Source organism: Hemicordylus capensis, chromosome 4, assembly GCF_027244095.1.
Source record: "Hemicordylus capensis ecotype Gifberg chromosome 4, rHemCap1.1.pri, whole genome shotgun sequence".
In the NCBI taxonomy this organism is placed as follows: Eukaryota; Metazoa; Chordata; class Lepidosauria; order Squamata; family Cordylidae; genus Hemicordylus; species Hemicordylus capensis.
Genome location: NC_069660.1, coordinates 245,464,326 through 245,536,414, shown reverse-complemented (window position 1 = coordinate 245,536,414; position 72,089 = coordinate 245,464,326). Strand labels below are relative to the sequence as shown.

The following is a 72,089-nucleotide window of genomic DNA, read 5'->3' as shown; positions in this document are numbered from 1 at the left end:
AAAGATTAAATATTGTGCTTGTCAGTTAAATGAAGTGGTAGTAGAAACAGCCAATACTGGTGGTTTACAGTAGTAATCATTTAGAAATATTCATTAACTCTGGTAGAATTCTGAGTGCAGGACTGCATGGGTTTTCACAAGCAAAGCTAAGAATACCTTCATGATGTCTGCATGATTGTTTTTCGCTTTTAAAAGTGTGATCATTATTATTCAGCGGCTGCAGAGAGTGAGATTTGAACCCAATGCATAGTTGTAGAGGATCCATATGATATTTTCAAGAAAGTATTTGTATTGTGTGGACATTGCATTTTTCTCAGCTCTCATGATAGGGATAGTATGTGCCATGTACTGTACACTGAGTTGTTTTCTGACATGTGCAAGCTGAAGGAAATTCATGTAAGGAGACTTCTCTATCCCCTCCTCCCCACAGCAACCCCCTACACTCCCTGAAAAGCCTCTCCTGTGGATTAAAAGAGCCTCAGGAAGAAGATGGCTTGTGACGGCTTGTGACACAAAGAGGCTACAGAGGGAGGAGGGAATTGGGGGCGGCCTGACCATGAAGCAAATTGAGGTGACAGCCTCAGGTGGCACCTGTTCTATGGGGCCACAACTACAGGTGTCCTGCCTGTGCCCCTCCCCCACCTGGATGTCACCTCACCTGCCTGCCATTCCTCCTGGCCTCCCTTCTAGTTTCCCCCACCTTCTGTCTTGGCTGACAGTAGTAGTGCCACCCCACCGCCTTGTTCATTCTGCCCTTCTCCATAATGCCACCAAGATGGAATTTAAGCTACAGGTCAACAGCAAGGGAGGCGAGCAAGCCAGTCTGCAGTTTAAAATCCCTCCTGGCAGTGGCAGTGAAGAAGAGTGGAATAAGCACGAGAGGAAAGCAGAGTTGGCTACACACCCCTGATGCTGCTGTCAGCGTCAGAGGGTATGGCCAACAAAAAGAAGCATGACCAGCGCTGAATGGGCCTAACCTTGGGCAGTGCCAGTGCCAGGGGAATTGCTGAACTCTGCTCAAGCAGCGGCCTCCATCACCTTCAGTTTTTCAGTTTTCCCATTTTCCGCAGCCTCACACACCACATGCCATTGGAACACCATTGCTCCCCTGACCCTCAGAAGAGGCTTTCAGAGGGTGCAAAGACTGCTGTGGAGAGAAAGGAGCAGGGAGAATCTCCTTGCACCAATTTCCTTCCGTTCACGTAAGTTGGAATATAATCTAGTACATAGACATTTGTATTATAGTTTTAGCCCACCATTCCTCCAAGGGGTCTAGTGTAGCATACATGGTTCTCCATCCCACCATTTTATTTTCACAACCACCCTGTGAGGTAGGTTATGATGAAAAATAGTGACTGGCCCAAATAATCACCCAGGGAACTATGACTGAGTGGAGCTTTGAATCTGGATCACCTCCCTGATAGCCACACAATCTAACTCTGTACTATGCTTATGGGGCTCAAGTGTTTGTGTGTGAGGGAGGATCAGCTTATGTGTAGATAGATAGATAGATAGATAGATAGATAGATAGATAGATAGATAGATAGATAGATAGATAGACAGTAGGGCTGCCTTATTCTGGCTTTCAAAATCTGGGTGCCTAATTTGCATACTATGTAAATTGGCTTGAAAATAATTTTTGAGCATTATAGTGACTGCACGTTTTGCTCCATAACTCTGCTTCTACAAGGGCTAGAGCTTAGGTTTTTTGTTTGTTTGTTTTTTAAAGAAAGCTGAAATCCGGACGAATCTGGGTGGGCTAAGCAATCTAGGTGAGATGTTTAAATTCCGGGGGGCATGGCAACTCCAACAGTAAGGCTTAAGGGGAGGACTAGGCCTCACTTAAAGCAACTGCTAGGAGGGTGGACCTTTCCTAATAAAATAAAAAACCCGGGAGATTCAAAGCAGAAGGATCAGTCCAGAGGTCTGGGTGGGGACTAGAGGTGCACCTAGGCAATTTCGGAGCCTGGACCTAAAGACATTTGGAGACCCCCACCCTGCTGGAGCCCCGCCACCCGCCAACAAGTTAAGCATCATCCCCCTACAAGCACATGGTGACACACACAGTACTTTTAACACATTGATTCTTGAGAGCACAAACAGCAATTGAACTCACAAGAATGTAAGAATATAAAATGACTATGTTTATGCAAATATGAATTAGCAGAAACATTTCCCAGTGTAGCGTGGACCAATGGCACAGCACAACCACACCACCCTGGACAGACTAAAGAGGATTTGGGTGTCCCCAGAGGGTGTGGAGGCCCTTGACCTCGGCCCAGAAGTCCAGGGGTAAGAGTGCCTCTGGTGGGGAACTATACACACAGCCACCTACTGGAGAAGAGAAAGCTTTGCTTGGCTGGTTCAGTCTGTCCCAGGAGGGCCCTGAGGAAGCAGCAGGCTGAGAGCTGCTGAGGATATGGGAAGGCTGCAGCCTGTAAGTAAAAAGTTAGAACCAAGTCAGCTATATGCGTTAGGGATGTTTATTTTTCTTTGCTGATTGCTTGAAATCTGTGTTGCCTTAAGTTAATGAAAAAACGCTCTTACCATTGTTCTTATTGCATACTTTTTCTTTAAATCTAATAATAAACCCTTGTTGTTGAAGTGTGCTATTCTTCATTTGGGTTTGCCTTAGTCACATGCCTCTGAAGGCCTAGGACTGCTAAGCCTACGAGGGTTTGCCACTTTATCTCCCCCACCTCTGGAACTTTATATGGAGAGTGGGTGCACATCAAAATAAAGTGAATGGTGACAGCCTACATGGAACCCCTTAAGTCAAGGATTCAACTCCAGTGATCTCCCCACTCCTCCTCTGATTCAGGTAGGAGTCATGACAATATATACTGTATATGGCATCCTTGAGGACGTTTGGGACAATAGAAGGGCCTACCAGGGGAGACCATGTTTCAGGTGTGAATACTGCAAAAGAAGAGAGAGATTTACATCCAATGGACATTCTAGGCAACATTGGTTGGTTTGTTTTTCAAATAAGGGTGAAAAAATATTTTGCTTTGTGCTTAGACATATGGCCTTGCACATGTTTTCAAATATTTCTTGAGAGCCAAATATTTTACTCATCAGCACAAAGAGTTGTGCTTCAATTATGCTGCTGCTAACCACTGATGCATATCAGGAACCCATTCAATCAATTCTGCGCTGGTGTCTTGTTAGCTTCAAGGTTCAATTCAAGGTGCTGGTCCTTTTCAATACCTCTGTAACCTGGGACCACACACCTCAGACTGCTTTCTATATGAGCTCCACCTGCTTATGTTCTCTAGTGGGATCCATTTCTGGGAGCTTTCACTTTACAAAGTGAGGAAATTGACAGGGCCTTTATTTTTCCTTGAGGCCATGGAATGATCTCCCCAATGAGACCTGGAGCTGTTCTCTGGTGGCCTTTGAGAGGGGTTATAAACCTTAGAAGCAACAGAAGAGCTCCAGCCTACAGGAAAATACTGTAACCAGATGTGTAGACCAAGCAAGCAAAAAGAAGTATCGTTCTTTCCAGGTGCTAGTCTCCGTTACTGAACTATTGCATTGTCTTAATCCAGTAAAAGCCTGAGAAAAATATGTAAGGCAGAAGATTACTCTGTTGAATAGGTGAGCATGCAGATGTGTTATATTCCATCTAGTATATTTTATGTTTTATTGTTTAGAAGTTTGCCCCAGTGGGGATCCTGTAGAGAGAGAGAGAGTCGGGGGATAGAGTCAGAAAGGAGAAGGGAAGGGAAGGAGAAGGAGAAAGAGGAAATGGAGTTGTTTCTGGATGAAACTCTTACTTAAATCTATATAAAAGTACTTGTGTTTTTGAGGAAAGCAACTACAGTATAAAGTATAAAGATTCAACTACCTCACAGGAACATAAGAAGCTGCCTTCTACCGAGCCAGACCATCTAGCACAGTACTGTCACAGACTGGCAGCGGCTTCTCCAAGGTTGCAGGCAGGAGTATCTCTCAGCCCTATTTTGGAGATGCCAGGGAGAGAACTTGGAACTTTCTGCTTGAAGCAGCCCCATCCCCTGAGGGAAATATCTTATAGTGCTCACACATGTTTCCCATTGAAATACAAACTAGGGCAGACCCTGCTTAGTAAAAGGAGCAACTCATGCTTGCTTCTACAAGACTCCCTCCCCCACTTACTTTTCCCTTGAGAAATACTGATGTTAGAAACACATTAGGAATTAAAGGCACCTTTTAATCTGCATGGTGAGTACAGCATTTTTGGGATGTAGAACTTGGTGGCTGACACCCTGACTAAATTACGTCAAGTTATTTGTGAGTTAATAAGTTAACTCCAGAATTAATTACTCCAGAAAGCTTTTGGTTGCTGAAATCAGGTTCCTGCTAACTTTATGATTTTTGCTTTTCCATTGGGAGTGGGGTTAGGGTATTTCTGTACTGCTGTTTTCATTGTTGTTGTTCCGTTGCCTTGATCCACAGAGAGGAGAGAAAGAAATGTTTAAAATGTTGTACCATGTTGTACCAACACCTCTCATTTTAAGCAACAATTCCACTCTGTGTTGCTCTGGAGCGAGAGTTTCATAGGCCACTTTTCAAGGCAGAGAGGAGAATCAGAAGATAGTCTGGCCTTCATTTCTAAGGATAGAATGCTACAATGGCGCAAAGTGCGGATTCCATTGCCGCAGCTGTCACAGCTGGACAATGGGATTGGGTTGCCAGTCCACAAGTGACTAAAACTAAACTGTTCATAATTAGAGTAAAATACTCAGTGCGAAAACCAGGCCTGTCCCCTTTTCTCTCCTGGAGACAGAAAAACTGGCCTTTACCAATCTGAAGTAAGGCTAGAGAAAGGTTGGGGCCTGGGGCCAACCTCTGTATTAGTAACTTCCTTCCTCTCACAGACGGTACTCACTACTGTAAATGGAGTCTGTTGAAAGAATCCATCAGGTGATCTCACAGTGGCGAAGGACACAGGAAGGAAAGGACCGCAAAGAGTCATTCTTTATACAGTCAGAGGAATAAAGGAAATGCTAATAGCTTTGAACTATTAACATACTTGATGAAGAACAGGGAGTGCCTAAACACGGGAACTCTGAAAGCTCCGGGAAGAGTTAGTTCCCTATGAGTTTTGGAGGGGCCACATTCACACTGCTAAATTGCTTTGTGCAACTGTGTATTCAGATACAGACTGGTAAAAAGAAAGATTCATGTGAATTGGGACATATCCTTAAAGCACAGTCCTATGCTGGTTTACATAGAATTCTAGCTGTGTCCTGTAGCATGTGTGTGTGGAGCATAATAGCTTCACCTTGGCACTCCTGGGTGCTTAGGGTTGGCTATACCTCCTGGGGGCCTGTTACATTAAAGCTAGATTCACTAGGCTATCCAGGAACAGTATAATCTTAGTAAAGTCTGAGAATGGATGGGTTAAACGATTGATCAGAAGATTTAATTGCAGGTATTTCATTTCATGAAGCCTGCAAGGAACAGACTATGAAATGTTGGCCATTTCTGATATAACTCTTTTTGCACTCATGAGACATGTATATGCAACTCCACACCTCCAGCCTCAGAGTCAGGATGCCTCTGAGTACCAGTTGCAGGGGAGTAACAGCCGGAGAAAGGGCATGCCCTCAGCAACTGCCTGTGGGCTTCCCAACAGCATCTGGTGGGTCACTGTGTGAAACAAGATGCTGGACTAGATGAGCCTTGGGCCTGATCCAGCAGGGCTATTCTTATGTTCATGAATTTGCAGCATATAACACATGGAAAAGAGACATCAGAATAACTTTTCCAAGGACAGTCTCATGAGCCCTGGAATTTTATCTTTCAAATCAAATTGGTGTGTTCTTTGTGCATGTGCTTGGGTAAGAACTTTCAAAAGTCAGCCCATCAGCACAAATGATTAAGACAGAACTGATCCTAGGACAATTGGGGGCTTCCAGATGTTTCTCCTAGCAGCAGTGGCAATGCCAAACTAGAAACAGGGCAATGCAAAACACAGGAAGGAAATATCTACTGCTGTTGTTTGAAATGATAGTTGCTGGGTCAGCTTACACTGGTCCTTCTAACTGATCTGGACTAATACCAATGAGCATGAGGACTGGCATAGACCCGATGTGAATTGTAGTTGTTCAGCATATTGGTCACTCACAAAATCATTCAGCAACCTCCATTAGAGCCCAACATACAGTGGATATATTTATATTTATTTATTACATTTATATCCCGCTCTTTCTCTGTTGAGCTCAGAGTGGTGTCCATGGTTATTTTTATCCTCACAACAACCCTGTGAGGTAGGTTAGGCTGAGACATACATGACTGGCCCAGGGTCACCCAGTGAGTTTCATGGTTGAAGGGGGATTTGAACTTGGGGCTTTCCGGTCCTAGTCCAGCATTCTAACCACTTCACTATGCTGGCATAGATGTTTCTCCAGATTATCACGGTGTGTTTCTATTAGAAGTTAAGCATACTATAAAAAGAATACTGAAGACGGAGTCCAACAACATGAGAATTTACATCTGATATAGTGTGAAAAGGCGGCTGCCTGAGTTCCTACCTTAATACAAGAAAACCTATGTGGACAATTGGATACAAAGAGAAAAAAGCCATTTGCAAGGCCAACTACAATTCGTAAGCCTATAAAAGGATAAAGATTTGAAACACAAATAAGGGAATAACAGCTTTAGGAAAGACTAAAAAGGGAGAAATAAAAACTTGGTTGGCATGATGTTTGGTTGGTATGGTGACGGAAGAAGGGTGGTGGGTTCACAGGGAGCCTTCAGGAACAGAGGGGGAATGGGGAGCGATTTTTACCTTCCAATATTCTTGCATCTGGGGACTCTATTCAGTCCACTTAGTAGCTTTCACTTATTTTTATGATATTCAAACTACTCAATATACTCTTTGTGACTACACCAATGCAACGTGCTTAAGAAGGAATCGTTGAATTATGAAATTGATTTGGAAACAGAATTCATTATGGAGCAGAACTGGCAGGTTCTGTGTATCCCTAGAGTAGATCTTCTGGAGGAGAGAGGGTTGTACCTTGCCATTTAAAAATATAGTCTGGAGCCCTTCCAAGCCGGAAGATATACTGCAGCACTTCGTCAGATCTACTCCAAAGAAAGTAGAAAACGTTAATCATAAAGTCTGTGTGGAATGTTGCAGGGAAATGAGCTTCTCTTTAAAGAGAGATTTATTTTATCACAGCTGTTTCCAGGAAAGAAACCTGGTGTGAACATGCACCAGGTGAATCCATTGAGATCTAAAATTGGCTTCATAGTTGGTAATTTCACAAGAGTCATGTATTTAATTGAATGACAGGTTTTGGAACAGAGTGGCTGGCATGATGCACATGGTGCATGATGCACAACTGTATGGTGACAGTAGAGTGGCTGTGGGTCTTCAGGATGCTTTCAGAATCCCAGAGCTGAAGGCTTGCTGTGCAGCAGACTGGGTGTGGAAGGGCAGGGAGAGCAATTTTAACATCTCTCCCCGCATTGCAAAAGTCCGTTCCACTTGCACAAATAGGTTCCTGAGAGTAGCACAGCCCTCAGATTTGTGGGTGGAAAAGGCTCACATGTAGTTACCATTAAAATTCAAACCAAGGAGGACCCTGCTTAGCAAAGGGGACAATTCATGCTCGCTACCACAAGAACAGCTCTCCTTACTGGGGTGGGGGGATGCAATGGCAATTGCCACTTCCACTCAGGAACGTCCTTACTAACTTCGGATTTTTCCCTGCTACCCTTGCCTGCATGAGCAGGAAACTAGGGATGTGCACTGGCAGACAACCAGTTTGGTGGCGGGGGTTCATGCGTATGAGCACGGGCCACTTACGGTCTGACGCTGACTGGGGCGGCAAGAGGGTACACTGCTGCCCTGCGCCAGTGATTTTGCACAGCACCGGCAGGGGAAAGATGGCGGTGGAGGGGGGAAGAGCACTCTACCTGCTTCTTAAAGGTAACCCCGCCTCCGCTGAACCACTGGACCGGTTCGGCAGTCCAGAAAAGGACCATTGAACTGGTTCGTGCACATCCCTACAGGAAACCGAACAATTCCTGTGGCTTAATTTCCTGACCCTTGCAAGCAGAGAGAGTGGAAAAATAGAAGATGGTGAGGGAGATGAGGGGGAGCCTAAGTGGTGGTAGTGACCACAGTGAGGCAGAAGCAGTGGTGTGGGAACCCCCTGGTGCCTGAGGTGACTGTTTCATCGGGACTCATCCATCTTTATGTTTATTTCTCTATGTAAATCGCTTTGGGAACTTTTGTTGAAAAGCAGCATATAAATATTTGACATCCGTTGCCTGAGTTGTAGGAGGGCTGGACCTGATCTTAAAATCGTATTACTATGCTTATGTGTGCATGAATGAATGTATAACAATCTTAAAGCTTCTCCTAAACTGAAGAGTTTTTGTTCCTAGAATATACGTATACCAATTCATTTCCCATTTTTAAGTTGCTGCAAGTCATTCCTATTTCATTTGATTTGTCTGAAATTTGGACAACTTGTACTCTTATTAGATGGTCTACTACGATATCATTTCTCTCCACAGAACAATAATAGAAAACATTATTTTATTATTTATTTATTTATTTATTTCTCAAATATGTACACCGCCCCAAACTTTCATCTCTGGGCAGTTTACAATAGCATAAAACCAGTTAAAAACATATACAAAAAACTTAAAACAATTTAACGATTTAAAAATAAACCAGAGATTAAAACTAGCACTTTGTATTTTGTCCAGAAATCTATTGGCAGCCAGTGTAGCTCCATCAGTAAAGGAGTAACATGGTCTCTCCGAGATGACCCAGAGACCAACCTGGCTGCCGCATTCTGAACCAGCTGAAGTTTTCGGACTACATACAAAGGCAGCCCCATGTAGAGTGCATTACAGAAGTCAAGTATGGAGGTTACCAACAGATGTACCACTGTTTTGAGGTCACTGATTTTGAGAAATGGGCGCAGCTGGCGTATCAGCCGGAGCTGATAAAAAGCACCCTCATTATAACATTAAAAGAACAAAAAAAAACCTCTTCTGCTTTCATTTTCAATCTGTTTTAGATCGGCCATCTGTCACCCAATTTATTTGAAACTTTGTACTGGAACATAACATAAGAACAGCCCTGGTGGATCAGGCCCAAGGCCTATCTAGTCCAGCTTTCTGTTACACACAGTGGCCCACCAGATAACTCTGAGAAGCCCACAGGCAAAAGGTGATGGTGTGCCCTCTCTACTGCTGTTGCAACTGTTTTAGAGGCATCTTGCCTCTGATGCTGGAGGTGTCCTATAGCCATCAGGCTAGTAGCCGTTGTTAGACCTGTCCTCCATGAGTTTGTCTAAGCCCTTTTTAAAGCCATCCAAGCTAGTGACATCCCGTGACAGAGAATTCCATATATTAATTATGCACTGTGTGAAAAAGTAGTTCCTTTTGTTGGTCCTAAATTTCGTGGCCTTCAGTTTCATGGGATGACCCCTGATTCTAATGTTGTGAGAGATGGAGAAAATTTTCACTTTCTCCTCTCTGTGCATAATTTTATTTAACTCTATCATGTCTCCCTGCAGTCGCCTCTTTTCCAAACTAAAAAGTCCCAGATGCTGTAGCCTTGCCTCATAAGGAAGGTGCTCCAGGCCCCTGCTCATCTTGGTTGCTCTCTTCTGCACCTTTTCCAGTTCTACAGTGTCCTTCTTAAGGTACAGTGACCAGAGCTGTATGCAGTATTCCAAATAAGGTCACACCATAGATTTGTATAAAGGTATTATAATATTAACATTTTTATTTTCAATCCCCTTCCTAATGATCCCTAGCATAGAAGTTGCCTTTTTCACAGCTGCCATGCACTGAGCTGACACTTTCAACGAGCTGTCCACTACGGCCCAAAGGTCCCTCTCCTGGTCAGTCACCAACAGCCCAGCTCTCATCAGTGCATATATGAAGTTGGGGATTTTTTGCCCCAATATGCATAACTTCGCACTTGCTTACATTTAACCGCATTTGCCGTTTTGTCACCCACTCGTCAAGTTTGGAGATATCCTTTGAGAGCTCCACGCAATCTGTTTGGATTTCAGTACCCTAAATAGTTTCATGTCATCTGCAAATTTGGCCACTTTGCTTCTTACCCCAACTTCTAGATCATTTATGAACAAATTAAAGAGTACTGGTCCCAGTACAGATCCCTGGGGGAGACCACTTCTTACTTCCCTCCATTGTGAAAACTGTCCATTTATTCCTACCCTCTGTTTCCTGTCCATCAGTTACTGATCCACACATTAACTTGTCCCCTTTTCCCATGACTGCTAAGGTTACTCAAGAGCCCTTGGTGGGGAATTTGTCAAAAGCTTTTTGGAAGTCCAGGTATACTATGTCAACTGGATCACCTTTATCCACATGCCTGTTTACATTCTCAAAGAAGTGTCACTACTCAACCCTGAGGGCCACCATACCTAATTTCATAGTGAAAGAGCAAATAATCTATAATTTATTTTTAAAAAAATAGAACAGAGAATGTGACATACCTTAGCTATAGACCCAGTCCTATGGCTCTATAACTGTGTGTTCCCCATTCTTTCCTGTTAGCATCCTAAGTTTCTGTGCTGTAGTACAGAGTCCCATCATAAATCCCAAACTCCATACCAAACTTGGACTATAAATCACTCATCCTAATAAAGGGAACTTCTTTAAGTGTAGCACGTGGGTTTTTCTTGTAGTTTGGTCGATCCTGGGCAAGGTACACTTTTATTGGGCCTACATTGTGCAATAAACACACTTTCAGAGACCTTTGCCCTACTGCTTCCTCACAGAATTTATGCTTTGTTTGCATTTAGGGGTGGAGGGCAAGTGGGGAAGGTAAGGATTGTTGTTTTAGAGTCCTTATATTACACCACTTATATTATGAAGCTAATCTTAGAGCAACATGAAAAAGGGGTGCTTCACATGATGCTCAGAAGAACTGATAAGAGAAAAACCAACTGAACACGATGAGAATTTGTTGAATTGAATAACATATTGGTTGCCTTCCTAACGGACAAATGGAACTACAGATGAACATGTCATCTTTTTATGATGTTATATTCCAGTTTCTGAGTCTAGGGCCTTTTTCAGACATCATCATGTAATTTTATTTTGCTTCTGGTTTCCTGGAGCTAAGCAGCAATTCCAGACTATAAATTGTCATCAAGGGCTTCCAGCTGGTGAACTGAAGCCAGGTTTGCCTTCAAGTGCATTACCTTGCACTTGATGCTTTTGAATCTCATTTTGTTTCTCTTAGATCGGAGATCATCCAGTTCACTTTCTTGTCCTTGTGTAGTAACAATGTCTCTTAACATGGTTACATCTACAAATGTTAACTCTGCGCTCCTACTTTCCTGCCCCATATCACTAATAAAAAATATTGAATAAAATAGGCCCTGATTGATCCCATGAAAGTGTCTATTGTTTTGTTCAAACCAGAATGTTTCTATTTTAGCAGAGCAATTTGGTCTGATTCATAATGTTTTAGAACCTCTACTACATTCTCTGAACACAATCGCCCTCACAACACCAAGAAAACAAGCGAGCATTTATGCACACGTCTATTCAGGATTGCAGCAATCTTTGTGGTCTTGACACTTTTTGAGCCATGAGGATTGGTAGATACACAAGTATGTACTCCTGGTTCTTACAGAACTATCTTCTTGCTGTTTGGGGCTACTGAGGCCATTGGCGGAAGGCGGCAGGAAGGCAAAGGGTCGGCCCGGGCCTGTCAGTGGCCTGAGGGGAACGGGCAGCAGTGGAGGCAGCAACGAAGAGACCGGTGTCAACCGCTGCTGCTGCTCCTGTGGGGAGGAGCAGGAGTGGGGCTCGTGTGAGGGTGGGGAGGGCTCTGGGGATAGGGGGCTGCAGCTTAGCCAATAGGCACCACAATGCTGCAGCCACAGCCAAGAGGGTTGAGTGTTACAGACCAGGCCTGATTGGTTTACCAAATATGCTCATTAGCTAGTATACAAAATCAGGTCTGGCTTCAAGTTTTTTATATGGTGACCCATGTTGGATCTGGGCGCAAGGAAGAAAGGAGATGCAAACCACTCAAACAGGATTCAATGGACTTTATTGAATATAAAAGGCTTAGCAACAATCTAGCAAAGCAGAAAGCAGAATACTCTATTAATATTAGCAACAGTATTTAAATGGAACATTCTAGCCATCACCAATATTCCACCCAGTGTTCCTAACTAAATATGTGTGTGCACTTAAATCTTCCTAGAGCCTAGTACAGTTTTAGATACAGGCAGAAAAGACGGGGAGGGAGAAGGAAGGCTGGGGGCTGACATGGTTTTGGGGTAATTAGTAGAGGAAATGGGGGAAAGAGAAGGGAGTGGGGGAAAAGATGAAGGGAATTCCCAAGATGAAGGGAATTCATATGACAGGTAATAGCATATTACCAGGATCCGAGGCTGGAGAGAGATGAATCACTTCAGCTGAAGCAGTGAGGCGCTGGCGGAGACAGGAGTTGTGCAGTTGCTTCAGGTCATAGCTGAGAGCTCCATGGCTGGGGAGCCTTGACTTCTCACTGCGCAATGAGAGTCATAGCCTCTGAGCATGGGCAGAGTTCCTGCTTAGGCCCACGGCTGGGCAGCAAACTCTGGGATCTTGTGAGCAGCTTTGCTGTAGGCCAAGATTGCTGAACTCTCTGTCTGAAAAAGCCCCATTCTTTATAGTGTATTTTCTCTTTGATCTATACAAATCTCATCTTTTCCTGGGTTCCCCAGAAGGGGTGACAAAGCTGTTACTTTCAGGACAATGTCTTTTAATCACTCAGGATATTGGCCAGTTCAGAGAATTCTGGATCTCATCTTCTGAAATCTGTGCACTCAGGAAGGGGGGGGGGGAGCAAGTGTTAGTGGAAAGACTAAATCTACAGGTGTTCTCCCAGGATGGAATTTCTATAGACAGCAACTGAGTAATCCCCCTTGGGGCATGGCAGAGCCAATCATTGATAATGATTAGCATAGATTTCTTCCACAGACATTATCTGATAGTGAGTTACATTTTAGCATATGAGGGGATGGAGTAAAAGGATGGAGGAGTGACTAAGAGGGGTAAGAGGGATGGAAGCAACTCGCTGGAGGAGGAAGAGGAGCTGGAGTGGCTCAGGTGAGGGTAGAGAGATCTCTGAGGTGAGGGGAGCTGTGGCGGGGGGGTGAGGAGAGCAATCAAGTACTAGCGCGCAGATGCTCTACGCAGGTTAAACTAGTTTATATTTCTATACCGCCTGACATGTGTATCCCTAAGCAGTGTACATAAGTTAAAATACAACAAATAGGGGAAAAGGATAAAATGATTAAAACAATTACGATCATATTAAACTAATTAAAATTAATTAAAAGCCTGAGAAAACAGGTGCATTTTAATAAGGGTCTTTTTAAAAACAGCCAGAGATGGAGAAAATTTCATGGAGAAATTTTTAACAAGGAGTGCATTCCAGATCCTGGGGCAGCCACAGAGAAGGCCCCATCCCAAGTAGCCACTAAACAAGCTAGTGGTAGCCATAATCAGACATCCTCAGATGCTCTTTATAGGTAGGAGGATTAATGACAAAGGAGGGACTAAATACCCTGGATGTAAGCCGTTAAGGGCTTTATAAGTAATAACCAGCATTTTGTAGTCTCTTGAAAACATATCGGCAGCCAGTGCAGTTCTTTTGAGACTGGTGTTATGTGGTCTCTTTGGGTTATCCCAGAAACCAGTCTTGCTTCCGCATTCTGCACCAACTATCATTTCTGGACTATGTACAAAGGCAGCTCCATGTAAAGTGCATTACACTAGTCATACCTGGCATATGTACCGCTGTTTTAAGGTCATTTTCCTCCAGGAATGGGCATAGCTGATGTATCAGTCAAAGCTGATAAAAAGTGCCCCTGGCCATTGCCTCAACCTGAGAGACCAGAGAGTGTTATGGATCCGAGTGTAACCGCATCCAGAACAGGCAGATCTAAACTATCTCTGAACCCTATTCAGAGATGAACCCCCACAGTCAGTACCTCTGTCTTCTTTGGATTCAATTTCAGTTTGTTTTCCCTCATCCAGCCCATTACTGCCTCTAGGCTGCATTTAGGGAAGTTATGCGATTACCTGATGATATGGATATGGAGAAATAGGTTTGGCTGTCATCAGCATTCTGGTGACACCATACACCAAATATCCTGATGATCTCTCCCAGAGGTTTCATGTAGATGTTAAAAAGCACTGGAGACAATATGAAGCCTTGTGGAACTCCGTACATTAACTCCTGCTTTGCAGAGCAACAGTCTCCAAGTGACACCATCTGGAATCTGCCAGAGAGGTAGGAACAGAACAACTGTAAAACAGTGCCACCCAATCCCACCTCCTTCAAGCCACCCAGCAGGATACCATGGTCCCAAATCCCTTGGGCGACCCAGAAGGATGCCAGGAGATCTAAAAGGATCAGCAGAATCCATCAGTATCCAATTGGAGATAATCCATCAGGCTTCCATAATCCCCAGCCACAGTGGCCAATAGCAGGGATTATGGCAGTTGTAGGCCAACATCTGCAGGTGGGCCAAAACTGAGCAGCCCTGGTCTAGATAATCTGTTTCCTCCAAAAGTGCCTGTAGCTAAGAAGCCATCACCCTCTTGATCATGTTGCCCAACCATGGAAGATTGAAGACAGGTCTATAATTGGCTGATAGGGATGTGCAAACCTGCCATTTGCATGGCTGGCCCATGTCCATGTGTGGTGGCCTCCAAAATGGCCACCATGAGCTCAGAGAGGGCCGAAACCGCCCATGAGAGACCAAGGGAGGCTGGCAGGGGGAGGGGGAACTTCTGGAGACCCCTGCAGCTACAGCAGCACACGCACACACACCCGAGGCCTCGGAGGTGGAAGGTCCACCTTTTTTTTTTTAAAACCACCCCTGGCACCCTCATACAGAGCCCAAACTGACTAAAATTCGAGCCGGGCCCCTCATTTGGGGTACAAAAACCTAACACTCCCGGTTAGGTTCGAGCCCAGTTTGGCCTTGAACTGAACCAGGCAAACTGGTTTTGTGCACATCCCTACTGACTAAGCCTCCTTAAGGCAAGGAGGCATCCTGCTCTCCATACATACAGTACATATATAATATGCAATATAATTATTTGTTAAGTTTATTTAACAAACAAACTTTGTATAACAAATTGTTCTCTGGGCATCTCACAATACAATAACAATATCCAATTAAAACATATAACACAATACAAATTACAATATAATTTACACTGTAATTGGTTTGCTTTGTGTTATGTGTTTTAATTGTATGTTTTTAATGTGGTGTTGTGAGCTGCCCAGAGAATTATTTGTTATGGGGCAGCTAACAAAATTTATTATTATTATTATTGTTATTATTATTATTATTATTATTATTGCTCTGTTGAAGGTGAGAGCTATGCCAGAGGTCCAACCATACTGGACAGGTCTCACCAGAGGAGCCAGACAAAGAGTGCCTCTCCCATCAACAATATGGTGAGACGTAACTTTAATAAATCTATACCGGATCGGTCATCGCCCGGGTCAACAAGGACCGCGCCAGGTGCTGTAGTCCCTGGACATCTGGTGGCAAGTGGGCTACAGGACTCAGGATCTTCAGTTGAGCAACCAGGGCTGGAGACAGCAAAGCTACTGGAAGAAACGTCGCTTAACCGAAAAATATATACGAAAAATGCCAACAAGGAAATAATGATCTGCTATTACAAGTCTAGTCCAACTAGAATAGGTTATTTAAAAAGAATGTACCAAATTTGGAAAGAGAAGCATCCAGATACAGAAATAACAGAACAAAGGCTAGCAGACCAGAGAAGATTCATAATAAGAAATAAAGTATTCACAGGAGTTGAGCTGGAAGAACTGCAAAGAGCAACACAGGCTCAAGATATGGAAGAAGAATTACCACCAACTGAAGCAGTTGCTCAGGCGCAGATGGAGGAGGTGTTGGAAATAGAGGATACCACCGTTGCTGAACTGTTTCAAAATCAAAACCAGGCAACCTCCCCTTTGCCTTCACCTCAAAGACCCAAATGCCGTTTAACAGAAAAGCAACAAGAACTAAAGCAAAAAATAACTGAGCACATGAACCAAACAACCACCAGGGTTCGACTTCCCGCTCTAAAAACAGTTGCCAAAAAACAACTTGCTCAGGCATTAAAAGATGTCAATGCTGCACTTGCAGAAATAACAACCAATAATTTGCAAGAAACAAACCAACTAATGTACAGTGCAGCAACAATAACAAAACAAGAGCTCGGATATAAGATCAGTGGACCTGTAAAAAAAGAAAGCAGTACATCACCTAAATGGAAGATTCGATTAGAAAATAAAATCTCCAGGCTTAGATCAGATGCTAGTAAATTGAAAGATATGAAAGACAAGAAGCTGAAGAATGAAAACACCAAACAGTATCTGATCCAAAAATACCACCTAGATTCAAGGAAAATTAGAGAAGTCCTGGAAATAATAAAGGAGCAAATAACAGCAGTGTCAAAGAAGATTAGCAGATATGTAACTAACAAATGCAAGATCTAATAATAACACCAGAATTAATAAGTGAAAGAGCAAAGAAAATTAAAAATTGGACTGCGCCAGGCGACGATGAACTGCATGGCTTCTGGCTTAAACACCTAACAAGCCTTCATAAACAACTATCAAAACAGTTCAATCACATTATGAAAGGTGGTGATATTGAACAATGGCTAGCAACTGGGAAAACTCATCTCATCGTGAAAGACCCAGCAAAAGGTGCAGTTCCAAGTAATTATAGACCGATCACCTGCCTGCCAACCATGTTCAAATTATTAACTGGAATAATAGCAGATGAAGTGATGCAGCACTTATTAACTAACAAACAGCTTCCAGTTGAACAGAAAGGAAATTGCCCGAACACCAAAGGCACAAAAGACCAGCTGCTGATTGACAAAATGATTTTAGAAAACTGCAAGAGAAGAAAAACAAATCTAAGTGTTGCATGGATTGACTACAGGAAAGCCTTCAATTCATTGCCTCACACATGGATACTAAAATGTTTAGAAACAACTGGTGTCAGCAAAAACATTCAGATATTTATTTTTTAAAAAGCAATGAGCATGTGGAGTACACAGTTAACAATCAATGGCGAGACACTTGGACAGGTTAGCATTAGAAGAAGCATTTTCCAAGGGGACTCAATATCCCCTCTATTGTTTGTAATCGCCATGACCCCACTTTCACAAATACTAAACAAAACAAGCCTCGGATACCAAACATCTAAAACATCCAGTAAAATCAACCATCTGTTGTACATGGACGATCTGAAGTTGTATGGAAAGTCCCAGTCAGAAATCGAATCACTGCTAAACACTGTCCGTATATTCAGTACCGATATAGCAATGGAGTTTGGACTAGACAAGTGTGCTTCATTAATAATGAACAGAGGGAAAATAACAAAAACAGAAGGAATAGAACTGCCCAATGGAAGCAAGATCAAGAACCTGGAAGAGAAAGAACCTTACAAATACTTGGGCATTCTCCAGGCTGATAACATCGCACACACTGAAGTTAAAAGAAAAATTGGAAGTGAATACATCAGGAGAGTCAGAAAAATCCTCAAGTCCAAACTCAATGGCGGGAACATCATACAAGCCATAAACACCTGGGCTATACCTGTTATTAGCTACACTGCAGGAATAATAGACTGGACCCAGGCAGAGCTAGAGACGCTAGATCGTAAGACCAGGAAAATCATGACCATCAATCATGCTCTGCACCCCCGCAGTGATGTAGATAGGCTCTACCTCCCTCGCAGCTCAGGTGGAAGAGGAATGCTGCAAGTCCATCAAACAGTAGAGGAGGAGAAAAGAGGCCTTGAAGAATATATCAAGGACAGTGAAGAAGATGCACTTCAAATGGTCAAGAACGCGAAACTATTCAACACCAATGAAACAAAACAGGCCTACAAGAAAGAACAAGTCAAGAACTGAGCAGAAAAATGGAAAAATAAGCCCCTGCATGGTCAATATTTGCACAATATAAGTGGAAAATCAGACATCACCAAGACCTGGCAATGGCTTAAGAATGGCAACTTGAAGAAAGAAACAGAGGGTTTAATACTGGCTGCGCAAGAACAGGCACTAAGAACAAATGCAATAAGAGCAAAAGTAGAAAAATCCACAACAAACAGCAAGTGCCGCCTTTGTAAAGAAGCAGATGAAACAGTGGACCACCTGATCAGCTGTTGTAAGAAGATCGCACAGACTGACTACAAACAAAGGCATGACAAGGTAGCAGGGATGATACACTGCAACATCTGCAAAAAATACAAGCTACCTGTAGCCAAAAATTGGTGGGACCATAAAAGTGAAAAAGTTGAAGAAAATGAAGATATAAAAATATTATGGGACTTCTGACTACAAACAGACAAACATCTGCCACACAATACACCAGATATCACTGTAGTTGAGAAGAAAGAAAAACAAGTCAAAATAATCGACATAGCAATACCAGGGGATAGCAGAATAGAAGAAAAAGAAATAGAAAAAAATCACCAAATACAAAGATCTACAAATTGAAATTGAAAGGCTGTGGCAGAAGAAGACCAAAATAATCCCAGTGGTAATTGGCGCCCTGGGTGCAGTTCCAAAAGACCTTGAAGAGCACCTCAACACCATAGGGGCCACAGAAATCACCATCAGCCAATTACAAAAAGCAGCTTTACTGGGAACAGCCTATATTCTGCAACAATATCTATAACCATTGACAATAAAATTCTGGCATCCCAGGTCCTTGGGAAGGACTCGATGTCTGGATAAAACAAACCAGTCAATAACACCTGTCTGACTGTGTAAACAAGAAATTAATTTATTATTATTATTATTATTATTATTATTATTATTATTATTGACAGAAAATTTTCACTTACCTTCTGTCCAGTGATGTTGGCTTTCTGGGGAATATGGCCACTGTGGAAAATGTGGGGGAAATGTTATATTCAAGTGAATCTAAAATTTAACTTAGAAATTGTTTTTGTTGGAATGCTTGTAAATATTTTCAGTTATTGCAGTTCCATAGTGTGAACTCCCTTCCATTATTTAAATTTAACCAAAACAAAAAAACAGGCACTGGAAACTGTTAACACACTAATTGTAGCACACTTCAAAGTTACACCTTAGATATATAGGTGCTTCCTACATCCTCCTCTTACATTCTTTCCACACATTCAATTGATGTGTGTAAGGAGAGGGGAAGTGGGGGACGGTCTGCTGCTGTGCCCCTAATCATTATGCACGCAGCAATAACAGCACAGGCTCTGTGTCTGTGTGTGTGTCTGTGTGTGTGTCTGTGTGTGTGTAGAGCCTGTTCTCGCCTTCCACTAAATGCATAGATGCCAAGGGCAAGTCCAACAGACACACACAATGTCAGAAAATGGGTCTAGTGGCCACACACCTGCGCCTCTTCCAGTGACTGAAGATGTGGATGGAATGTGAAAGGACAGCTATAGTTATCTGAGAAGAAATAATACTGCCCAATTTGACTAGTATTGTATCCATGTTACTAGTTAAATTTTATGAAACAATGCATTTTTAGAAACGGTTACAAAATTTCATGGAAAAGTGTAGTCATGCAAGATTCTCTCTTTTTGAAAATGTTCATAGAAAACCACTGTGTCTGTCAGAATGAATATGGAAGTGAAAGATTTGATCTCCCTGGACAGCCAGCCATGTCTCCCTTTTTCAGCAAGATTGTGGTCTGCGCAAAGAAGGTTTAATCTGTACTGTATTTGGATTCCCTTTACCCCATGCTCAAGAGACTACATTGGGGTGGGGAGGGAAATGAATATAGATGCAGCAGCTGCAGTTGCTTGCATGGCACTCCTTCCTTAGTCCTGCAAATCAACCCTTTGGAAGATGGAAGGGGAAAGGCTCCACAAGCACTTCTCCTTGGGAATCTTGGATTAGGTTGCCGCTGCCACACACACACACACTGCCCCCCCCCCCCCCCCGCCAGCCTTCTTTGCTTCTGATTTATTGTCATGTCCTATATATCATCTCTGCCTGAAATGATAGCATTCCCTGGAATCCCATAGAGGGAGGCTTCTCTTTCCTTGTACTGAAAATGTTGGCAGATGGAAGAAAGGAAGCATGCCAGGGCATTGTTTCCATCTATGTTTACTCTTGGTGGGTTCAGATGACCCATTGCAAGTAAATAGGAGTTGAGCAACAGTTTGTCGCAAGCGAGCACTCCCACTGTTCACTTGTACTTCCACCACTTTCCACATCAGCTGAACCCACCAAAGTTGGGGAGAGAATGTTGAGTTCCCTCTATCCCCCAATATTCTCCACCCAACTTCAAATGTTGGTTACAATGTGTTAATCCTGGCCAAAGAGGGCCCAACATTCTCCACCTGACATTGGTGGGTTTAGACATTATGGGAAGTAGCTGAAGTACCAGTGAGAGTATGAGCTTGCTGTGAACCACATTTTCCTCAGCAGATCTGAACCTATCATGCACACTGTCTTAGTGTGCATGAAATTGCCTGACCTTCTGACCCTCAAGATATTTTCTGGAAATAAAAGAAAAAATACCCTTCAACTTCTAAAGAGTAAAAAAGGCCTTTGGCCATTGTGACTGGGGATGATGGGAGTTGTAGTTCAACACAATCTGGGGACCCAAGGCTGCAGACCACTGGCTTGTATAAACAAACTTGCAATCAAACATAGCTGAGCATTCAAAATAACTTGGGGGGGAGGCCCATAGCTCAGTGGAAAAGTATATCTTTTATATGCTGAAGGTTCCAGATTGTCAGTCACCAGGCCATCAGGTTCCAGGACCTCAGGGCAACTCTGAGAGCAGCAAACAAGAATCTGAGAAGTCAAAGGCAGGAGTTTAATCAAAACCAAACAAAGGTCAAAAAGCCAAGACAGCAAGCAGGAAAAGTGATGAGGAGCTTAGGCAGTGTCCTCTCACAAGAGACTGAGGAGCACATTCTGAGGCTAGGATTTTTATTGAGGATGGAGTTTGGGTCTTGGGGGTTCAACTGACAATACCGATGGACTGGTAGGGCAGCCTAAATGGTGCTCTCAAACTGCAGAACTCAATTCTGCCAGAATTGCCATAGAACCAGAGTGTTTGTGGTACAGGAGGTGCCAGGGCTGGAAACCCCGAGATATACACAACCCAGTGCCTTACACATGTTCAGTCCCCGTTATCTCCCATTTAAAGGCAGCAGGCCTGGACAGACTTGCATAACATAAGAACAGCCCTGCTGGATCAGGCCCAAGGCCCATCTAAGTCCAGCATCCTGTTTCACACAGTGGCCCACCAGATGCCACTGGAAGCCACAGGCAGGTTGAGGGCATGCCCTCCCTCCTGCTGCTACTCCCTGCAACTGGGACTCGGAGGCAGCCTGCCTTTGAGGCTGGAGGTGAGCCACTTCAGAGAGTGGCTTCTATTTGGAACCGTCAGCACTAAGCTAGATGGACCAATGGTCTGACTCAGTATAAGGCATATTAATCATTTATTTTTCATATGACTGACATAAACTGCCAGACACAGGCATCTGAATGACAGTAAAACACAGTACTGAATTGAATGACAGCAAGTCACCAGAAATCTTAGCTAAATAATTGAACTGCTTCTGTTGAAAAGCATCATTTTTGAGGGGACAGGGAAATTCATGTTTGATTTAATTAATTAAATTTGCACACCACCACAAACTTCTGTCTCTGGGTGGTTTACCGCAACATAAAACAAATTCAAACAGGAATTTAAACCTTAAAACAATTTAAAATGACGTCTTGTTAAAAGCGTGGGTGAATAAGTGTGTCTTTAGAGACTTTAAAAGTCAGAGATGAGGAGGCTCTTATTTCAGCAGGGAGTGCATTCCAGAGTCTTGTGGCAGCAACAGAGAAGGTCCATTCTAACTGCAGACAAACCTCTCTGGATGATCGCAATGGGTATCTTAAATACCCTGGGCTTAAGCTATTTTCCATTATTCTGTTTTCCATACATCAGCAGAAAAGGATGACAAAGGGGGGAAAATTCCATGCTTTTAGCACATGTTCCTTCATTATTCCTTGTTAATATATATTAATAATAATCAATCAGCCATCCCACTGAAGATTCAAATTCAACTGTTTGGTCACCAAGCACAGCGATGCTGAAGGACACACAGAGGAAGACCCACATCCAGTGAGTAAGAGTAAGTACATAAGTAGGAACTCCCCAAAGATGTATCCCTTCCCCAACTTCTACTTAGGACTAACAAAAATTGCAGCCACCACATTAATAGGCTGAATATTATTTATCCAGCACATATCAAAGAGAGAAAATGGTGAAACAGATGAACAAGCAGGCCTGCATCCATTAGGAATTCTTGCTAACTCAGCTAACAAAACTAGAAATGTGGGAAGTTCCCAGAATTCTGAGGAAAAAAGTTAAGTTTGTCATGAAGCCTGCAGGACTGGTTGTTTTTAACACCACCAGACTGTGGTGTGGATGAATGTAGATAAATGAGAGACCAAAGCAATACATTGTTGGTATTTTATGGACTTCAGAAGCTTGAGGGTTTTTCTTGTTTACCTCTTTCCAAACTTGCATGTAGTTGCACCTTGAACATAATCTCTGTTTTGTAATATACGAAAGAGAAGCCACATTGTACAGAAAACACATCATTCTTTTATTTTTAAACTCTGATGAAATTCCACATGACACCCCATTTATTTCAATATAAAAAATGTAAACCAACCTAGCTATGGGTCAGCTACATTATACAGATTGCGTCTCTCTTTTTTTTTTTTTTTAAAGATGCTTAAGTATTTGATGGAGTATTTACATCTTTATCCATTAGGTAGTAAAGTTTCAATACAAATGATATTTTTCTAGCACATACTTTATTCAGTGGCAAGATAGTGGGGGTGAATGTGTAGTTTTATATAAAAAGCTTATGACCAGATAGACAGTTAGGGTCAATTTTTCCTGAGAAAACATTTGTTCTTTAAACTTTTTAATAATCAGAAACACAGAAGTAGAACATTTTTGTTGCAATAAAAAAAAACCTATAAAGATGCCTAACTTTTAACTTTTTTCTTTTAAATTATTTACGTACCATTAAGTTAAAATGTTTACATTCATTCCATTCATTCATATAAAAACTGTTGTTAAATCTTATGCTTATGATTTAACACTGATTGCTGCAACACAAATTGCACTTTTATATAAAAAATTATTGTATATATGGAAGGGGAAAAAATCTGAATGCTACCCTGTTTACAAATTCTGACTGACTGTATAAAGTTCAATCACAACATAGAAACTCCATCCCCCTCCTCCATCACAGTATTTCTTAAAAGACAATAATGCATCCTTGCAAATATTTTAAGCCAAGTTCTAATTAGCCAGTTCTAACTTGAGAAGGGTGTACCAAACGGGATATCCTTCATTGAGCGAGTTGGAAGTCTGTTTCAGAAAAGCTACTCAGAAATGTGGGCAAGTTGTGAGCAGGAGATGCTAGCTGGAGCACTGACCTGTGAGAGGTCACATCAAACTGTCAAGTTCAAGACACATGCATGGGAACAAGCCGCACACTCATTGAGCTCTTCTATGTCACACTATCCCTTAACATGAAAGCTTTGCCTTCTTAGTCTATAAAAGTGTCAACACCAATCAGATCCTGGATGTTGGTCAAATGGGAGTGAACACAAATCCACAATCCACAAATGCACAAGGTTGCACTGGTAGTTATGGCGAAGAAGATCTACTTCTGTGGTTTGTCAGTAGTGTAGTTGGGCACTCTTGTGGCTATTGAGTTAACAGAAGTGGTTCATGCTCCCTTGACTCTCTTGCATAGTTGAGGACCTGGACAATAAAACAGAGACCACCAGGAGGAAACAACTCTAAAATCAAGGCACAGATATGACTGGTAAGGAATATCCTGACCAGCATTGTTTCTTGGGTTGCTTGATACAAACAAACACAAAACAAAAACACACAACACAATGTAGGTGGTTGCAGCCCAGGGCAAGTATCTCGCTCCATCATCAGCAACTCATGCTAGAGCCAAGGCACACCAGGAGGAATCCTGTCTCACAGAGGCTGTAACTTCTGCGGTGGAGGTCAGGCTGACTCCTGGATACAGCCTTTCCTGACCTGAATACCTGAGTGTGCTAGTCTCAGGACTGGGGCTCTCTCCCTGGCCAGACATCACAGAAGAGACTGCCTGCAGCAAAGAAAAGAGAAAGAGATTAAGTAAGGTGTCTTGATCAACAACAAATTTGTCTCACCAGATCAGCGAGGCATGATGGACAGCTTGCTAACAACAACGGGAAATCTTTTAGTCTTTGTAAAATTGATTCCTTGGCCCACAGCATCTGTTGCCCCTCTTTCCTGGTCCATGACCCCCCCCCCATCTTTTGTTACTTTGTCCTTTTGCAAAATAGTCTGGCTTCTGTTAATATTGCAATACATTTGCAAAAATAAACTCTATAAAAACTGACAACTTAGAAGATGTATTCCAGCTGAAAATCTTAAGCTGCTTTCAGGCAGTATTTGAATATGATGGTAGGGAACAGAGAACACCCACCCTGAATTAGGACCAAATTAGGCTTGATTCAACAGCCAGGGAGTCACAGAATTTGAGAGTGTGAAGGGACCTGGAAGGTCTTCTAGCCCAGCCTCCTGCTTAGTGCTGAAAATTGTTATGGTGTTGTGCATATACCGGTCCCATTCCCATATAACGTTGTGGGGGTGCAGTCTATTTGCAACATAAGAAGTATGCGGGTGAAGGCAACAGAAGCTCTCATGAAGTAGTCTCTTGGGGTTTGTGCTGGCAGTTTTTACTTAACTGATTTTTTTAATGGTTGATGTTATTGTATTGTTTTTTTAATTGCAATCTACCTTGGGTAGGGGAGATAGAAATGGTTGAAACAAGCAAAACCTTCCCCCTCAGCCATCTTACCTCCCTGTGGCCCATCACCTGAACCCCTTGTTCCCCCAGCCCAACAACTCTAATACTGGAAGTGTTTGTTTATGTTTACCATATTGCAGAAAAGGTTGCTTTTAAAAGGCGCATAAACATATATTAAATAATACAGTGAGCTTGGCTGGGAGAAAAGCACCTAAGATTGTGGTGAAGGGAGAAAGGGTTCAGCTATTCTCATCTGGGTGCCTCTTGTGAGATCAAAATCAGACCTATCATGTTATATACACGTGAGTGACCAGCATAGCTCCCACAATCATGTCTAGTTTGGCCCTGAGCCTGGGTTCTCATGTTACACTGGCAGAAGTGCACTTAGGTAATTTTGGAGCCTGAACCTAAAGGCCTTTGGAGGGCCTCCCTCCCCTGCAAATTAAGCAGCATCATGCTCGGCTGGGTGACCACACCACCTAAAGAGGATTTGGGGGCTCCCAGGAGGCCCTGGACTTCGGCCCCAAAGTCCAAGAGTAAGAACGCCTCTGTACACTGGTAGCATGGGAACTGCTATAGCGCTGCTCCCTCCTGTCTTGCTAGGATAACATAGCAAGTCCCAAACTATAGTGGAAACACCTACATTGAGCGCCTAAGCGCAACAATTTTACCCCAGTTTCTAGAAGGGACACTGGCATGGGAAGAGATTGTAGCATGGGCACCTTCTGAATGGTGACTTTTCACATTATCCTGGCAATGGGAGGCAGAAGCACCTCCATGACTGTTGTAACATGAGAACTCAGTCTTAGAAGTCCAGTAGGAGCATTTCTGTGTGAACACCTAAATCATCCAAACCACCCATTTATTAGCTCTCATAATGTCTATTTTGAATGAAAAACTACAAAATGCACTAAAATGAAAAAAGGAAGCAGATTTTCCATCATTCCATTTTACCTTGAGTGTTTCGATAAACACACAGAGTAGATTTTGCAGTACATTTTACTACAGAAAGTTTAATAGTGAACATAATTGATTCCTAATTAAAAACACGCATTGAATGTGACAATTAGGATCCATTTGTGATCAGGGGTATGCCCTGAAGGTCCCTGCAGCTCCACCCTGCCTAATTTTTTCCCCATTATATCCCTCACTCTAATGGGCCAATGAGGAGATGGGTGAACATGGGGCCCCTCTCCCCTAGCTACGCCCCTGCTTGTGACCACTAAAAACCCCTCCATATTTTAGGTGGAAAATATTGCTTTTTGATTCATTTGTTTTACACAAAAGCAAAATGCTGACTATAAACTCTGAACCTGTGCCAAATAAGCAATTTTACAGAAAGCTGAAATATTCTTGAATTTATCTCTCAAAATTACCAAATGGGTTGGAACCATTTACGACAGCATGTGATAAACCTCCCATGGGGAAAGACTGTATGAGCAACACTGAAGAACAAGTTCACTTCAAATAGCATTTTACCATTCTTGAAGTGAGAAGCTAATTGTGCAATCACTCACTAAAATACCCATTATTGTGAATTATTTATTTTAAATAATTAGAATATAGTTCCTTATTATTAGCTGCCCTGGGAGGTTGAAAGATGGGATAGAAATCTCTCCCCCCCACCCCACACACACACACCATCAAATAAATAAGATAAACCAAACTAACTAAAAGGTACTCCTAGCTTTCTGTCCACAGCAGAGGAGTGGCATAAAGCTCAGTACTGTATATACCCCTCTTCCCTTCCTCCCCCTCACCAGATGGCTCTCTGGAATATGCAGACTGTGATGTGCTGGCCATTAACCATGTGGATAGGTATCACCACCATATTTCAATTTATTAATTTTATTCAGGGCCTGTCAGTCAATAAAAGCTCAAAAGGTAGTTCTTGTCCAAGCATTTCCAGTTGTTGATAATTAGTCACGTGGAGCCCAAATGTCTTCTCTTAGTTCTTGTGCTGAAGGAATATTGCATTTTTCTCAGCACTCAAATCACAACTCTGCTACTGCATTCAAAATAAGCTGAATGGAATATAGTTGCATGAACACCATGGACAAAATAGAGAAGAAGGCCTTATGGGCCCATACGACCAATGCTGCTACTTGTTATACTTGGGAGTTATTAGGAGAGGGCAAAAAAGTGTGCAGTCTATCAACTGGCCTAGCTAAATACATAAACTAGCTTGGGAGAATCTGGGAAGAGATTGTGCTTATCTAAGCAGCAACTGTTTTCTCCTTAGACTGGCCTGTTGTACACACTTGGAAGAATCTTGGAATATATGGGGCCACTACTTCTGTTATGAGAGTGGGTGCCATAGAGATGAATTTAGGGTCCAGTCTAGCCATATAGCTCTATGAGCCACACAATACATTTATTTATAACAAGTGTTTTCATATTGCTAAGAGTCATGTTATAATATGCAGTTTGAATCCCACTCTTCTAAAATATGATCTCTTATTTATTTATTTATTTATTTATTTATAGATCCTGTTTCAAAGCAGAAGGAAAACATGTGAGTGGCTTTATCACTGGTAGTGAGCACAGTTTAAGAGTGCAGCTGTGTGTGACAGACAGCAAGTCTGGGCTACATGACAACCTCTGGTGGATTTTCAAAACATAATATCAGTGCGAATTCCAGAAGCTGACCTTGTGTGAAGAGATAAGAAACAGGAGTGGAAAAACAGCCAGACTGCAACAGTAAATGTGCGCCCACTGGATCCTGTGAATGACCATAGCACCTTCAAAATGAATATCTTTGTTGTCCTTTTTCTACAGTTGACTCACATTATACCCTTTGAAGTTGCCAAGCAAAGGATCAGTTGGACTTTAATGTGAACCAAGGCTTAGCTTCAGAAATTAGTTTCAGTGCCAGAATTGAGAACAAGAGAACAATAATAATACCAGGTGCACTTGAACATGTGCAGAGAACATTTCCCTCATTATTCCTTGACAGCTTCCACACACTCGGGACTTTTTTTTAAAAAAAGAAGTTGCTGGTCAGATAGCTTTACTTCAAGGCAACCTTGAGCCTTGGCACTTCTATTTCTTGGAAATAAATAACTAGGCTCATTCCTGCCACATTTACCAGCTGACAAAACAGAAGAGATCCACTAGGTTCAACTGCAGTTTAAAATGTTTAAAATTGTATGACCACATCAAATTTGTGCTAAGTTGCAAACCAGATATTCCCCCAGAATAAGGAGTGGCTCATCCTAACAAGCCAGCCTGGGTTATTCCCCCCCCACCCCTCTTTCCCATCCCGCCCCAAGATCGGAGTCTTGGGCTGCAGGCTGCTCATTTGTCAGGCAGAGCTCTATCTGATGCATGGCCAGCTTGCAGGCAGGGCAGCTCTCAGGCAGGGCAGGAGGGAGAGGAGCAACCCAAGCTGCCTCCTTGGTGCTCCCCTGGCTCCTGAGGACAAGCCACTCCTGCTCGGAACATTTAAAATCCCACATTGATCCAAGAGATGGACAGTGTGGCTTTTCCTGCCTAGTTTCCCCCCCTCACTTTTCACTTCCCTCTCACCTGCAGCCCTGCTCACGGTGACTTGTAGGGGACAGATTTGCAGAAAAGCACAAGGCAGAACAGGCGGGAATAGCATTTGCCACCTCAGATCCCAATTAAGCAGTAAATTTAAACATTTTGTATGTTGAATGTTTGTTAGGTGCCTTTTAGATTGTATGGAGGAAAGGCAGGATATTATGCACAGACAATTGCCAGGTCACAACTCCAAAATTACAGGAGGAATCTCTGGGTTATTAGGCTTCTCTCTCTCTCTCTCTCTCTCTCTCTCTCTCTCTCTCTCTGCCCCCGCCCCATTATCCTGCATTTTCACTATAGGATCAAAAAAGGCAACTAAAAAATATTTAAAATACAGTTTTTTAAAAACCCTATGAAACACATTCAAACAGTACACTAAGATTTTGCAGTGCTGGGGATGTGTGTTGCTAAAAAATCCAGTCAAAATCCCCACTGGGCATCTCAGGCTTATCCCACAGCTTTCTGGATTGGCCACTGCCTGCAGAGTACTCTGGCGGCTGCTAAATAATATTAGCTCAACTCCTTTGAGAAACAGCAAAGAGCAGAGATAACTGACTAACACAGAGCCAAATCTCAGACAAATTTGAAAAAAAAAGAACCAACGGAAATGTTAAAGCAAGTAAAACATGGAGTTGGTCCTTTAAAACCTAGGAATAGTCATTTCTTGCTATTATGAGGAAATCAAGATTGGAGCTGCAAAAGGCTCTGCCCTGCCTGAATTCTGAATTGGAATTTAAAAATATATCATACAACCGTGTACAGAAACATCTGAGAATATTCAGAAAATTAAAAATAGTATTTTGTTTACACCACTTTAGATTAAACAAATGAGTCTTATATGGGGGGGAGTGCATAAAAATGTTCTCACGATAAGGGAGCTCATGGCTACAATCCCGGAATGATCTCACATCACATTAACTGGAGGCCACTGAATATGGAGCAATTTAAAAATGACAAAGAGGGAACTGTCAGGTGCCATTGGCTGAGTGGTTAGAGCAGTTGGCCATCCCAAGCCCCTTAAGTTGTTGTTGGACCACAACACCCATAATCCCTCATTACTGTCCAATATGGCTAGTTATGATAGGAGCTGTACTTCCAACAGCTTTAGAGCCTCCGGCTGGCCATCCCTGCCCAGGAAGGAAAAAGAGAAATAAAGTGGGCAGATCTCTTCAAGAGTCCCCCAGAGGAGTCTCTCACCACCCACACACCCCATTACTGTGGTTACTTGATGGAACGGCACTTTTTATATACCCAATACTTTTATTCTTTATCATTAGTCAAGACATAAGAACATCAATATAGATAAAGAGCAGGTCCCTAAGGACCAGGGGCGTAGCAAGGTTGGAGTGGGCCCAGAGACAAGATTTTAAAATGGGCGCCCCCTCACTGAAGCTCAACTCATGAAGTAAAGAAATCTTAAATGAGGCTGAATAGTGGTAACAAAAGCATAGTAAAATAATTATATATATATATATATAATTATATAGGATATAGGTAGGTAGGTAGGTAGGGTGAGAGAGAGAGAGAGAGAGAGAGAGAGAGAGAGAGAGAGAGAGAGATAATCACCTATTAGCCACAATAGAACATCATCCTAAATTATTTTTTTAAAGGGTTTGTAAATTGTGACGATGCAAGTCATTTAATGGTACTAGAGAAAGACACAATGTTCTGGTAGCTCCAAGTCTTAACACTCACACGAATTTCGGAGGATGAATACAACTGAAGGAAGCCCAGGCAGGTGCACAGCTAGGGGAGTCAGTCATGTGACTTGCCTCTGGGGGGCCCCCCAAGGCATTGGGCCCCCAGACAACTGTCTCCCTATGCCCCTGCTAAAGGCTCAGTTTATGTTTCAGATGGGATGGTTAAAGAGAAATGTGCTATTTCTTTTTCAGAAATCTAACATGTGGGATGAAGTTTACTGCAAAAGTGCTCTTTCCCCCCTGCACCCCAGGATAGCCTTTTCTGGTACCACCAATGCCTCCCCACCCGCATCAGCCACTCCTTGTGCATCAAAAGCTTGTAGTCCTCTGGGCCATGTTTATTTGCTGCCAACGCCATTTGTGCATCCAGGCTTTTAATTAGACTCAGAGTTTAACATTTTAAATTGTTTTAAAGCGTGTTTTATTGTAAACTGCCCAGACACATGAGTTTTGGGCAGTATGTAAATGTAAATATAAACACAACACAACACACACACACCCTGTCTTCGAGATACACAAGGATTGGACTGTGGTGTAACACCTCAGAGCTTTGCAAGAGAATTAAAAGCAGTTTGGACAGAAAAGGATTGTTGACTACTTCAATTCTGCGGAATCCCATTTCCATTCCATTTCTACATTGCTAAGAATGTTTTTGGCATATTGTCCAGAAAGGCGAAATAAATCATTTTTGTACCAGGAAAGGAATTTGTTTTCTCCAGTTTAACCACAACATTTCTGTAAACTAAAAGCAACGGTGTCTAACACTTCATGTTCAGTCCACAACACATTTTTAATCTTGTTTGTCGAAGAAGAAGAAGAAGAAGAAGAAGAAGAGAAAGATTAGTGCAGACACTTTGACATGGAATGCAAATGGTGTAGCATAGGTTAGCAAAAGGTTTTCAGTTAATATTATGACGTTGCTTTGGTTGTATAGCATTTTAATGCATCAATTATACCATTCTTATCTGTCTTGGAAGCACATGAGGACAAGAGACAGGAACCTTCTTTGTACATTAAGCTCATACATTCACTGACCACATGGAGGGGAGCAAGGCTGTGCCTACTGGACACTCACACGATACCCATTATTATTGTCATTGCTATTATCGTTATTATTATTAAATCACTTTTCAACAGAAAAGTTCTCAAAGAGGTTTACAGAGAAAATGAATAAGACTGAATAAGAAGACTGACATACCCACTGACCACACCCACCAGTGGCCACATGTTCAGCATTAAGGATGAAAGGGAGTGCACACAAGTACAGCTGCATGCACACAGGATTCTCCACATGAATTGTATGTAACCCAGGATGTAGACCTTCCCTTTCACACTAACACAGTTGTGTGGCTGCTGGAGGGTGTGGGCTGGAAGGGGGGAAAGGGAATAAGACTTCCTTCAGAAAATGGAAGTCCTGTCCAAATGAGAACAGAAAGGAACATAAACTCTGGCAGAGGAAATGCAAGGAGACAATAAGGGATGCAAAAAGAGAGTTTGAGGAGCATATAGCTAGAAGAGTCAAGGGGGACAACAAAAATCTCTTTAAATATATCTGAAGCAGAAAATCTGCCAGGGAGGCAGTTGGACCCTTAGATGAGAGTGAAAAGGGATTATTTAGGAGAGTAGAACCAGGAATACAGCAGATGGGCATGCATGACAGCTGGTCAAAATGACAGCAAGGGAGATAGCACACACCAACACCAGGTAAGAGACTCAGCATATTGGTTTTTATATATCAATGCCTCCGAGCCAAGATGGCGAACTAGAGTGCTTTGTTGCTAATGAAAACATAACAGATACCTGGTGGAACAGTGAGAACCAGTGGGATACTGTATTCTTGGGTACAAACTCTACAAAGAGGACAGGCAGGGGAGGATTGGGGGTGGAGTAGCACTATATAGTAAATAAGGGATAGACTCCAATAAGCTAGAAAACATAGAGGACCGGAGTCCTCCACATAATCATTCAAATATCTGGGAGTAGTCTTTCAATCTTCCAGCAGCTGGAATGCCCATTTGGACTACTTATCTCAAAATGCCCAGAAATCAGCATCTGCTATAACATCTTTTCATTATTCCAAAAGAGCTTTATTTGTCCCAGCTGCAGTAAAGCTATTTCTGGCAAAATCTCTGGCACAACTCCTATATGGAACTCAACTTGACCCTTATAACAACTGCAGCCTTTGGAACAGGTTCAGTCTAAATGTTTATGATCTGTATTACATGTTCTGCATTGTGTCCCCAAAGTAGTCCTTCGCTGAGAAGCTGGGGTAATTAGAATAGAGACGGAGCTTTGACTTCGCATACTGGCTATTATTCTGTTCAGTAGGGTTAGTTTTCCTGACCTTAGTTGATAACTTTGATTCAAAGAGGAAAAGGTCTTTAGAGGAGAAATTATACTCTTATGGCTTTTCACAGGAAGAACTTATTAAGATGGACCCTGATCGGGCCAAAAGAACACTGAAGCAGAGAGTATCGGATGTTAAAGGGCAATGAGATCTAGCCAGTCTTCCAAAAGATGTATTTCTGTCCAATCAACCTGTCCCCCTGAGCAGAGGCGTATCTAGGGGAAAAAGCACCTAGGGCAAGCACTGAAATTGCGCCCCTTGTCCAAACATGCGACACCCATCTTTCAGATAACTTTACCATAATATCAGCTCAAAAATACAAGTCAAGCTCGTTAATCTTTTAATATTTCAAAAACTATTTAGCTGTGGATGTAGCCAGACCAAAAAGTGCTGGAAAACTACAAATTTCAGTATGCTGGGGCTCATGAAATACCCAAATACTATGTGGAGGTATACTTGGAAAACTAAACAGAAGTGCCTGTCTAATTCTGTACTATGCATTGAGGCATCACTATTACATACGTTTTAAAAATAAATGGAGAATTTGACTTTTCCCAGATACTCTGAAAATAATTAAAGGATATGCAGAGTAAACTGTGTCACTGCTTGGAATATATTCTAGTCTTTCAGAAAGACAGTTAAATGAGAGAAAGAGAGCAAGAAACTCCCAGTGGGCCTTAATACTAAGGATTTCACACTGATTCAAAGACAAATTCACCATTAATAGCCATATTATTAAGACATCACATTTAACTCACTTATCACAAGAAGCAAAGTAAGAGCAAATGAATACAATCCTAGCTCATAAGCTTCAGCTCATTATTAACAAGCCGTGATTCTCTGTACATAATGCCAAACTGAATATGTGTACAGTGACTTATATTATATTATATTTTTTAAAATGCCTGTAGCCCCTTCAGGGGCTTCCTAAAGGCTGTGGGGTGGGTCTGCAAAGGTTCCCCCTCCCTCGCTGGCCTCTAGGGCTTTGCAGGGACCATTTGAGCATGTGTGATGGCCATTTTAAAATATATATATATTTAAAAATGGCAGCTGAAAACAAAATGGCTGCCATGCATGCTCAAATGGCCTCTGCAAAGCCTGGCATGGCTTAGGGCCTCACAGAGGCCAGTTGAGCATGCACAGTGGCCATTTTGTTTTCGGTGGCCATTTTGTTTAATTTTTTAATTTTTAAAAATGGCACTCCCCTTCAAGTGGCACCCAGGGCACGTTCCCTGCCTGCCCTACCCTAGATATGCCCCTGCCCCTGAGACCTGCAGGCTATTTAAACCATTTAACGACATCGAAGTTCAGGAGAGCAATGACCCTTGCGCACTTTAACACACTTCCTACCATGGTACTAGACAGGAAATTTTTAAGAAAACACCATATACCATTTGGCTATGCCCTTGTGGCACCAGGTGCCATTGTAAGGATATCCAAAATAGTTTTCTCTCTCCTTTTTTAGTAAATTATCCCGGCCATACTGATATATTTTATCTGCAGCACCTTTTGTCTGATTGTGATGATTTCATTTCTCTAAATGTGGCTAGATTTTGCTTTGTAGCATGTAAGATATGCAATGAGATGCTTACTTTGATATAGGCTCTTACTGTCTGCAGCAAACTGTATGATGATTGTTTATCTGGTCAATGACTGTTGGTCGATGACTGTAATAAAGCATATCTATCTATCCTCAGAACCATTATGGGTGAGAACACAAGGACTCAAAGGAAATGTGTTACTAGGGACGTGCTATCACCCTATGGATCAAAATGGTGAGAGTGACTTGAAGTTGGAGAAGCAAATCAGGGAGCCATCAAAGAGAGACAAAGCTGTAATAAAGGGCGACTTCAATTACCCTCACATAGATTGGGCAAATTCACATGTGGGTAATGACAGAGAGGCCAAGTTTCTAGACATGCTAAATGACTGTGCTATAGAACAGATGGTCATGGAACCAACCAGAGATGGCAGACTTGGACTTAATCCAGAGTAGTGTCCAGGACCTGGTGCAAGATGTCAGAGCTGTAGAACCATTGGGAAATATTAACCATTGTGTGATCCAATTCAGCTTATATGCAAATGGAACACTGCCAAGATGTGCTGGACTTCAGAAGAGCAAACTTCTCAAAAATGAGGGGACTGGTAAAAAGGAAGCTGAAAGGGAAAGTCAGGAGAGTCAAATCACTCCAGAAAGCATGGAACTTATTCAAAACCACAATAATGGGAGCTCAGTTGGAATATATACCAAGGAGGAGGAAAGGTACCACCAAGTGCAGGAGGATGCTAGCGTGACTAACAGAGTCAGGGAAGCTATAAAAGGGAGGATGACTTCCTTCAGAAAAATGGAAGTCCTGCCCAAATAAAGAGAACAGAAAGGAACAGAAACTCTGGCAAAGGAAATGCAAGGAGACAATAAGGGATGCAAAAAGAGAGTGTCAAGGGGAATAACAAAAACTTATTTAAATATATCAGAAGCAGAAAACCTGCCAGGGGGTCAGTTGGACCCTTAGATGATGAAAATGTGAAAGATTATTAAGAAGCATAAGGAGATTGCAGAGAAGCTGAATTAATTGTTTGCATCTGTCTTCATGGAGGAGGATACTGACCATATACCTGCTCCGGCATGGAGCTTCTCAAGCTTGGAGGCTGAAAAACTGGGTCAATTTGAGGTGATGAGTGAGGATGTTCTAAACTGTCCTGAAAAACTGAAGGTTAATGAATCACCAGGGCCAGATGCCATCCATCCAAGAGTTCTGAAGAAACGCAAATGTGAAATTGCTGGTCTCCTAGCAAAAATATATCCCTATATCAGGCTCTGTACAAGAGGACTGGAAAGTAGCTAATGTAACTCTGATTTTCAAAAAAGGATCCAGGAAATTACAGGCCAGTTAGCTTAACTTCTGTGCCAGGTAAATTGATGGAAAGCATACTTAACGACAAAATTGTTAAGAAATATTCATTGTATATAGAAGAAAAGGCTTTGCTGGAGGAGAACCAGCATGGTTTCTACAAGGGCAAGTCTTGCCTCACTAACCTATTGGAGTTCTTTGAGAATGTCAACAGGCATGTGGATAAAGGTGATCCAGCTGACGTAGTATACCTGGACCCAAAAGACTTTTTAAAAAGTTCTCCACCAAAGGGTCTTTAATAAACTTAGCAGTCATGGAATAAGAGGATAGGTTCATGTGTGTATTGGTGACTGGTTGAAGAACAGGAAACAGAGGGTAGGAATAAATGGATAGTTTTTACAATGGAGGGAAGTGGGATCCCCCAAGGATATTTACTGGGAATTGTGCTTTTTAACTTGCACATAAATGATCTAGAAGTTGGAATAAGCAGAGAACTGGCCAAATTTGCAGATGACAGAAACTATTTAGGGTAGTGAAATCCACAACAGATTGTGAGAAGGATCTCTTCAAACTGGGTGAGTGGGTAACAAAATGGCAAAATGCAGTTCATTGTAAACAAGTCTAAAATGATGCATATTGAGGCAAAAAAACAACAACCCCAACTTCGTATATAGACTGATGGGGTTTGAGCTGTAGGTGACTGGCCAGGAGAAATGTCTTGGGGTCACGGTGGACAGCTTGTTGAAAGTGTTGACTCAGTGCATGACAGGTGGGCAAATTCCATGCTAGCTATCATTAGGAAGGGGATTGGAAATAAAAATGCCAATATTATAATGCTGTTATAGAACTCTATGGTGCAGCCACATTTGGAGTGCTGTGTACAATTCCAGTCACTGTATCTTAAGGAGGACATTGTGCAACTGGAAAAGGTGCAGAAGAGGTCAACCAAGATGATCAGGGTCTTGGAGCACCTTCCTTATGGGGCAAGGCTACAGCATCTGGGGCATCTAAAAAGCATCTAAAAAGTTTGGAAAAGAGGCGACTGCAGGGAGACATAACAGAGGTAAACAAAATTATTCATGGAGTAGAAAGAGTGGACAGAGAGAAATTTTTCTCCATCTCTCACAACACTAGAATCAGGGGTCATCCCATGAAATTGAAAGCCAGAAAATTTAGGACCAACAAAAGGAACTACTTTTTCACACAGAGCATAATCTATCTATGGAATTCTCTGTCACGGGATGTCACTAGCTTGGAGGCTTTAAAAAGGGCTTAGACAAACTCATGGAGGACAGGTATGTCTTACAACATACACAGTGGTGGGCCACTGTGTGAAACAGGATGTCGGATGCATCCTTGGGCCTGATCCAGCAGGGCTGTTCTTATATAGTGGGCATGTCAAGGGCATGGCTGGCAGACATGGTCCCACTCCCTCATGCATTTAGAAAAATGTGTAAGGCTAACACATGAAAAGGGTTATAATATTATATAACCTTCTGGATCCAGCCTTATCATGAAGCAGATGATACAGGCAGCAGTCTACTGTTGTCAACTGTGAGCTCTGGGCAAGCAAGCAACCATTCCATCACTAATGTGCAACAAATATTTCTATGGAAATATTTCTATTTATTTTTACGCTGTATGTTCTGTGGATCTTTGCTTGTAGTCTTCTTTGCTAAAATATCACATATGGCGGGGGTACCCTATTGAATTCATGAGTTCCTGAACAAGTTGGATCACTAGTGTCTGTATTTTATTTTATAGGAAAATAAGAAAGGCAAGGCAGAAAGGGAAAAAAAGTCAGCCTTTCTGGGAACAGTCCTGCCAGCAGTTGCTAACTTGGGAGGAGTACTGTGAAATATTGACACTTTTTAAAAAAATGCCAGTGGGATAACAGAGGAAGATAAGAAAAAGGCAAGATTGTTCAGCGCTGTTGGAGCTCCTACTTACAGTCTTATGACAAGTCTACTAATCCCTGAAAAGTCAGGAAATAAAAGCTTTGCTGAATTGCAAATTGAATTTTGTTGTAAAAATATATAATTGGTAGACTTGCTTAAGACTCATTTTAATCCAACACCTAGTGAAATTGTCAAGCACTTCACATTAACTCACACTGTCAGAGGGCTCGGGAATCAGTAGAGAAGGTTGTAGGGTAGAAGGGTAGGAAACCAGTAGGGAAGGTTGTAGGGGAGAACTCTCTCAGCACTGTAATTATGGAGCCATTTTATCTCAGATGTTCAGACTGATTTGTAGAATCAATGATGAGAAGATGTAGAGGAGGCTCCTCTCTGAATCCCTTAACATCTGATATGTATGGCCCTGAAACTGGCCCTGGAGTCTGCAAATAAAAGTTTGCAAGATTTGCAGATCTCTACTATTAGCCAACAGAAAACCTATCTGGAAATCCACTACTGTTAGCCAACAGAAAACCTGTCTGGAAATCCTTGTTTCCCAACTAACCAAGACCTCTAGAGGTGGAAGGGTGGTACATAAAGACCGTTGCCAGAACTTGCTAATGACTCTACCCCAGGAAGTCAGATGTCCACAACAGCACTGTCTTTGAGTTGATCTGAGCATCTGTGCTGAGATGTTTGTTTTTGTTTTATTGTTAGTTACGATATATGTACACTCTTAGGTGGGCGGGGGGGGCGGGGAGACAGAATGGGCAGGGGGGGAGGAGACGTGGGCGGGGGGGGAGGAGACAGAATGTCATAATGTGAATAAGCTCTAGGGGCATTATGTACAGTTTTCTTATTCTTTTGTTTTGTTTTCTTGACGCTTCCTTAGTTGGTTCACAAGAATATTACACTACCCTGATTCAGACATTTATGACTTATGTTGTGTGTTTGGAGAATAAAGCATGTTCTGTCTGTTTTGCTTGCTTGCTCGCTCAATCCAGAATTTTCATTCAAGGCACAAGTGACCAGGCTCAAACTATCATACTTCGGACACATTATACAAAAACCCAGCTCCCTTGAGAAGTCCATAATACTGGGAAAAGTTGAAGGAAAGAGCAGCAAGGTGGATGGACTCAATTACGACTGCAATGAATGCACCACTGAGAGACCTTAAAGGCCAAGCTGAAGATGGATCATCCTGGAGATTACCTATGTGGTTGCTAAGAGTTGACACCGACTTGACGGCACGTAAACAATCACTCAATTTTGCTTGTAGTCCTCTGCTAAGATATCACATTCTCAAAATGGAAAACTCCCTAATATAATTGATTCATCTATTACAAGGCAGGTGATTAATCAACCACCAATTCCAATTTAATTTATTGACAGCAGATATATTCTATCATGAGCAGATCATAAATGCATGTCAATATCTTATGAATTTGGATTGGATGCAGTAATATGTAAATTAACTCTGCCAGCAATTCCACATCTGTGTGGAATTTCAAGTTTAAAAAATGAAATAAAAATAGTGCTCTTCTAAACCAGGGGTAGGCAACCTTTGGCACTTCAGCTGTTGTTGGACTACATATTCCATCATCCCCAATCAGTTTGTTTTGGCTGGGGATGGTGGGAATTGTAGTTCAACAACAGCTGGGGCACCAAGGTTGCCTACCGCTATTCTAATGTACTTCCTATCAAAATACATTGGTAGAGGGGCAAGGATTTTGTAGAATGGACTCCTCCTAACAAAGAGAGGGAATAGTAGGACAGGGTTCCATGAGGATAGCTGCCCTGCTGCTATGAGTGCGTGTGCACCTGTGTATTGCTCCTCCCACATGACATGACTGACAGATTGGGGATTTTGCACTGCAGAACATGTGTGTGTCTGTACAAAATCTGCACCCAGAAGTCTGTTTCACAATTTGGATCACCATTGTCCTACCAGTATCAGGGCCAATGTTTTTTGTATGCAGTCATCCCTCACCAACAGTGAGGGTTCGGTTCCTGGAAACCCTTGAGGTTGGCGGATTCGCAGTCGATGAGCCATTGGTTTCAAGGGCAAACAGAAGGTTAGGGGAATCACAATCACGAAGTGACCGAAAGCAAGGTAAAAAAATTGAAAGAATCTCCCTCTGACCCCCAGAAATGACCTCCCAGGCCCCCAGAAATGACCCCCCCCAAACCCAGATTTTTTAAAAAATCAAACCGTGGATACTCAGGTCACGGTTGGCAAGGGTGGTCACAATTTCCCAGTTGCTGATACTCAAATCTGCAATTGGGAAAACTGTGACAGGCAAGGGATTACTGTAGTGGAATACAATATATAATTCAGCATAAATGATATCTCTTTCTCCTCCTTCCCACGTGTGCACAACTAAATAAAGAAGTCCGTGAAGTACTTTAGTTTTTACTTCGTGTTTGCGTTTATAGGCAATTTCCTCAGAAACTGCCACTCCAGTATCAGCTAACTGAAAAGTTTATTTAGATTACTGTTCTGCCAGATAAGATAAATCTGGAGATAATGTAGACTATGACAATCCACTTGCTTACAACCATAGACAGCTTTAAAAAAAAAATCACTTACCCCTGAGGCTGTGGTTTGTGTGCTAGGGGAAGCAGTTTTGCTACCGTCATCCGAGTTTGTAGAAGATGTGGAAGTTGGAGTCATAGGAACTGCATTATTATTATTATTACCTGCAACAGTAGCAAGGCAAGTTAAGAATGGCATGTGCTCCATACGGCCAAATTTTGATCCCTTCACAAACCCTTTGGTTATATTTACCAGAGCATGATTTTGTCTTTGCTATGTTCTTTGGTTTTCGTTTCCTGGTTTGAATTCCCTCTTTTTTCATTGCAAGGGGTCGAGGCACCTAACAGCACAAATATCAGAATTGGTTAATATCAGAACTTTAAGACATTAAGTGATTGTGACTGAAACAAAATATGCCACAAGCAGCAACTATAAAGCATTAGGTTTATTCATTATGGAGCTAGTAGCCAGACAAAATGTCACATATTCCTTTGTCCCAATCCTATACCTCTTGGGTACACAGAACAGAGACGATAGGATTAGATTACACTATGATTCCAGAAACTAAAGCAGCAAATATTGACCTTTGATCCTGCAATGAACATTGAACCCTTTGAACATGCAGGTCTGCACCGTCTGTTGAAGTGAATCAAGAAACGTACATGCACAGGATCTAGATGCACAGGACTCTACCCTATTCCAACATTTTGCATGCTTAGCAAGTGGTTCCTCCTCTCAGATGTGAGAATGCTGATTACATTTTGGAGAGGGCAGGGATTCAGGGCACTTCCATATGTGATCATTGTCGCACCACCCAAGTGTTGCTCTTCTGCTTGAGTTGCAGGTGGAACTGCATCACTAATCCCACAGGGCACTGGTCTTCTGGTAGCAAGCATGACTTGTCCCCTTAGCTAAGCAGGGTCTGCCCTAGTTGTATATGAATGGGAGACTAGAAGTGTGAGCACTGTAAGATATTCCCCTTAGGGGATGGAGCAGCTCTGGGAGGAGCAGGAGGTTTCAAGTTCTCACTCTGGCTTCTCCAAGATAGGGCTGGAGAAGACTCCTGCTTGCAACCTTATTTTATTTTATTTATTTATTTATTTGATTTCTATACTGCCCTTCCAAAAATGGCTCAGGGGGGTTTACACAGAGAAATAATAAATAAATAAGATGGATCCCTGTCCCCAAAGGGCTCACAATCTAAAAAAAAAACATAAGCAACAGTCACTGGACATACTGTGCTGGGGGTGGATAGGGCCAGTCACTCTTTCCCTGCTAAATAAAGAGAATCACCACGTTAAAAGGTGCCTCTTTGCCAAGTTAGTGGGAGAAGCCATTGCCAGTCTGTGAAGACAATACTGAGCTAGACAGACCAATGGTCTGACTCAGTATATGGCAGCTTCCTATGTTCCACACCGCCATGTTTTGGAGCACATTTTAGGTGCTATCCAAAAAGCCTATAATTTTCATATAAAAGATGAAACGGTAGCATTACAAGCAGCCCACATGTCATTGTGCAACTCTACCATTGTTTCAAAAAGATCAGAAAAATGATATTAATCAATGAGACGATTTTAAGCATGGGGATAGTACAGGCCAACAACAGATGGATGACTACATTGTGTGAAACACACCATCACCACCCCCAAAGAGTGAATGAACAAAGCATGGCAATCCCAGACTACACATTCCATCTGGAAGTACCTTAAATCCAGAAATCACTTCCGCTTTGAGGAAATAACAGTAGGAATGTGCACAGAATGGGATTTGTGTTCCATTTGGAGCTCAGTGCTCAGAAAAACAGACCTCCAAAATGGCACGCGGAACACTCAAAACATTCCAACTCAGAACAGAGTCGTTTCATTCTGAGCTCAGAACAGGCCCTTCATTTAAAGATTGTTCTGTTTTGAGCTCGAAACAGCCCATTTCCAGTTTGGAACGGCCTGCACATCCCTATTTAATAGATGGTTAATGACAACAACATCTTTAATCTTGGGAAGCTCCATAAGTGCAGGAGTAGAAGCAGGAGCACAATCTTAGCTAATACCTATTATTCTGGTGCACAAGCTAGTGAGCCACTCTTGTCTGTGTAAGACAGGGCTGTACAATTTTGGCCCTCCTGCAAATGCTGGATTACAACTTCCATCATCCCTAACGTTTGGCCACTGTGGCTGGGGATGATAGCAGCTGTAGTCCAACAAGAGCTGGAGGGCAAAAACTGTGCCACTCTAGTGTATGACAAAAGGAAGAACCACCCAACTTTTGGCAAAGTGCTATATTTTTGCTCTTTCTTTTGTATGTGCACTTGGTGGGGTAACTTTTCTAGAGTTAGAATGTTCCAGTTTTTCATCATCCAGACCTGTTCCTTCCCACCCCCAACAATTTACAGTGCATAATAGCTGCCACTATCAGCATAAATCAATTATATTTTGTTTCAAGTCTTCTTTATTGGAGCATTAAATAAAGGGTTCACTTGGAAGGTGACTGTGCAATGCCACAGATTTCTCTGGTGTGATTCTCACATATGGTTTTGTAGCAGGGAGGATACAACTGCATATATGTGCAAAAATAAGTTTCCCTTCTTCTCTCACCCCCAGCCTTTCTAGCAGAGTTGGACATGGACCTCTTGTGAAATGTAATGCACATTCCATCAGAGGAATGGCTGCAGGATGGAGTGCCTGCATCCACCAGCAAGGACTGAAATAGTTTCTGATAATCCTAAAGTAGCTGCTTGCTTACCCCGTGAAGTTTCATGTAAAGGCCACAAGCATTGCACACAGGCTCTCCTTCAGCATTTCTGCGCCAGAGGGTGGTGGTTGTGGTGTGACAGTTCGCACAAGACAAGCCCAGTCGTCTTGAAGAGGGCTGGAAGCAGGCAGAAGAACGCATTAAAGGATCAAGCAGACACAAAGACATGACATATGAATAATTCCCCCACATAAACATGTGAAATGAAGGCAAAAGAGATCTCTTTTATATTAACCACAGGCAAGGAATTCCAGCAGCATAATAAATCTGCTATTTTGCACAAGTATTGCAACATTTTTTTTAAAAAAAGAATCAGACTTTCGCCTCCCGCCCGCCTGCCTCACAACAGATGCAGGAATGTATATATGTGTTTACAGGGAACTGGCTTCAAGCAGGAATGTACTGTATAGATACACTGTACTGGTATACCAGCCAGTCACTTACTTTAGCTCCTTTAGTAACAAAAAGGGACAATGATATAAATTACTTTATTTTAAAAGCAATTGTACTGCTGAACTGCTTTGCATATTCTGTCCATTTCCCCCCAAGACATTCTGTCTATTCCCCACCCTTATTTTATTTGGATAATGTAAATATATTGATCATCTTCCACTAAGTCGGCAAGGGTAATAATTTCCAAGACAAGAAGATGCTTGGCAGAACAGGACTTTCCCCTTTATATAGCCGTGTGTGTGTGTGTGTGTGAGAGAGAGAGAGAGAGAGAGAGAGAGAGAGAGATCAGTAAACTGGTGTTTAGCAGAATGGCACATATCCTACACAATTCATTTATGATACTCTTCAATGGAGTTTGGCACTAAGATGAGGCAATATTATATCAGAAATAACCATACGACAAAGTTTTACAGCAGCAGACCATAGATCATAAGTAAAGCCAGTCCCTAATAAACATGTGAAATGAAGGTGAAGGGGTTATAAAGTTTCCTGTAGCAAATGATCTCTTTTATATTAATCACAGGGGAGGAATTCCAGCTGCATAATAAATCTGTTATTTTGCACAAGTATTGCAACACTAAAAAAAGAATCGACAACCGACTATAGCTCACGTAGCACATTTGCACAGAAAAATCCATTCCAGAAAGCTGTGGTCTTCCCATCCAAGACTGTAAATAATGACACCCTCACAAGAATGGTTCACTTGAGATTTTACACTTCTTTCTGCATCATCATTTAACTAATGGCTGACTAAAAAGATTTCTGAACCTTTAGTTCCACTGAAACAACTGACACATACAAAGCAACTAACCATCTTCAGTTTAAAAAACAACACCACCCAGACTATTTCTGTATCTTTGGTCAGATCTATTTTTATAACTAAAATTTGCAAGTTACATTTGCAGCTAAACATATTTTAATGGATGTTTTACTCAAGTAATCCTTGAGGAAATTAGAGAGTCACTAACTAGAATCACATTTTTGCTACTTATGATTCTAAGAATGGTGACTCAGCTTTTGGTTTTAAAATAAGGAATGCTTCTAGTGCTTATGGTTTCAGGAAAAAGATTTATTGGGACAGCTAAATGCTAAAATGGCTCAACAGCAAGTTGCTTAATATTTGTAAAACTTCAAAATTATCTTTAAATGCTATTAATAGGTGTGTATTTTTTTAAAATGTTCATTACTTGTAACTATTTGGAGCAAACAGTTCTAGGGCACATTAAAATCTGACTACATATACATGAAATAAAATACAAAAATAACAGGCACAATCCAGGAACAGTTAGCATGTCAATAGTGGAATAGGACACAAGTGACTACAAGATTCCCTTGGCTTCCATTAAAGTCATAGTTAGCCTTTGATGGAGTAGAGAGAGAGAGAGAGAGAGAGAGAGAGTGTGTGTGTGTGTGTGTGTACGCGCGCGCAGGGATGGTTTATAGCCTTACTCTGGAGGCTATAATCCATTCAGAGCAAGGATTCCTGCCTCAGAAGGAAGAAAACCTTATTATACAGCCCAGTATGTGTAAGACAAAAGTTTAAACCACACACAGAGTTTTTCACATTCCATTTCAGCCAGCGATTATTTTTATGATAGCTGTAGCCCAAAATACTGTAATGCACCCATTAGAATTTACTTAGCAAGATCTCCACAGATTATTTACCTTCATTTATTTTCAAACTACCATAAGCATATATATTTCAGTCTATTGTTCTCAATGATTTGTTAAACATTTTAATTACAGATTTAACTTTGAAAATGATCAAATAAAAGTGTACAAATTACCCTGTTTCCCCGAAAGTTTCCCCGACCTACCCCGAAAGTAAGACCTAGCAGTAATTTCTGATGTACTGCTAATTGCCCTAGTGCATTTTGGGGGGCTAAAATTAATATAAGACACTGTCTTATTTTCGGGGAAACACGGTATGACAATGGATGTAGACCACAGAAATGCATAAATGTTGTGTTTTAAATTAAATGACTCATTTTTTTTGCAAATAAGTGAAATAATGCACTCAGCGCCTTTCTATTCTGTTGGTTTGAAATACAAGACATGTTTTTATGTAACACCATGAAAGTATGTGCTTCTCCAGGAGTCAAATTTTCTTGCTATCTCTACAAGATAAACCGGGTAAAGGGGACTGGAGGTGTAAACCTTTTTTTAAAAAACACAGTTGGGTTGCATCAATTCCTCTTAATTAGATTATGCCTTGCTTGATGAAATTAGGTAGATAACAATTACAAAACCCCAAGAGTGATTAGCACTGAAAAGCTTTTTGGCTTAAGGGCACTTCACTGAACAAATAGTGGCCCAATGAGGAAAGTGTGATTTTTAAAAACAAAACTTCATTGTCTACCTGGAGGGCTTAATTTTGTTTGTTTGCCCTTGGATGGGTGAAAATGACACAGCGTTTTTTATAAGTACTAATCAAAAGGTATCAGGATGATAATAGGAGACATAAAATGTGGTTAAATGAAGAATACTATGTAGTTTTACATATGGAAGATATACATATATTCTAACTGCTGGGGAGTTCGAAAAAGACCTTGAAATATTTGTTTTTTCACTCTGTCAATTTGACTACCAGTTATATGATCTCTAAACTTGAAAACATGAGTTTTCTAAGTTCCAAGTTCCCTCCCTGGCATCTCCAAGATAGGGGTGAGAGAAAATCCTGACCGAGACCTTGGAGAAGCTGCTGCCAGTCTATGTAGACACTACTGAGCTAGATGGACCAATGGTCTGACTCAGTATATGGCAGCTTCCTATGTTCCTATGACTTGGAAAAAAGATTAGCTCATTCATTGATTGAACTTGCTCTGGTTTTGTTTTTTATTTGTTTGGGAGCGGTTTTGCTATTATTTTAAGAATTCTACTTTTAATTGGTGTCCTTGCCCTTTATTTTAATGAGTAAGAGGGCTTACTTTGTAATTCCTGATTATCTTGATCTCCACAGACTCTGTATCGGCTTTACTGGCTGTTTAATTGTTTCAGAGTTGTTTGTTTATATTTTTTTCACTGTTTTAGAATTTAGTTTTTACACTGTGTTTTTTCTGTAAATAGCTTGAGGTTGTTGGTCAGTTTAGTGGTACACAAAAAACAAACACATTTGTTTTTGGTATGTACATTATCTGTTGTTGGAAAGGTGGCCCACAGACTTTATATCCTATTTAAAAGAGAACTAGGGTGGAACAGTGGTTAGATTGTTGGAGTAAGACCAAGGTGACCTGAATTCAAATTCCCCTTCAGCCATGTAAATCACTGCGTAATTCTGTGCCAGTCACTTCTCTCTCTGTTTAACCCTGCCTCACAGGGTTGTTGTGAGGACAAACATAACCATGTACATCACTCTGGTCTCCTTGGAGGAAGACCAGGCTATAAGTGTAAAAAAACACACCAAATAAATATGTTTGCACTGTTAAACATATTAAACACTGTTGCTGTTATTTCTATAGAAAATAGTAAAATAGGATCCTAGTGTGTGAACCCACTGGAAGCCTAAAAAATGGGGGGGGGGGGCAATGAGTCACTAGCCTTGAGAGAAGATATTAGAAGGGATCAAAATGACCTTTCATCACAAGGAAGCATGCCCAGTAGCAGACAGAGGGCAAGGTGCTGGCCCTGAACATTTTTGTGATGGAGTGGGGGAGTTAATCACACTAATACAAGAAGCTACAAATCCCTTCCTTTAACTATCCTCCCAGGGTGAAAAAAAGGTGAAAAGTGAAGGGGGGCAGGGTCTTAAATATTCTGTCTCTGACCGAAATCCTCCCCTCTAATGGTTACCTCTGAAAGAAAGAGAGGTGGGGCCTTCTCTGATGCAAATCTTTACTACTATGGATATTTATATACTGCTCTTTATCCCAAGTTCTCAAAGCAGTTTACATGGAAAAGTAAATAATACATAAATAAGATGGGTCCCCTGTCCCCAAAGGGCTCACAATCTTTAGTGCACTTTCTATGAGCCCAAATGCCAGTGACCACTTTTAGAATTCAAAATGGTCAGTAGTGGGGTAGATTTTGTGTGATAGGAGGGCAGAGTCAAGGGCGTAGCTAGGGGAGAGGGGGCCATGTTCATCCCTCTCTCTGGCGGCCCCCCAGAATGAGGGAGACAATAAAGAAAATAGGGAGGGATGGAGCTGGAGGGGCCCTCAAGAGCTGGGGCCCCGTGTTCTTTGAAACCTTTCCCTCAATTATAGCTACTCCTCTGGGCAGAGTGGAGGGGAGGTTATTAAAGGTATGTTTTTATTCCTTTGTCCCTGCTTCCTCCCACTCTACAAATATTCAGTCAGGGGAGGACAGGGGAGGGGGAGAAAGAGGCACAGACGGACTGTTTCATTCCTTTGACTTCTTCCTTCCACTCAGCCCCCATGAATTTCACAAGGGCCCATACTTGTTAATTGCATTTCTTACCAGCGTAGCTCATAGACCCATGGCAGTTTACAAATCCACAGACGAGCGCCAATATTTTATTTTTATACTGATATCCAACTTGTTATTCTGAGGAGCCCAGAGTGGTGTACATGGTTATATTTATCCTCACCCTAACCCTGTGAGGCATGTTAAACTGAGATAAATATCAAGAAAACAACAAAAATAGAATACAACGGGATATTATTTCTCCCCCCTCCTCTCAGCCTAACTTCTACTTCTACCCCCTACTTCACAGGGTTGTTGTGAGGAGAAACTTTAAGTATGTAGTACACCGCTCTGGGCTCCTTGGAGGAAGAGCAAGATATAAAATGTAAATGTAAATGTAAATAAATAAATAATGTAAAATGGGCACTATTTAAGTGAGAATTTCTTTGGAGGGAGTCCCACTGAAATGAACAGCAGCTGGCCAAAAGATCTACTGTGGCGTATGTACATTTCTAAAACCATGTCCTAAATGCTGCACTATTTAGTTTCAGTCCCTCAGTAAAGAATGGAAGTATTGAGTATTTACTTATTTCATGGGTCAACAAACTGACATGGTGCCAAAGAGAAAAGTCAGGAATGTTTGAGCTTTATTTTATACATTGCCTCATTCTGGGGAATTGGTGGTTTCTGATCCTAATACACACTGACATACTTTGAATTCCTGGAAGTCCAGCCCTAAAACCTCAAGGCTCATCTTAAGGGGATGAGAAAACTACAATTGTGTGTTGGAAAGGCAGGGGCATGTTTATAGTTTACAGTCTGGGAAAGAACACCTGTTAAGGTGACTGCTGTGCTGTAGCTACATTCTATTACTTGAACTAGCCAGACAACACCTGCCCCTTATCAAACTCTGGCCAAGCCATTTGTTACCTTGATTTCAGGAGCATGTATTTTCCAAATTGCTGGAGACACCCCAGACTTAACTGTGCTGCAGTAAACAGCCAGGGTCCAAATAGCTATGTAGGCGCCTACTGTGTGTGCCTGGTGGAATATTTCCTCCCCCATCCCCCACCCCGCCTTCTTCTTCTTCCTTGATCAACTGACCCTCACACCATATCATGGCCCAATTTTGAAATTCAATTTGGTTTCCAATGCAGTTTGCTATGCATAATAGCAGGCAGGCTGCTCTTTGAGGAAAACCATGTCTAAAGCTGTCTTGGACTCACAAAAGTAGTTTCACATTTCTTTGGATCCTGGCGAGTGAGCTGAAGATTTCTGGTGGGCAGCCCAACTGGATGCATTCTTGTTCAAAAGTAAATCCCACTGAGTTCAGGGATGCTTACATTTTCTTTTTCTTTTTCAAAGGGTGCTCATGGCATTTCTTGTGCATAAATCTGTATTGGAATTATAATATTTCTGCTGTGCCTACTATTGCTAGGAGTGGGTTCAAACATTGGCCAGCCATGAAACATTTATACTGCATGTCTAATGTATACTGTCACTTCTTAATGAGCACAAGGCCAGGTAGAATAAACCCCAGAACCAGCTTGTGCTTTGGGGAATGTTTGTGAACCCAAAATATTCTTAAAGAGATGGATGAGATGTGTTTTAAATGTATATTTTATGAAAAAGTGATCTTTGAAAATGTGTTTCATTGAGTAGATCATTTGTTTGGTGATACAAATCAGTGTGTACATGAAGATCTGTGGAGTAAGCGCCATTAGTTAACCTAAATGTAGACAGTTAACCCAAGTCTACAAATGTTAGAATTATTAGCTGAGGCTGTTAATTTCTCCCATTGCTTCCTTTATCAATGTAACTGGCCCATATCTAAATTTTGCAAGATTCGTATGTTTGATCATTTTCCCAACATCATAATTCTCCATGACACCACACTAGTTTCTGGTGCCAAGAGTTAGCTATCACAGCAACTATGAATGCATTGTATTCATTGTAACTAATCCATTAAAAATCAGTTCATTACTCCCTTTCGTAACACTCTCTTCTTGCATAGAAGCAAGAGTACAAGCTTAAGTTCCTTGATCTTCCATGGATTTCCATGGGGGATGCAATCCAATGTACCTTTTTGACATTAAGTCCCATTGGGCATGATCCAGCCAAAATGCAACCTGAGTCTATTGATGTTTTCTCAAAAGCAAGTCCCACTATGTTATAGAAAAAGGCAGTGAGCTTAATTTCTAAACTTACTGAGTAACTGTTAAAACTTCTGATAGCGAAGTAATAGAAACAAGGTCCATGTTAACCCTGCTAACTGGGCAAAGAGGTACCTTTTACCGTGGTGATTCTTTGTATTTAGCAGGGGGAAAGTAACTGGCCCTATCCACCCCCAGCACAGTACTTCCAGTGACTGTTGCTGGTGTCTATCTTATGTTTCTTCTTAGAATGTGAGCCCTTTGGGGACAGGGTTCCATCTTATTTGTTTGTTATTTCTCTGAGTAAACCCCCCTGAGCCATTTTTGGAAGGGCGGTATAGAAATCGAATTATTATTATTACGACGACGACGACGACATATGACTTCATGGTTCTTATTCTATGAATTCTAATGTAACTATATTTTCATTTAAAATATAGCAACACAATTTTAAAACAAGAAGGATAAAGATGTTTGACTTCTTGGATTGGGCAGAGGTAGGAAGAAGACCCTTCAATCCTCTCCACACCCCACACTCACTCACACACATACACACACACTCCACTCACCACTCTCTTCTGGGGCTTGATTAGGGGCCTGCTGAGGCCATTCATCTTGGTGTAGAGCCCACAAGCGTTGCACAAATAGTTGCCAGTGCCATCTCGTCTCCACAGGGGGGTCTGGAAGGAGCCACAGTTGACACATTCCCGGCTCTCAGACAGATCATCCAGGAGATCTATAGTAGGGGAGGGCAGAAATTCTAGGTTGGTGGTGCAGAAGTCAAATGTGAAATAGCAGTTGAGACAGCCTGGAATGGTCTCCCCACTGCCCTGCCCAGGGAAAACAGCCAACCCAGATCCCATGATCAGTCTTACAGTGAATGGCCTTCACTGTAGTCCCATTCAAACAGCATGTTGTACTTGTGTTCAGATGTCTGTACACATACATTTTAATGAGAAAAACTGTACCTGTGTTCATTATAATGAGTTCAATTTGATTTTATATTATAATGATTTTAATCATGAATTTAACAAGTATATATGGGCTCATGCCATTCCCTCAAATACATGGTACAGATGGGAAGTGCACTACATGTTAACAACTGTGCCTGTGTAAACTGTACACAGATTGTACACGTGTTGGGCATAATGTGTGGATAGGGCTTTTGTCACCTTCATCCCAGGAACAGCAGCTGTGGAGCAAATCCCACTGATTAGCATCACAGCTGAAACATTTGCTGAGAATAATTCCCCCTTATTTCAGGGCAGCTAATGTTTTAGTCAGGTCTTGCCACCACCCAGATCTATCCACAGTGTTGTTGCACATTTCAAAGAAACTTACTCTGAACTAAGTGTGTATAGGACCACAGCCTTAATCCATTAGGCACACTGGGTGGGAGTCCCAAGGAACCCCATAGAACTTACTTCCATGTAAATATACATGGCTGCAAACTGACTGAAGAGAGTCCAGCTAAACTCTGGGATTTGCTTAGCAAACATAGTTAGGACTTGACTAAAACCAAGAACTTGTTTGATGAATTTGATGAACTTGGAACTTGTTTGATGAATTTGATCTTGCTTGAGGAATCAAAACAAATACATTACATTCTTCCAAGGAGCTTAGAGCCACAGAGATGGTGATTTCCCATTCTTTTTAGCCTCACAACAACCTTGTTTGGTTGGTGCAAGGTCACCTACTGGGCTTCACAGCTGAGGAGGGATTTGAACAGGGATCTCGTTGGACACTAACCACTACACCACACTAGTACATTTGTACCACTACTTGTAAATTTGTTTGCAAAGCATTTCCCCACCCTTGTGTTGGGTCACTTTACCTCTGCCTTTCTCTGCATTCATTCAGTGATCAGCATCCGAATAACATGCTTATTTCCGCAGTAAGGCTGAGGGCGTTTGTTTAAATACTTTTTATTCAATTTTCACAACACAAAAGGACAAACAAATGATACAGACACTAGGTGTTTGGTTTTTTTAACCACCCTCGCTTTAGGCTTCCCTGAGGAAGATTGCTCAAAGTAGTCCCATTGAAATGGAAAGAGCCACGTTTGTTAAGAACTCTGTTGACTTGTCATTTTAATTTCAATGGAAGGACTTTGAACAATTGAACAAATACATCAGCCACTATTTCAATGGAGCTTTAACAATAAGCCACTCCAAGGTTAAAGCATTTAAGATAGCGACATTGAAGCGGAGAGCCTTAAGGGAAGACCTCAACCAGCCTCAACCAGCAGCTGGATGGACAGGAAACCGGAGACAAGTTCGCCATTTGTCGCAGACTCGCAGCTGGACAACTTGACAACTTTCAAAGCCAAAAACCGCAGGAGAAAAGATATCGCGTCCCACCCAGCGAGCCAGCTTCCAGGGCTATGATCTCGTCCCACCCGGTTTTAAATATACTGCGTTATCAGTCAAGTGGGGGGGGCGGGGGGGCTGGCGCTCTCTAACTCTCCATTGTCTCTCCTGAAAGTCGGCGGGTGACTCTTTCATTTGCATTTTATGACCTCAGTATCGCACGTTCTTCTGGCGCAACCGCAGTGGAACCAGGGAAATAATCGCTTGAAATACTGTCTAGAGACAGAGAGCTGAGCGATTCCTGGCCCTTTCGCAACACGCTTCATCAGACTCTCACGGCAAACGCCACACCCCTCGATCCTTTGCACGCTCCCCTCAAATGAACTTGTTACTTACCTAGAAGTAACTCGCACTAGTTTCAACAGGGCTCTCTTCCGAGTCAGGACAGTATCCTGTAGAAAAAGCTGTCCTCCGCAGGGGCTTCCTAAGCTTGCAATTCTAAGCACACCTAACTGGCAGTCAATCCCATGGAAGTGAGTGCGGCTTACTTCTGAGTAAACATACTTAGTCTTGCCCTGCACCAAAGCAACCACCTTTAAACACCTTGTAACAATGGCGTCTAACTCCACAGCCTTAAATAATAATAATTTTATTATTATTAATTAATAATAATAATAATTAATAACATTATTATTATTATTATTATTATTATTATTATTATTATTATTATTACATTTAAATAAGTTAATGATAGAAAACCCGCAACTGTGTTTAGGCTAGGAAATAAACTGAATAGCCGCGGGAAAAAGATCGCGACCAGTTTCCTTTTAAATGCAAGAAACCTCGGAAGAGTGAATAGACGGGGGCTTTATGGAAGAGCATTTGCCAAAGGCAAATGTTTTAGAGAGAACGCCAGGAGTTTGAGGTCGGGGAATTTGTGGGAATCACAACGGCATTTCCTTGCGTTCATACAGTTATCATACAATGAAGGGGACACCCGACTACAAATTAGACCTGTGTAGTAATACCCTCTACAAGTGTATTCAAATCAGGTCCCGTTGAGTTTAATGTGATTTACTCCCAACTTCCCAAGTAAGGGCATATAAAACTGCAGCCTTAGGCTATGAATCTGTATCTCCATATCCCCACATATACTTGGGAATAAGCCCCGTAGAGCACGTTGGAACTTACTTCCAAGATTTAAAAGGCCCAGAATCGGACTATTCTGACCAGACGGCCGCGATTCCTTGGATTTTTGTTATTTAAGGCGGGTTCCATCGGATCTAGGCTTCCACCTCAGTATGTTGAGGAAGATAACCAGTTGCAGAGGAACTCCAAGTATATTTACCTAGAAGCTCCTTTGAACTCGGCGGGAGAGAGGCACTAATTGCCGATGCTTAGGATCCCCAGACGGTTTTCTTAACTCCCTTGAAATCAACGGCTCTTCCAGATACAGATGTTTTGGTCTGGGCGGCAAAAGGCTATAGTCCTAAGTAACACACTTAGTCTCGGTCCATCGGACCGGCACCTACTACATCCAGGGCTCCAATCCCGCCAAACCGTGACCCAATGATTTCTACGAAGCGTGCTGCGCTGTAGAACTTGCCCGCCGATCCCTCTGGAAGGCAGCCGTAGCGCATTCCAAGCTATTCTGTAGGAGCTCCCATTGCCTCGCTTAATGACGGGGGTTGGGGACGCTGGAAAAGTTCCCCAATGCCCTAAATCAAAGTAAACGGGAGGGGTGGAAGAGGCCCCGCTTCTACTTGGAAGTCCACTGAAATCGCGGTGGCTGACTTCTGGGTCACGGGCTCTCTGTAACGCCCAGAGGGGCAGCCATCTTACAGCAAGCCCGCACAAAAAGGGGCCTCGTGGCACCTTAAAGAAGAGGAGATTTAGGAGGGCAGGGCCAGGCCGAGCCTCTCAGGCAGCCGCTGGCCTGGCTTCCAGCCCACCAGACATCTGCAAGCCTTGAAGGTGGCACACGACCCTTTGCGCCTCTGGGTCAATGTCCCGATCTTGTAAATCACAAGTAAACTGATCGCAGCCCTATTTGGATTTTATTTTATTTTGCTTTTATTTTGTGAAATAAATTGTAAACGCCCTGAGCCATTTTGGAAGGGCGGTATACAAATCAAATAAATAACACCCCCCCCCCGTTTCCCTTTCAGAAGCAAGCCTCAGTGAGTTTCATAAGACATATTTCGAGGCTAGTTTGCTTCGGATGCGACCGTTGCGTTCTTCTCCGGGCAAAGCCGTCCCTAAAGGCGCGCTCTTTGGGCAGGAGATAGGAACCGCATTCGCGTCACCTTTTCATCCGATTTCTCTAACCCCGCGGTCAATTGGAAAATGTCTCCGGACATTCACTCAAGATCTACGCCCTGCCGAAGCAAGAGAGAAATGCCTTCGTTTTCCTGGCAGACACCTCCCACGTGGAAAGGAACTCTCACAGCGCAGCCCTATCCGGCAAGTAAATCTTACTGAGCTCAGTGGGATTTTACTCCCAAGGAAGCACTCAAAGGACTGCAGCCTCTATATGCCACTGAAGTCAATGACATCCATTGGTCAATAAACTGTTAACGCCCAGAGCCGAAAGTTTGAGGAGGTGTACAAATTTGATAAACAAACTGGTTTCCCTTGAGAAAGTGTGCGATTGGACGGGGTGGAAATTTATTCTTAGAATAAGAATCCTTTTGATCTATCCACATCGCTTGTTGCAAAGGTGTGTGTTCCTTCTCTTCCCTCCTCCCCCGCCCTTCTGTTTTTCTTCTCTCTTCTTCCCCCTGTTTCTCTTTCGCTCTACCTCCCCACATCCAGAGCAGCACGCACAGGCTGGAATAGGGAGGAAAGGTCGGGCTGGGGGAACGCGGGATAAACTGGGAAATGTGTTTGTGAAATACATGTCAAAGATCGCAAATAAAAACACAAAGGAAGAGCCATCTGTGGGGAATGGGCGAGGCTGCCAGCCTGTGCCAGCCTGCTTCCTCGAGAGTCACTTCCCTTGAACCCAGGGGATCCGATTTGCGAGGCCGCCGAGATTCGGAACCGAGTTTTGCTTCTTTGGCCACGATCCCAACCGCTACCTGCTCTTGATTCCCTGCCCCTGTTAACTTGCCACACAGGAAAGTGAAAGGGATCTCGTAAATGTCAAAGCAAGCCTTTGGAAGGCGCGTTTAACGACAACAGTGGGGAGCCCAACCCCCGCAGCAAAGCCTGTGCTTTTTCTCTTGCCCCTTTCAAAGAGATCTTGTCAAAAAGATCTTGCATCAATCGGAGCAAGCTGAACTCAGTCCGACTGCGAAGTAGCTTCCAGTTGCCAATGCCAACACCTCCCGCACACAGACTAATCTGCTCTACAACGAAGCCACTGCTCAATACTCTTCTAAAGACTAGAATCAAAGTTATATTACCTTCCCCTTTTTAAAAACTGCCTAGAGAACCAACCAACACAAAATCCTAACCTCTTTCCCAGCGAGGTTTACAAGGGGACAATACTTTCTCCCTCTCCCAGCCTTTTAATAGACAGATGAGAATAGTTTCCAGCTAAGAATAGATCATAGACAGAGAATAGATCATAGACAGATGAGAATAGTTTCCAGCTAAGTGCTTCAGAGATCTTTATTCCGCTTACCCTCACCCCAGCTCCGGGAAGTAAGACACTATTATTCCCATTTTACACAAGGGAGACATCTAGTCGATCCAAGACTCTAATCTGTGGTTGAATAAAGTAGTTCTACCCTCAATATTGAACCCTCTGGATGAATAAGACAAACTTCTCTATCAAAATCAATGGTCTCCGAGAGTTCCCAGTATCTGGGGGAAAGTGACAGCTGCTACAAATAATCTTTCACTCTGATTGCAAATATGTCACACTGAATTCAGTTTTGCTTCTGAGCACCAAAAGAATGTATAAATCCCCTTACTGTTGCAAATTTACTACATTTCTTTATGGGAATTCCCATTCCACTAAAAAAATAAAGAACACCATAATTACCTTGTGAAACCTAGAATACTACCTGGAAATTTACCTGGATAATTTATTAGTCTCTCTTTGTAATATGCTCCGTTTGTTTCCTTAAAATTCCAGGTAGAATTCTGGAGTTTACAAAGTAATTAATGTTGTGAACAAATTTATTTTACCATTTTTGCACATCTCTTGATCACACATAAAGTGTTTTACTGTTAATTATTTGCTCTAATTAGTCATAAGAATAATTCCTCATTAATCACAAGGCCGATTCCTTCAACATCCCAAAACTGGCCACAGGCATACATTTTTGTCCGTGTGCAAGGTACAGAAATGTTTACTTTAATCGCTTGTCTGATAGATGCCTTAGATATCAAGGCAGTGAAAACAGATTTAAATGGAAGCAGAAGCAGGTCCAACAGACTGTGATGTGCCTAGAGTCACAGCACAATCTAGAATAACTGTAAGTAGCTGACAGCCATTAAGCTATTTCAATATAATTTTTTTTCAGAACTGCACCTTGGTAAAATAGTTTTAATCTGTTTTCAGTTCAATTATCTTGAGGAATTTCATTGTTGAAAAAAAATATAAGAAATTCTGAACTACACAAAAAGAATGCTTTTCCCCAAAAAGTTTAGTGTGCTTTTATTAAAATAAAAAATAAAAAAATCTCCATACATTTTATTCTAAAACTTTCTGGAACTCTTTCTACTCTCTAGTGTCACATCTAAAATGCTGTTCTGAACCATTAGAGCTTGATAGATAGATAGATAGATAGATAGATAGATAGATAGATAGATAGATAGATAGATAGACTGACGATAAAAAGCAAGCCAACACAGAAATCTTAAATTTCTTAAAATGTAGAAGTCTTAAAATATTACAGAAACCTGCTCTGATCTATATTTTCACTTTCACCCAGCAAGGTTAGAAGCTGGCTTCTGAGACAGATGTTTATTAAGAAGCATATTTGCATCTGCTTTATATTTATTATTTCACTAGTTGTTCTGTGCCACTAATTGCATTTTATACTAAATTTGACAGATACCCAGATTAACCACATGGCTCTTTGCAACAGCACTTTACTTTCCAGTTCTATAGTAAGAACAGGAATTTAGTATCACCAGAATAAATTTAGTATCTCCAGAGTGCAGATCAGGGGATTTTTATATTAAAATATATTGGTTGATATAGTTCTATAACATGGCTATAATTTAAAGAGCCTTTTATGAGGTTCCTCAGCCTGTATCAGAAGGTCCCAACCACAAGCATCACGTGTAGCTTCTCCAGCAGTATGGGGGCGGTGGGGGGGCTGTTTTCTTCACTGCCCACACTATTATTCTGTACACAGCATCCTCCCTCAGTGTTCAAATCATCCTCACAACTGCTGTTAGGAAGGCCACAATTATATATATCACACACAAATCTTAAATAGCCCTGCTGTGCATTAGAAAATCCATACACTGTTAATGTTAATGTTAATGTTAACATACACTGTTAATTAATTAATTAACAGTGTATGTTAAAATATACAGTGTATATAAAATACACTGTCTGTTAATAATCCCCGAAGCCTAACAATAAAAAAATGGAGTGCAGGAAGAGTTACAAGGACTTAATTTGCTTAGCCTCACAAGGTGCTTGGTAGTGAGCTCAGGATGCATGCAACACCTCTCTCTCTCACACACACACACTTTAGAAAAATAGAAATGAGAAATTGCTAGATGTTCTGTCTCTAACATTAAATGAAGCACACAGGCCTTTGCAAGACAGAGAGCAGAAATAAGGAGTAAAACATGGTAGCCATTTGAAATGCTGGAGATCTCCTCCCCCCTCCCCATCCAAGAAGCCTGGGGCACATCCTGATACCAGTGTCTAGCACCTTTTGAGGCTAATCTAATTAAGTCTGTGTAAACTCTTGTTCAACTCCCCTCCCTCTCTCCCACCCACACACACACACTTTTTGAGCTTTGCTCAACGTCCAGCCTAAGGAAAAGTTCTGGAGAACTCTTAAAGCTTGCTGCTCATGACACGGTATCATTTTGGTTGGTCCTAATAAAGGGATTTCCAGGCTGTGGCTTTTGTATCCCCAATTACAGACTAGGAGAAGGGGAACAGAGGCTTAGAAGATGTAGAAGAGAGGTTTGCCAGAGGGCTCCCAGGGAAAACATGGCCCAGAAGACTGGAACCAGGAACTTTAGGGCCCATAGTTCATGCTGACAACCACTATTCTACAGCAGCTACTAAACCAGCCCTACCACATCTGCAGAGCTCAATGCTTGGCCCTTGGGATTGGGGCCATTATAGTAAGGGTCAGGATGCCAATGCGAATTACTGTGGCAGGAACTTCATAGACAACATGCTGCTTCATCAGGTGTGCATTTGGCATTTATTTGTAAAACTAGTGACATAAAAATAGTAAAGACAACTTTAATACTTGTAAAAGGTCACAGGCTCAGGGTTTGGAAAGGTGTCCCTACACTGAAGCTGAAATAGAAGCCTAATAGTAGGCTTGGCTGAGAAAATGTATCTGGCACTCGGGTCCTAAACACATTAGCTTTGGAAGAAGATCCCATTGGTTTAAATCAGCCCTGTACAACTTAAGGCCTGTGGCCCAGATCCAGCCCGTGGGCACATTTTTGATGGCCCAGGTAGCCATCAACAGCAAGAGCCCCAAAATTTGGCATTTGAGGGGGTGGGGTTGGAACAGTCAGGTGCTCACTGAATGAGCAAGGACAGGGCTTATTTTCTGTCCGCTATCCTTGGTTAAAATTGTGGGTGCATGGGGGGGAGGGAAGGACACAACTAACTAGTAATTGCTTTAATATTTATCTTCTCTATGATTAATTTTATTGCAATAATCAATGCACTGAGAATTGACTTCTGCCCCAACATACATCGTCATGGTTGTTTCTGGCCCACTGGAACATTTGAGTTGTCTACCCCTGGTTTAGATGGATTCTTTTCCAAGCAATTCCAGGGTAACCTTTGCTATGTTGGCAAGTGGTAGCTTTCACCCCCTTTCCTTTCTTTTTTTTAGTTTAGCAACAGGGAGCAGCTGACCCTATTCATACCAGCATAGAATCCTTTTCAGTGGCTATTTGCTTTTTTATTTTTATTTATTTAATTAATTTAATTTAATTTAATTTAGAGCCCTTTGACAACAGGAAGCCACTTTCTCCTTTTGCTCAGCAAACTGGTTTGAGGCTGAAAAGTGGCATATAAATAAATAAATAAATAAATAAATAAATAAATAAATAAAGTGGTGATGTGCACTGAACAGGAATGAAAATATTTGGGACTCTCCCACTTTTTAACCAACCAGCCATGTGCACACCTAAACCTAGACACCACATCCTGAACCCATTACACTGAAGTAAGTCCCACTGAACTAGGACTGAGAAGTAAACAAACAGGTTGTGGGGGAGGGAAATGCAGTTCTGTGGATATGCATGAGGAATGGGCTACTTTCAGTTTAGAGTATTAAAAAGCCTTTTAGATTGAGATATAGGGGTATGTTCTCATGTTTTCACTTTTTGTAGTCTAAAGACAAATTCCACATGAATTATATGTGACTTTCTTAAACGTGTCACCACAGCGAATTAATGGCTGATTAATATTAATATATTCATCTCAAATATATTCATTAAGATTAATATATTAATTCATTAATCAACCATTAATGGTTGATTAATATATTCATCTCAAAAGGTGAATTTCCAATCAAAGGTGCTCTTTTCCAGCTCTATCTACTTCTACCAGAATTGCTTCTAACCTCTAAACAAAAGCTATCTACAAAAATTAGATATGCATTTTTGACCATTATTTAGAAGAGAAGTTCTGATTTGATTCAGAGTTCTCAAAGCTATTGTTCAGAGAACCATTCTGAAAGGCTTTTGTAAGATGCACTATTGAGAGATTGATTAACTTTTTAAAGCAAACATGGCAATCAGTGAGTTGGCTAAAAGGTGGACATTTAATTCTTTGAACGTTAATCAGCCAGACCCCAGACTTTTGCCCAGACTTTTGCCAGTGACAGGTCATCTAATTGTGTGAGCATTCATTAAGACCTACTCTCCTCCATTCCTTCATGAAATCTCCATGTCAATAAAGCTTCCTCCTTAAAAGTCTGTAATAACATGAAAGCACTGAAGCCTTGAAACTGGTTTGAGTCATTTCCAGCTGTTTAAAAGGGGTAAGCACTTAACTATGCTGTTCAGAGGTGGAGCAAGGTTGGAGAGGGCCCTGGGACAGAAAGTGAAGATGGTCCCCTGTCCCTTCACCACCCTCAGAGAGCTGTGTGGGGAAGAGCAAAGAGCAAGCTGTTACCCAGCCAGCTGCTGGGCTCCTCCCCCTCAGGGGCCCAGGGACATTGTTCAATCGCAGCTTCACCCCTGAAACTGTTAATAACTTAGACCAGGGTTTCTCAATGTTGGGCCCCCAGATGTTCTTGGACTTCAGCTCCCATAAACCCCAACCAAAGACCACTGGGGCTGGGGATTATGGGAGTTGATGTCCAATTCTGGGGACCCAATGTTGACAATCCCTGACTTAAGACAACTCAAAGTGATCACAGTGGACTTCTGGCTCCTGAACGAAACCAAAACTGCAGCCTCTGTGTTAAGAATATGACTACAACAAATATTTATATACCACTTTTCAACAAAAGTTCTCAAAGCCATTTACATAGAAATAAATAAATAAAATGGCTCCCTGTCCCCAAAGGGCTCACAATCTTAAAAAAGAAACATAAGATGGACACTGGCAACAGCCACTGGAGGGATGCTGTGCTTCCCCGATAAATAAAGAGAATCATCCTCTTTGCTCAGTTAGCAGCGTTAACAGCACAAAATAAGACATTTTCAGTGTGAGAAGGCAGAAGCCTTAAGGCTCTCCCCCCCCCCCTTGCAGGCTTCCTTACACCATATCTTCCTGAGGCCCCAAGATTGCCAACTTTATTTTCTTTTGTGCACACAGCATTTTAAAGGTTGTGGCCATATCATCCTAACACTTCCAGTGCTTGGAAGCAAGACATTTCAATGGAACCTTCCATTCCAAAACTGTGTTTAGAATTGGGAGTATTTGGCAGAACTGCTTTCTACCAGTGGGACATGGCTATCCCATTCCCCTTTTAGAACAAACATCTATATATCAGGGGCATCTAGAGTTCTGGCTCTCTGCTTTGAGTAACCCTTGTTATAAGCCATTAAACAGGTCTATGTTCTATGTCCAAAGGAAAGCACAATTTAAAATGTGGTGTGGTGTATGTGCCTGATCTGTGTTGATTATTTTGCTATAGCAATTGTGTGAATCTAAAAAAAAAAAAATCACCCTAAAAAACCTGCCAACCAAGTACACTTTAAAACATACCTACTGACATCCAGACTAAGTTATTCATGAGTAGTCCCACTGGAATTAAGTGGGACTATACATGAATAATTTTGTCTGGATGTCAGGTACTTTGGCAGGAAGTTTAATCCAATATTTCTAAAAGCACCTCTTTAAACCTAGCTGGAAAAACCCCTTCCCAAATCTGAAATTGTGTCCCTTGCTTGGCAATATTCACCACCCATTGCTCTCTCCCAATAAAGCCAATTAAAAAACTATTTTACCTAGAATGATATAACATGTTTTGCAAAATTTGTAAAGTGGAACTTGTTTGAGGTCTCTCTACTGTCCTAGCTTCTTGTTACTGGCTGTGGCAGGGATGAAATATGTAATGAAATATAATATTTCATACAGAAGCAATAATATATTTTACAGTTGATGGTACTGATAAGCACTGTATTTTAATGAACACCAAAAGGGGATATAATATAAAATACTTCTTCCCTCTTCCCCTATTAAATCTCTTTTCAGAGATGGCTTGATTTTGTTTCTCTTACTAACTCAAATGTATATTGTTTTGTTATCTTCTCCCTTTCTGAAAGAAAAAAATATATTTAGGTTAATATTCTTTTAGTAAGGGAGAGGATAACTAAAAAAAAAAAAAAATCAGCATGAAATACCAAACCAAGCCATATGTGAAAAAAATGATTTGTTTAGAGATTTCTTTGAAATGAAGTACATATGTAAATTCTCAATAATCCCATTCAAGACACATTATTTGACAGTATTTTTCATTTAAATGAACAAGTCTTCCTTCCAAGTAAATGCCTTTCCAGGTTGACTCTCCAGGCAGTGCCTAAACACATTCACAAACGCCTTCTGGGGGTATGTGAACATTATCCCTTCGAGAGGGAGTTATCTCCTTTAACTTTCGATTACAGTTTCATCCTTCCATTAATGTTCTATAGTGGAATCCAGAATATCTGGAAAGTTAGCAGCTATCTGATGAGATGGGCTCTAGTCCTCCGGTGCTTATGCTAAAATACATGTGCTTATGCTAAAAAGTCTTTAAAATGCCACAAAAGCTTATGACTAAATCCCAAACGATTCTATTTCGTAGATACTAAACCCATCGAAATCACAGAAACGACCAAATCTGCATATGTGGCTCATGCTAATTGTCTTGTGCAATGAAACCCGAAACCACCCCCACCCTCAACATCGATTAGGTGGAGGAAAAGGGGTCTTTTAAAAAAGTAAATACACTGAGAATAGATGGTTGGAATATTTGTTTTTTAGTGTGGGAGGGAGGGAGGCTGAAACTCAGTTCAAACAGCCTTCCAAAAGGAAATAAATTGAGGAAATATAACTAAAAAATAAATTTAGAATTTATTTTGTTACTAGTTTTGGCAGGGATGAAATATGTAATGAAATGTAATATTTCATACAGAAGCAATAATATATTTTACAGTAGATGGGGTGTGTGTATATATATAAATAAAATCCCTTAAGCACCCCCCCCCCAGTTTTCTTCTGAAGGCATTTAATCAAAATTAGAGGGATTCATTTCAGAAGAATCCTATTTAAGCCATCGGCCGCTTTGAAAGGGAAGCCTTCAAGCGCGAAAATAACTATAATCTCAATTTGTTATGAGAGGAAGTAACAGCCAGATATGAGAACTGCCTGGACTCGAGTCTTTCTTGACATAGCCGTTATTTATCTTCGGGGAAAGCAGAAGGGACCACGGAGGCTACTGTGGACATTATTGCTACTGGCAGTCTCCTATATTTCGGGGTGACTTATTTGCACATGTAAAAACCTGCAAGGGGAAAAGAAAATCTACCCTGACAGATCACCCTCTGATTAATATCTGCTCTTGAACTGTGGCCGCTACTGTCTCCCGTATCGGTTGAGGCAGGAAATTCAGAGCCATGGACCCCTTCCCATAAGTGAGGCGAAGGCCACTTTCTCCCCAGCGTTACCTAATGTCCTTCAGCCTCCTAAGTTCCTAAGCAGTAAACGAAAAGAAAACCCAAGAAGAGCGAGGAGGAACGCCCGAAGAAGAGATCTAGAGGGCTGCTGTTTCCAACTATTTCTCTTGTCTGTTAGCACCTGTCTGGCGACCATGGCTGGAATACTCCGAGCAGAGTGAAGGGAGATGCTGGTGACTGGGAGGAAATGGCCCCTGAACTGCCCCAATCGATCAGCCGCCCCCTCGCACTCCAAGGGCGGCTGCGCATTCCCGGGTCTCTTTCCAAGCGCATCAAAGAGAGCGAGTCCACATCCCCATCCCCAGAGCAGATCTTGATCTGGCAGCCCGCAGGAAAGGCTCGCCCTCCCACTCCAGGCCACACTTCCACACCTTTTCCCACCGCACCGCGTCAGAGCGGCGCGCACCAGATGATGTCACACGCCAAACCCCACGACGGGAGGTCCCTACCCCCCGCCGCCCTCCTTCCCTTGCCCGGAGCCCCAAGCTAGCTACCCGTTGTCGGCCAAGGCCTGTGACCTTAGCCCGACGGGCCCTTTACTTGCGAAGAGGTGTTTCCCGCGGGGGCGATCAGAGGAGAACCCGGGGAGGGGGAGGGAGCAAGAGGCCCCTAAGCCTCTCCCTGCCTGCATTAGCTCTCTCCAGCTCGCTCCCACTCAGCCCCTGGCTTCCCCACCCGGTGTCAAGCCCTTCGCGCTCAGCTGCAGCGAGCGGGCGAGAGGCTGAGAGAAAGAGACCCTTTCCTTCCACTTTCCCGAGGTGCCATCTCTATGGCTTTGGCGGTGTGGCGAAAGGTTACACATCCATTTATTCAAGAGTCATGGATTTCAAGAGTCAAGCATGGCCCATGCGCCTCCAATGTTAAACAGGCCAATCTTTGAATCTTACTGGTTTCACTGGGAGAGTTAAGCAAGAGCCCACATCTTTCTCATGGAAATCAGTAGGACTGAATATTGGCTTGGCGTGCCTGCTAGTGGGAATCTCTCTTAGGCCTCAGGGGCAGGAGGAGGCCAAGAGGCTGAGTGCCCATCAAATGAGTGACTATTGAACTCAGAGCCAAATACAGTACTCAGCTTCCCTCCGACATCAGGATTCTGGAGGAAGAAATCCAGCACAGTGTAATGTGCTTTGCAATGCAAGAGACTTGCCAGATATGCTGGCGCCCTTTCTCCATTCTGATCACTGCACACAACGTGACTGCCAAAAATTCATGGTTATTTTTATTCCAAATCCTGGTCTATAAAACGTAAGGTCTATAAAATACCGCTCTTTTCTCCTGCACCAATCACTGCTAATAACAATGGACACAATCGTTCAGCGCCCCATAGAGCCGAGTACAACCCTAGAAGAATTCTCCTGATCAAGGTCCATTGAAAGAGACCACAATACCACAAGCGTTACTTCTGGGTGCTTAGTGGCCATTCATGAGTATCAGAACGAAACAACTGACCTTTCAGCCTTGTCAAGCGTTTAATTTTAAAAACAAAACAAAAGACAGCCTGTTTAATCACCGTTTGTATTCTTGTTGACCTACAACACCCTTAGCTGATCTGCTGCAATGGTTCTGTCCTACACCAATTAAAACTAAATGTTCATTATAGCTGCCTGGATCCATAAGGAGCGCCATGCCGTCTACTGCACTGCGCGCCTTCTATCCCGCTTTCCCGCTTACAGTGAAACCGCTGGGGAGTAAGGAGAATTCTCTCCTATATAGGAACTATGGATACTACCGCTTAGAGTGTTGATTACGTTCTTCCCCGCACAGCACGGTCCTCCGAGAAAGCCCCTCGGATTCGGCCCCCACTGTTGGCCAACCACAGATGCCCAACCTCTCCCGCGGGGTCTTACCTGCGTTGGGCGGCCGGACCGGGAGCGGGGCGGCGCGGCTGGGGAGACAGTGCAGCATGGAGTTGTCGAAGGGGTTGCCCCAGCCCGGAGTGCCGAACTGGGTGCCCACGTAGGGCCCGTAGTAGGATCCGTTCAGAGGCCGGAACTGCTCGCGGGGACTGTAGGCGGAGGACTCCCGGGAGGCGCCGTTGGTGGCCGGCGGGCTGCTGGTAGGGTAGGCATAGCGTCCCGAAGCTGGGTGGGTGCATCCTGCGCCGGCGGCGCCATAGGACGAAGACGGGCTTTCGGGGGCCGCCTGGGGGGCCCACGGCGAGTGCCCGCCGCCCTGACCGGTGCCCGCGGGACTCTGCAGGTAAGGCAGCATGGGGCCTACGCGAGTGGTGGGCACGTAGACGGGCGATCCGGCTGTGGAGGGCACGAAGCCACCTCCGCCGCTGCTGGGAGACGAGCCGTCGTAGGCGCTGCCCTGCAGGCCCTGCGAGTGGTGGTGTGGGTGGTGGTGATGGGCGTGCGGGTGGTGGTACATTTCCTCGACGGGCAGCGGCGGCGGCGGCTGCTGCTGCGGCGTCTCCGGGTTCTGCTTGGCCGAGGCGCGGTTGGGCCAAATCAGCTTGTTGGCCTGGTCCAGGTCGGTGAAGAGGTAGAGTTCTTCCCAGTTGGGCGCCGCCGCCCCCGCGGACACAGACACGAAGGGCCCCAGCAAGGCCCTGCTCTCGGGGAGGCACAGAGGCTGCGAGGCCTGCAGCGCGCCGGGCTCCGGCTTGATACTCCGGGACGGACCTCCGCCTCCGCCTCCGCCCGGGGAGCAGCCCGAGGGCGAGGAGGGCGACGACGGCGAAGGGCAAGGCAGCTCAGTGGACGCCAAGGGGCACGGCGAGTCGTCGAGGCCGCGGCGCTTCCGCAGGCACCAGCCGCCCTCAACCAGGGCCATCCAGCCCCGCGACGCTCAGCTCTCCTTCTGCCTAGCTGCTGCTGCTGCTGCTGCTCTCTCCAGGCTGACCGCTGCGAGGGAGACACGAAGAAGAGAAGGGAAAGGCGAGTTAGGCAAGCCGGCCACCTCTCAGAGCCCAGACCCGCCCGCCCGCCGGGCGATCAGACCGCTTTGGGTCAGCCTGGCGGTGAATGACCAAGTCACGGCCAAGAGTGCCTCTGAGCACACGCGGAACGCCTTCTCTTCACTGTAAGCGTGACCGGCAGCCGCAGCAAGACTGAGATCTTGGGGCAGGAAGAAGCAAAGCAGCCTCGCCCCTTTCCTGCCCGCCGGGCACTTCTCATTTAGGAAACTGGCCGCTTAGCCCCAAATGCCCCTCTCCTTCCAACCAGGCCCATATGGGGCTCGCGTTGGAGCGGCCAGACACCCCGGGGTGGGAGGAAAGGCAAGTTCTAGCTCGCGACTTAGAGGTGGATTCCGAGCCCGCTCTTGCCACAGGTAGTCTTGGGACTCTCTTTCAGCCTCCCCATCTCTACAGTGCGACAAGAGGGACCTCCAGGGTTAGGGCACGAGCAAACCAAAAAGCGTCAGCACTTTGCACGCCCGCAGTGCTGTGGAAACTGTAAATCGGCAAAAGGCAGCGACGCCCGGATTCGCACAAAGGTGGGCCCTACCTCTGGCTCTTCCAGCACCGGGGATTCCTAAAAGTCTGCCCGGGTCAGAGCAGCCAGAGAAGGAGAACGTCCACTCCCCGCCTTGGATTTTGCAGCCAGCGGGAGGGGGCGTGGGCTCTCATCGGCGCGAGGACAGCCCCGCCCCGCCGCCACTTAGCCTCACTTCGGCTACAGCCAATGAGTCACTGGACTTCGTCCCAGAATAAAAACAATTAGTAATGCAATTAAGTGTCGGGGGGCAGGGAGAGGAGTAGTGTGACCGAGCAGGCAGAGGAGCAGGAAAGTAGTCCAAGGAAAGAGAACGGCGGCCCAATCCCGACCTCCTCGGGGTGCAATACAGGTTCACGGCCTTCGGTCCACCAGGCCATGAGATTGCCCCGTGGCAGGGTCGCAGCTGCCAGAGGGGAAGCGAGCCATGCATCTTGCCCGGAGGCGGAGAAGGAGGCCGGTGCCAGTCTGCACCACGGTCCCTCCCTCCCTCCCTCCCTCCAGGCTTCACCCAAGCCCCCGAACGCCGCCGGCACACCTTAGAAATGGCTCCCCTCCACAATCAACAGTAAGCCCAACTCCTTGTCGCTGCCGCCCACTGCCCAGCCGGCCCAGAACACGCTGGGATCAAGCGCACTATGACCCCCAGGCTCCCCCTCGCGAGTCAGCCAAAACTCCCGGGGGCCGGGCAGAGTGAGAAGAATGCGCGTTGCCATCCAGAAAAAAGGGGATCGCAATCTCTCGCGCCCGTGGTTACACGCACCCGGCGCAAACGGATTCTAAAGTGATCACTCCAGAGAGATCTCTTCCAGTCCAAAGCATCCACGCTCCCTCTCGCTCCCCCCTCACCTCACCTCCCCCCGCCTTCTCGGCGCCCAAATCCCCCCGCGATAGGCACAAGAGTCGTCTCTCTCCGTCGGGAAGGAAGATAAGCAGGCGATAAGAGCGCGGCAGGGGAGATAAGGCATCCAGGCGGAGGAAGAGGCCACTGAGCCCGAGGAAGAGGAGGCCAGCGGGAGGCCCTGTCTGGCTCAGGAGGAGCCAAGGGAGAGCCCCCAAGTCCCGCATCGCACCTCTTTGGCGGCCGCTTCTTCGCATCGATCGGGGTCCCCCCTGGGTCTCTCGCAGCAATCCGGCGAGAGAGCGGAGCTGCGGCTCCAGGCAGCGACTGGTGATGTATAAAGAGGAGAGAGGAGGCGCCTCTCGCAGCCCGGCCGGAAAAGTGCAGCCAGCACCCAGCGGCGGCAAGTCCTGATTGGATTCAGGGAGCCCTAAACAAACAACAGAGCGAGATTGGCGGGGGTGCCAGTCCCAGCGCCAGGCCCTCCCTTGGAGGATAACCCGGCCGGCGCTGGGAGGGAGGAGAGGCAAATGCCCCAGCCAGGCCGGGGGGGGGGGGCGGGGAGGGAAGGGAAGGGAAGGGACAAACCCACCCCCCGCCCCGCGGAGCCAATTGCATGCGCCGGGAAGAACAAGGAGAATAAGAACAGCCGGGACAAAAACACTCGCTAATGGCAGCTCACACAAAAAGAAATATTGACAACCTTCCCCCACCCTGGCCGGGGCATTTGTTTTGCTTTTGAACAAAAAACAAAAGGCGGATATTTAAAATAACAAGAACAACCACAACCCTAAACGGGAGGATAGAAGGAATGGTTTTAAACATGGCGTGAAAGAAAAGTTCTGGATATATATCTATGGAACTTCTTTTCTATATATGATCATTCCTTCTATCCTCCCTTTTAGGGTTGTGGTGGTGGTGGTGGTGATCTTTAACATTTTAAATATCTGCCTTTTGCTTTTTGTTAAAAAGTGTCTTCTTTGCCATTGAACTCTAACGTTCAAAAACCAATTTGTTGGTTACTCTGCATTAACTTTTCTTCATTCGGATATCTCAGAAGCGATCAGAGTTAAGTCAGGAAGCAGATTCCTGACTTAAGCAGAGTTAAGTCAGGAATCGCGAGGTCAGTCGCAGTAGGCCCTCGGATGCGGGACGTTTTGCTCGGGCAATTGTTTTGCCGCTCGGGGTTAAAGGCCCCCGGCTCCAAAGGCCCTGCGCATTCCCAGCGCCACTTCAGGTTCCCGTTCGATTTCTTTCTCCACCTCTCTTTCTTTCCTCGTCTGTTCCTTCGCTGGTGTTTTCTCTCTTATCTTAACTGCGCACAAACTGATATCGTACGCAGCAGGAAAGTGACTGGACATTAAAATAACTTCGTCCCCCGAAGGTTATCAACTCGATATCTGTCATCATCAGTTTGTCCAGAAGTCGCATATTCTGTGTCAGGAGCAGCTGCACGAAGCACATGCCGTTCACTGGTGCCTGCAGGAATTATTCCTTCTGACAGACACAGTTCAAAAACCCGCTGAGAGAGCGAGGGGAAGAGAAACAGAAACACACTTATAAAACCTGTCGACAGGTTTTTCTCTCCTCACCCCACAAGACAAGGTGAGTGTGTAGGGGTGGGGGTGGGAGATTATATAGACATTACTAGGAATATACTGTTGGGAATAATCTTTGCAGGTATGTTTCAGGATTATTATTTTTTTAAAGATGTAATTGGGTTAAGTGTGTGTGTGTGTCCGTGTATACACGCAGGTATCTTTCATATTTTCATATCCTGAAAGCATTACCTATGTTCAGTCCTGCTTTCGCAATGACTGCTGCATGCATGCGTGTGTGAGAGAGATTCTCTTAACTATGTAACAAATGACCCCCATTGATTTCCATTCCACTTACTCCAGCCAGAAAAGGGGCGTTTTCTGCTGCAGATGACAAACAAGAAATTGTAACACATATAATCAACCTAAATTATTTTCATAGGTGATTCGAATTAATGGCAGCTGGAGCAGGGCAAACACACACACACCCGATAACCGAGGTGTAAAATGGATCCGATATATTTGTGTCATCTTCACACACAACAGATGATCGTGCAGATGAGTGTATATGTGTTTTTTTTAAAATGCTAGTATTTGTTAACAGTCGAGTTTCCGATTATGCAACATCTCTCCCAAAGCACGTGGATATCTGTTCTGATCACGCTGGGACGAGACCTGAAACCCGTAAAGGCTGCGTTGCTCTGGCTGGCTAGCCGGCTCGTTTTTGCCCCTTTTAACACGGGCGCTCCTACCAGCCTGGCACAGGCGCGTGTGCAGATCTTGCGAGACTGCGTTCCTCTCCTGGCGATGTGGGAAACAGCGGGGACCCACAGCCATCACGGGCCTTTTTAAACAAACAACCCTTTCCCCAGCAGCTCAGTTGGGCTGGACGTGCGAATAATTCTGGGGGCAAATAGGTGGCGTGGCCCGGCAGAAGGTGCTCGGGAGCTCTTGCTTCATATAATCCGTGTAACGTGCAGATTTTCTGGTCCGCTTGGCTTTGATTCAGAGCCTTTGCTTTGCCGTTGGGAAGTTCTAGGGCTTTTCTGGGATTCCCGTTGGGATCTGACTGAGGGAGAAGCGGAGCGGATCTAAATGGTCCACTCAGGAGCAGTCTACTACAAACATTCGGTTGGTAGTTCCCTCTCACCCACACGCACACCAGGCGCCCCACATGTCGGGGGGGGGGGAATCTAGCCAGGAGAAATCTGGCTTCTCCAAACGTCTCAAAGGTGACCTGCCTTCCGATTTTTTTCATCACACGAGTGAGCTGTCTGTTTACTTTCTTCTTCACACATTTATTTTTATTTCCTCCAATCGGCTCTGATAAGAACTTTTGCCTGCTGAATTAGGGGCATTTCAGGAAATTACTTTCTCTCCACCCCCCCCCCCACCACCACCCGTGTTACTCGTGCTTCAAAATCACTGCCTGAAATATAAGGGGAGGAATTTCAATATCTGATTTTAAAAGGGCCTCTTTAGCACGTTCTTCTCCACGTCTGATCTGGATCGAAGGTCACACTAGGGTTTTACCCTTATTAAGACCAACTAACATGTCACAAAGTAGTGGGCGAGCTTTCGACTCTGCAGGATGCTTCTTCAGGCTGATTACACAAAAGAAGGGTGAAGGCGAGGGAGGGACAAAAATACTTAATATTGGAGCGGGTACACTGTAGTTTGGGCTGTGTTTAAAATGGCTATGATTGAAGTAGGCTACTACTCAAGGGAAGTAACTTCTTGCCTAGGGGAGCAGGAGGTTGCTGGTTTGAATCCCCACTGGTATGTTTCCCAGACTATATCTATACCTTAGAGAACACCTTCTTTTGTATGATCCACATAACATGTTGAGGTCATCTCAACATTGAGATGTGCCATCTCTCATTGAGGAGAAACTCAGGTATGTAGTACACTGCTCTGGGCTCCTTGGAGGAAGAGCGGGATATAAATGTAAAAATAAATTAAGTAAAATAAAAAAATCTGGCGAGGTCTCTCTCCAGTTACCACCAGTAAGTCTGGTGGGACTTGAAGCTGGCCTTTTCTGTAGCTGTTCCTGGCCTATGGAATGCACTCCCAGCAGATATCCACCATTTAGGCTCACTGTCAGCCTTTAAGAGAGCCCTAAAAACTTACTTGTTTGATCTGACCTGCCAAGGTTTTTAAATTATTATTATTTTGGAATTTTAATTGGTTTTTAATGGTTTTTAATCATTTTAGAATTGTTTTTATATTGTTTTTAGCACTGTGTCTTAAATGGTGTGATGTCTTTTTAAATTTGTTATCCGCTCAGAGCCTTTGGATGGGGCAGTTTATAAATGTAATAAATTAATAATAATAATATCGAGCAGTAGCAATATAGGAAAATGCTAAAAGGCATCATCTCATACTGTGCTGGAAGAGACAACGGTAAACACCTCCTGCATTCTACCAAAGACAACCACAGGGCTCTGGTCACTAGGAGTCGACACCGACTCAAAGGCACTTTACAGTAGTCTACAATAATAGTCTACAGTTTTGATCCACTTTGATGTAATGGGGCTCCCAGACGAATAAGTGGAATATCTTTTCAGATTTGATATAGGCAGAGGAGAGAGTTGGGATCTCCTTGGAGATCTGAAAAATATTTCTGATTGTGTGAGCCTCCTTCCATATAAAGTGCTTAAGGCACTTATATTCCCAACAGTATATTCCTAGTAATGTCTCTATAATCTCCCACCCCCACACATTCACCTTGTCAGATGGACCTGACTCAGTATATGGGAGGCTCCTTTTAATGTGGTGATTCTCTTTATTTATCAGGGGGAGAGTAACTGGCCCTATCCATCCCCAGCACAGTACCTCCAGTGACTGTTCCTGGTGTCTACCTTATGTTTCTTTTTAGATTGTGAGCCCTTTGGGGACAGGGATCCATCTTATTTGTTTGTTTGTTTATTATTTCTCTGTGTAAACCGCCCTGAGCCATTTTTGGAAGGGCGGTATAGAAATTGAATGAATGAATGAATGAATGAATGAATGAATGAATAAATAAATAAATAAATAAATTGGGAATAAGTTAGGACTGTAGCCTAGAATGACAGGTGTGCATGCTTCACACACATACAGACACATGCATGTTTATATATGCACATGCATGACTGCCACATTCTCAGTCCATCTCATGCAGCTGATGAAGTCAGCTAGTGTTCGAGAAGCTGGTGCTTCTCTTAAGGGTCCCTCT

General features: G+C 43.2%; 1 protein-coding gene across 2 annotated transcripts; it reads right to left on the bottom strand.

Annotated features, from left to right (window-relative positions):
• Positions 1-22,625: 22,625 nt before the first annotated feature.
• GATA6 (GATA binding protein 6) lies at positions 22,626-67,841 on the bottom strand. 2 transcript variants are annotated; one of them, XM_053248798.1, is made up of 7 exons: positions 67,570-67,841; positions 64,904-65,905; positions 50,034-50,200; positions 42,488-42,613; positions 40,001-40,088; positions 39,803-39,912; positions 22,626-24,188 (listed from the first exon to the last, which is right to left on the bottom strand). In XM_053248798.1, the coding sequence occupies exons 2-7, from the start codon at positions 65,832-65,834 to the stop codon at positions 24,018-24,020; spliced, it is 1,593 nt and encodes a 530-aa protein (XP_053104773.1). In that variant the 5' UTR covers positions 65,835-65,905; positions 67,570-67,841; the 3' UTR covers positions 22,626-24,017. The 2 variants fall into 2 exon arrangements, with proteins under 2 accessions (XP_053104773.1, XP_053104774.1); XM_053248799.1 differs by lacking the exon at positions 67,570-67,841 and adding an exon at positions 66,509-66,957.
• Between the last annotated feature and the right edge of the window lie 4,248 nt (positions 67,842-72,089).

Coding starts and splice junctions, on each gene's coding strand:
- GATA6 (XM_053248798.1), bottom strand. CDS start 65,834: ATGGCCCTGGTTGAGGGCGGCTGGTGCCTGCGGAAGCGCCGCGGCCTC. Junction 50,201..64,903: donor GGTCCGGCCGCCCAACGCAG/GTAAGACCCCGC, acceptor CCCCTACTATAG/ATCTCCTGGATGATCTGTCT. Junction 39,913..40,000: donor AAAGACAAAATCATGCTCTG/GTAAATATAACC, acceptor CTACTGTTGCAG/GTAATAATAATAATAATGCA.